General features: G+C 36.4%; 1 pseudogene; it reads right to left on the bottom strand.

Moving 5' to 3' along the window:
* Positions 1-18,001: 18,001 nt before the first annotated feature.
* LOC110308994 (large ribosomal subunit protein eL6-like) lies at positions 18,002-46,546 on the bottom strand (annotated as a pseudogene).
* Positions 46,547-72,089: the final 25,543 nt, after the last annotated feature.

Below are 72,089 nucleotides of genomic sequence, written 5' to 3' on the forward strand. Positions count from 1 at the left end.
TCTGTGCTCATTGGTGTGGAGGGCAGAGGGATAATCCAGGTATGATCTCCCTTGTTATCTGACACACAATCTCTAAATTACCTGAAGCTTGAACACTCAGCTGTTTAGGTTGCCAGTGAGTTCCCAGGCTCCATTGTCTCTTCCTGCCCAATCGTGTAATTACAAGTGCTTCAAATATTTTAGTTTTTTTAGATAAAAATTACTAATTTCATCTTACTTTCATCTGTGACATTATAATATAATTGCATCATTTCTTCCTTTTCTTTCCTCCCTCCAAACTCTCCTATAGATCCATCCTTTCTCTTTCAAATTCGTAGCCACCTTTTTCATTAATTGTGTTTCCATGTATTTGTGTTTGTGTACATTTCCTAAATAGTAGCAGCTCAAATGTATAATGTTACCAGTATGTTTTAGGGGTTGACCTTTTGGCAATTGATAACCAATTGTCATGCTTTCCCCTGGAGAAGAGTATTTCTCCTACTCTCAGTACTTCTCAACTGTCTGGGGTCCTTTGTGTAGTGCCGAGGACTTAAAGATTTGCCTATGCTTTGGTAAGGCTATCATTGCTGTGCTTATTAATCTCATGTCTAAGCAAGCAGTGTTGCAGAGACTGCATGGGTGTAGCTCCTGACAGAATTAAGAGACACAATCTCAGAGAAAACTCATTGATGTTCTGGCTTTTACAATCTGCCTGCTCCATCCTCTAAGATGTTCCCCAAAGACTTACATTGCTGGAATTTTCTAACAGATGTATCCACTGAGACTAAGCTCCCCATATTTACATTTTGATTGGCTGTGGTTTTCTTTTATGTTCTCCTTCTGTTGCAAAGAGGCCTTTCCTGGATGTACAATGGGGCCAATACTTGCCTGTGAGTCTGAGGACAAATATTTAGAGTGGAGATAGGGATTATGATGGTTTAGTAAAATGGCAGTTGTAGCTTCATCTTCAAGATTCAGAGTTCATTAGCCCTGAATAGTTGGGTTCGTTTCCAGTATCAGGAATGATTTCTCTCCTGTTGAGTGGGTCTTTGCTACATCTACTCCAGTAGTGATGCACATTACAGGTTTAGAAACCTGGAAGCAGTCCTGAGGTTTCAAGGAAAATTAGCCTCCTAGAACCTTGGCATTCCCATAGCTAGAATGCCCCAGATTCGTCCCTGCAATATTGTGGATGGTCTTGCATGCATTCTTACAGTATTTTTCTGGATAAGAGATAGAAATTTCAGGGCAAGCTTAGCAAAGTATATTTAGATCTTCATTACAGCCAGGTATAGCAAACTATTCTGACAAATAAAGATTCCCTACAGATACATAAAAAAAAACAGTCAAGTTACACTCATATGCAAGAATTTACCAAGGCCTAGGAAATAGGGGTGGGGGTTGTAGTATTGCATTATTCATGAGAAGGTCTTCTAAAGCAGAACCCCCTGGTGCTAGCTTTCATGAGGCTCAAAGGAGTTGCACAAATTGTGTCTAGGGTGTGAAATATTTACCAGGCATTAGCTGACCATAGGCAGGGCTTTTTTTTTTAATTACATATTTTCTTCATTTACATTTCAAATGCTATCCCAAAATTCCCCTATACCCTTCCCCCAATCCCCTACCCACCCACTCCCACTCCTTGGCCCTGGCATTCCCCTGTATTGAGGCATATAAAATTGGCAAGACCAAGGGGCCTCTCTTCCCAATGATGGCCAACTAGGCCATCTTCTGCTACATATGCAACCAGAGACACGAGCTCTGGGGGTACTGGTTAGGTCATATTATTGTTCCACCTATAAGGTTGCAGACCCCTTTAGCTCCTTGGGTACTATCTCTAGCTCCTCCATTGGGGCCCCTGTGTTCCATCCAATAGTTGACTGTGAGCATCCACTTCTGTGTTTGCTAGGCCCCAGCATAGTCTCACAAGAGACAGCTATATCAGGGTCCTTTCAGCAAAATCTTCCTTGTGTATGCAATGGGGTCAGCATTTGGAGGCTGATTATGGGATGGATCCTCGAGTGTGGCAGTCCCTAGATGGTACATCCTTTAGTCTCAGCTCCAGACTTTGTCTCTGTAACTACTTCCACAGGTGTTTTGTTCCCAATTCTAAGAAGGGACAAAGTGTCCACACTTTGGTCATCATTCTTCTTGAGTTATATATGTTTTGCAAATTGTATATTGTATCTTGGGTATTCTGAGTTTCTGGGCTAATATACACTTATCAGTGAGTACATATCATTTGAGTTCTTTTGTGATTGGGTTACCTCATTCAGATGATGCCCTCCAGGTCCATCCATTTGCCTAGGAATTTCATAAATTCATTCTTTTTAATAGCTGAGTAGTACTCCATTGTGTAAATGTACCACATTTTCTGTATCCATTCCTCTGTTGAGGGACATCTGGGTTCTTTCCAGCTTCTGGCTATCATAAATAAGGCTGCTATGAACATAGTGGAGCATGTGTCCTTCTTACCAGTTGGAACATCTACTGGATATATGCCCAGGTGAGGTATCCTCCGGTATTATAATATCCAATTTTCTGAGGAACCGCCAGACTGATTTCCAGAGTGGTTGTACAAGCTTGCAGTCCCACCAACAATGGAGGACTGTTCCTCTTTCTCCACATCTTCACCAGCATCTGCTGTTACCTGAATTTTTGATCTTAGCCATTGTGACTGGTGTGAGGTAGAATCTTAGGTTTGTTTTGATTTGCATTTCCCTGATGATTAAGGATGCTGACCATTTTGTCAAGTGCTTCTCAGCCATTCAGTATTCCTAAGTTGAGAATTCTTTGTTTAGTTCTAAGCCCCATTTTATAATGGGGTTATTTGATTTTCTGGAGTCCACCTTCTTGAGTTTTTTTAATATATTGGATATTAGTCGCCTATCTGGTAAAGATGCTTTCCCAATCTGTTGGATACCTTTCTGTCTTATTGACAGTGCCTTTTGCCTTACAGAAGCTTTGCAATTTTATGAGGTCCCATTTGTCAATTTTCAACGTTACAGCACAAGCCATTGCTGTTCTATTCAGGAATTTTTCCCCTATGCCCATATCTTCGAGGCTTTCCCCCACTTTTCTCCTCTATAAGTTTCACTGTCTCTGGTTTTATGTGTCGTTCCTTGATCCACTTAGATTTGACCTTAGTACAAGGAGATAAGAATGAATCAATTCACATTCTTCTACATGATAACCACCCATTGTGCCAGCACCATTTGTTGAAAATCCTGTCTTTTTTCCACTGGATGGTTTTAGCTCCCTTGTCAAATATCAAGTGACCATAGGTGTGTGGGTTCCTTTCTGGGTCTTCAATTCTATTCCATTGATCTACTTGCCTGTCACTATACCAATGTTGTATATTGTCACTATATACAATGCAATTTTTATCACAATTGCTCTGTAGTACAGCTTTAGGTAAGGCATGGTGATTCCACCAGAGGTTCTTTTATCCTTGAGAAGAGTTTTTGCTATCCTAGGTTTTTTGTTATTCCAGATGAATTTGCAGATTGCCCTTGCTAATTCATTGAAGAATTTAGTTGGAATTTTGATGGAGATTGCATTGAATCTGTAGATTGCTTTTGACAAGATAGCCATTTTTATTATATCAATCCTGCCAATCCATGAGCATGGGAGATCTTTCCATTTTATGAGATTTTTTTTTTTTGATTTCTTTCTTCAGAGACTTGAAGTTCTTATCATACAGATCTTTCACTTCCTTAGTTAGAGTTACACCAATAAATTTTATACTTCCTTCATAATAGTTATTATAAGGAAGGGTGTTGTTTCCCTTATTTCTTTCTCAGCCTGTTTATCCTTTGTGTAGAGAAAGGCCATTGACTTGTTTGAGTTAATTTTATATCCAGCTACTACACTGAAGCTGTTTATCAGGTTTAGGAGTTCTCTGGTAGAATTTTTAGGGTCACTTATGTATACTATCATATCATCTGCAAATAGTGATATTTTGACTTCTTCCTTTCCAATTTGCATCCCCCTGATCTCTTTTTGTTGTTGAATTGCTCTGGCTAGGACTTCAAGTACTATATTGAATAGGTAGGGAGAAAGTGGGCAGCCTTGTCTAGTCCCTGATTTTAGTGGGATTGCTTCCAGCTTCTCACCATTTACTTTGATGTTGGTTACTGGTTTGCTGTAGATTGCTTTTATCATGTTTAAGTACGGGCTTTTTCTAAGACATAGTTTCTGTCCTTGTATTGTTTTTCTTTTTTTTTTTTTTTTCTGTTATTATCCTTTGAAGGGCTGGATTCGTGGAAAGATATTGTGTGAATTTGGTTTTGTCATGGAATACCTTCTCTATCTTTATTTAGTGCATTTATTTTCTGATTATTATGTGTCTGGAGGAATTTCTTTTCTGGTCCAGTCTATTTTGTGTTCTGTAGGCTTCTTGTATGTTCATGGGCATCTCTTTCTTTAGGTTTGGGAAGTTTTCTTCTATAATTTTGTGGAAGATATTTGCCTGCCCTTTAAGTTAAAAATCTTCATTGTCATCTACTCCTATTATCTGTAGGTTTGGTCTTCTCATTGTATCCTGGAATTCCTGGATATTTTGAGTTAGGATCTTTTTCCATTTTGCATTTTCTTTGATTGTTGTGCTGATGTTCTCTATGGAATCTTCTGCACCTGAGATTCTCTCTTCCATCTCTTGTATTCTGTTGCTGATGCTTGCATCTATGGTTCCAGAATTCTTTCCTAGGTTTTCTATCTTCAGCATTGTCTCACTTTGGGTTTTCTTTATTGTTTCTACTTCCCTTTTTAGGTCTTGTATGGTTTTGTCCAATTTCATCACCTGTTTAGTTGTGCTTTCCTGTTTTTCTTTAAGGACTTTGACCTCTTTAGCAGTGTTCTCCTGTATTTCTTTAAGTGAGTTATTAAAGTCATTGTTGATATCCTCTACTATTATCATGAGATATGCTTTTAAATCCGAGTCTAGCTTTTAGAGTGTGTTGGGGTATCCAGGACTGGCTGAGGTGGGAGTGCTGGGTTCTGATAATGATGAGTGGTCTTGGTTTCTGTTAGTAAGATTCTTACGTTTGCCTTTCACCATCTGGTAATCTCTGGAGTTCGTTGTTATAGTTGTCTCTTTTTTGAGCTTATTCCTCCTGTGATTCTGTTAGCCTCTGTCAGCAGACCTGGAGACTAGTTCTCTCCTGAGTTTCATTGGTCAGAGTACTCTCTGCAGGCTAGCTCCCCTCTTGCAGGAAAGTTGCACAGATATCTGGTATTCGGCCCTTAATCCTGGCTGAAGATGAAGGCCCAAAGCAGGGCCTGTCCCAGAAGCTGTGTAGCTTCTGTAGTCCACACTCTCATCTGCACAGACTAGTCTCTGATGTATATGGGAACCAAGATGGCTCCCCCAGGTGCTCTGGCAAAGCCCTCCTGGGCGGGGAAGACACATCTTCTCTGGCAGGGAAGGTTATGCAGGGCTGTTTTATCTTTACTGTAAACACTGTCTGGTTCCTGTAAGTCCTTTTGAAGTCATTCCACTGTTTTGTGTCCGATAATGTCAATGTACTTTGCCTGATGTGACATCCTACCCGTTTGTTTTCTATATTATATAAGTCTGGTGTTCCTTTGTGACATCACATTCAGATCCAACACACTCTCGTGTCTGCGTCTGTCTGTCAATTCTTGCACACTCTATGCCCATTTGTCTGAGACCCTGATTCCCACGGATTGAGGGGGGCCAACTGGGCCCAGTCTGTGGCAGGTCTTGAGACCACATCTGTTGGTTTGGGCCAAGGCAAATGTGCTACTCTGTATACTTACACTGGTCATGACATACTGTTTGTTTTGGTTCCCAGACATCATAGCAGCACAGGACTAGAGATTGCTTCACTCCTTTGGGAGCTGTGATGCCTTTGGGTACCATGAAAGCTAGTTCTTGAAGAGAAGGCATTCAGGTCAGTTCCAACTCAAGGTTTGCTGAAGTATAGCTGAGCTGGATTGTGTGATATTCCAGTGCATCTCCTAGGGTTTGAAATATTACATTTTCAGTGTTTAATACAAAATCATCAGCATGAAAATTTGGCAATAGGAAGTTTAAGTATGAATTCCAGAATATATAAAAATTGAGAAGTCGCACCTTCTATTAATATTCATGGGAATATACATCCTCAGAAATTTCAGATAAGCAAATGACATTTGAGTAAATATTTTAAATGTTCTTTTGATGATTAAAATAGTGTTACATTTTTCAAAATAATTAAAAAAGTATGCAATAAAAAGAACAGACAGAAAGCAGACATGCATTTCCATATTTATGAAGTAACTATGGTTAAGTTGAAAACTACATATTTGCAAAACATTTCGTTTCACTTTTACAGAGAATCTGTCTCAGGAATAGCACTTACACTATTTGGAAAGGTTTCTGCTGCTTAGATGAAATAACTTGCACATTTTTTGTGTGGATACTGCTGTAGGGAATATGGTAATCTAGTCTATGAGTTCTAACATAGGCTCTTAAAAGTTATATTGTATTGAAGGTAAGTTATGTCCTGAATATTATAAATATGTTAGGAACAATGCAATGGTCTTGATTTACATTTGCATATAATATCACAGATGCATTTAAATTTGTTTTCCCTGGATTTAGTGTTGGTTGGGGAATGACTGGGAAGATGCGGATGCATATATATTGAACTACAAATCCGTATTGGAATTTTTATTGACTATAAACTGTTCTAGAAAGAGAACTTTAGGGGTACCTTAGGGGTAGCCAGTGATTTCTGTTTTACTTAGACTAGACTAGAATACATTGACAGAAATATAAGTATAAAATCATAGACATACTTAACTTTCTCTTTCGTTTTAGGCTACTCAATGTTAATAAAATAGTATTGAATAGAACATCTTGATCATTTAAATATAATGCCCACTTTGTCTGCTTATACCTAATCTATTCAATATTTCATGCTACAAAATATATGAGCATTCTTGTAATAATTATTGATATTTATTTATCGGTAGGTAAAAAATCACACACACACACACACATACACACACACACACACATGAATGCATCCATACATACATGCACACATAGATGCGTGCATGCACCGAACAATGGAGTGTGTTTTGTATTGACCAATGGCTTGGTGCATCTCCTGAGGTGTGTTGAGATACTAACTAACTCTCCACTGGATAAAACTGATTTTGTATTAATGTAAATAACCCATTGTTTATGATGAAGATGGCAGAAAGACTGACCCACATCCCATTCCCCCTCCTCATCCCTTGATGCCATGAGGATGTCCCCACCTTCAACCCCCACACCACCAGAGCTCTAAACTCCCTAGGGCCTCCAGTCTCTTCAGGGTTAGGTTCATCTTCTCTGACTAAACCCAGACCTGGCAGTCCTCTGTCGTATATGTATTGTGGGCCTCATATCAGCTGGTGTGTGCTGCCTCACTGGTTTTCCAGTGTCTGAGAGACCTCGGGGATCCAGGTTAATTGAGACTGCTCTTCCTCCAACAGGGTTGCCCTCCTCCACAGCTTCTTCCAGCTTTCCCCTAATGAACCACAGGGGTCAGCAGCTTCTGTCCATTAGTTGGGTACAAATATCTGAATCTGAATCTTTAAGCTGCTAGTTGGGTCTTTCAGAGGGCAGTTATGATAGGTTCCTTTTTGTGATTGCTCCATAGCCTCAGTAATAGTGTCAGGTTTTGGGGCCTCCCGTGAGCTGGATCCCACTTTGGGCCTGTCACTGGATCTACTTTTCCTCTGGCTCCTCTCCATTTCCATCCCTGCAGGTCTTTGAGACAGGAACAATTATGGGTCAGAGTTTTGACTGAGGAATGGCAACCCCAATCCTTATTTGATGCGCTGTATTTCTGCTGGACGTACATTCTACAAGTTCACTCTCCCAAATATAGGACACTTCATCTAAGTTCCCTCTCTATGTGTCCTGAGAGTCTCTTACATCCCAGGTCTCTGGTATATTCTGGAGGGTTCCTGCAACCTCCTACTTCCCGAGGTTGCCTGTTTCCATTCTTTCTGCTGGATCTCAGTCCTTTCCCCCCATCCAATGCCCGATCATTTTCCCCTCTGCATCCCCTCCCCATTCACTTTTCCTCCGAGATCCCACCCTCCCTGCCTTGTGGTTGTTTTCTCCTTCCCAAGTGGGACTGGGGTGTCCTCACTTGGGCCCTTCAGCTTGTTGACCTTTTTGAGTTCTGTGGGCAGTATCTTGGTATTCGGCACTTTTTTTTTCCTTTTTTCTTTTTGTATTTTTTGGCTAACATCCACTTATTAGTGAGTATATATCATGTGTGTCCTTTGAGTCTGAGTGACCTTCACTCAGGATCATATTTTCTAGTTCAATGCATGTAAGGAGCCGTCCTCACATTCGCCATTACAAGATGGCGCTGATGGCACTGACACCCGTGTTCTAAGTAGTAAACAAGCAAGCTGCGCATGTGCCTGGGTAGCTTTCCACACCATGTGCTCTGCCTTTCCCGTGACGACAACTCCGGCCGATGGGCTGCAGCCAATCAGGGAACGACACGTCCGAGGCGGAGGACAGTCCTCCATAAAAGGGACGGTTTCCGCCACTCTCTCTCTCTCTGGCTCTCTCTCTGGCTCTCTTCTCCACTGGCTCCTGATGGGGTAAGCAATAAAGCTTGTGCTGCAGAAGATTCCGGTTGCCCTGAGCGTGGTCTTACCAGGGGGAACAAAAGCGGCGGGCAATAAATGGCGCCGAAACCTGGGAGCTACTGCATCACGGGGAAGGAGCGGTTAATGAAGTGTTCCCGGAAAACAGACTGTTGAGAAGGATCTGGTGTGGATTCAGAACTCTTCAGCTGGGGAACTGTGGTAATAAAGTGTTCCCGCAAAACAGACTGTTGAGAAGGATCCGGCGTGGATTCAGAACTCTTCAGCTGGGGAACTGTGGTAATGAAGTGTTCCCGCAAAACAGACTGTTGAGAAGGATCCGGTGTGGATTCAGAACTCTTCAGCTGGGGGACAGAGTGGAACCAGAACTATGGTGAGACTCGTTAAGCTTTACAAGGTATGTCTGGTCTTGAACTTTCTCTAGTGTTAAAAGCCCTTTTATTTCTTTTCACATGTCAACAAGTGGTTAAGGCAGGGTGGAGAATTCTGGACAAAATTCAAGACAGTCTATCAGAAGTAAAGCGGGGAGAGAGAGCAGGAGCAAAGAGGAAACATGGTGCACCAAATAAGTCACAGGCCTTTCCACGGGTCTTGAACCCAAGGAAAAGTTAATGTCAGGGAAGAATACCTGGGGAGAGATTGGAAGGAAAGAGGAGAAAAAACAAAGGAAAAAAGAAAAGTTAATGTCAGGGAAAAATACCTGGGGAGAGATTAGAAGTAAAGAAGAGAAAAGAGATGAGTTTAAAGAGCCAGTTCTTAGTAGCTGTGAATCAGATGAAGAAATTAGCCCTTCTGAGGAAACAGACTTGGAGGAGTGAGCAGCTCGTTATGAGAGAGAAATGCGAGCTTATAGGTCAAGAAAAAAGCCAAAAGCGGCTGGCAAAGGCCAGCTTGCTGCTCGGCCTCTGGGCAGTCGGCTTCAAAGTCATAGTGCACCTCCGCCCTATGCGGAGCCCCCGCCCTGCGTAGTGCGTCAGCCCTGCGCAGAGAGGCAGTGCACAGACTCATTCATTTCAAGAGAGGCACAAAGGAAGATACAACAGGCATTTCCGGTCTTTGAAGGAGCCGAAGGTGGGCGTGTTCATGCTCCAGTAGAGTACAGGCTTGCCAGCATGACACTAACTCCTGCCAGCTGGCAAATGATTGTAAAAGCCGCTCTCCCCAATATGGGCAAATATATGGAATGGAGAGCTCTATGGCAAGAGGCTGCACAAACACAGGCCCAAGCAAACGCTGCTACTTTGACTCCAGAACAGAGAGATTGGACTTTTGACAGGTTCAAACCTTGGCAGCCACATCTAATGATTGGACAGTTTTAGTTACCTCCTTTTCAGGACAAATAGATAACCATTATCCAAAACATCCAATTTTACAGTTCGCCCAAAATCAATCTGTTGTGTTTCCACAAATAACAGTCAGAAACCCACTTAAAAATGGGGTTGTGGTATATACTGATGGATCAAAAACTGGCATAGGTGCCTATGTGGCTAATAGTAAAGTAGTATCCAAACAATATAATGAAAATTAACCTCAAGTGGTAGAGTGTTTAGTGGTTTTAGAAGTTTTAAAAACCTTTTTAGAACCCCTTAATATTGTGTCAGATTCCCGTTATATGGTTAATGCAGTAAATCTTTTAGAAGTGGCTGGAGTGATTAAGCCTTCCAGTAAAGTTGCCAATATTTTTCAGCAGATACAATTAATTTTGTTATCTAGAAGATTTCCTGTTTATATTACTCATGTTAGAGCCCATTCAGGCCTACCTGGCCCCATGGCTCTGGGGAATGATTTGGCAGATAAAGCCACTAAAGTGGTGGCTGCTGCCCTAACATCCCCGGTAGAGGCTGCAAGAAATTTTCATAACAATTTTCATGTGACGGCTGAAACATTACGCCGCCGTTTCTCCTTGACGAGAAAAGAAGCCCGTGACATTGTTACTCAATGTCAAAGCTGCTGTGAGTTCTTGCCAGTTCCTCATGTGGGAATTAACCCACGCGGTATTCGACCTCTACAGGTCTGGCAAATGGATGTTACACATGTTTCTTCCTTTGGAAAACTTCAATATCTCCATGTGTCCATTGACACATGCTCTGGCATCATGTTTGCCTCTCCTTTAACCGGAGAAAAGGCCTCACATGTGATTCAACATTGCCTTGAGGCATGGAGTGCTTGGGGGAAACCCAAACTCCTTAAGACTGATAATGGACCAGCTTATACATCTCAAAAATTCCAACAGTTCTGCCGTCAGATGGACGTAACCCACCTGACTGGACTTCCATACAACCCCCAAGGACAGGGTATTATTGAGCGGGCGCATCGCACCCTCAAATCCTATCTAATAAAACAGAAAGGGGGAGTCGAGGAGGCTCTACCCCGAGTACCAAGAGTGTCTGTGTCTACAGCACTTTTTACACTCAATTTTTTAAATCTTGATGCTCATGGCCATACAGTGGCTGAACGACATTGTTCAGAGCCAGATAGGCTCAAAGAAATGGTTAAATGGAAAGATGTTTTAAGTAACAAATGGAAAGGCCCGGATCCTATTTTGATAAGATCCAGGGGAGCTGTTTGTGTTTTTTCACAGAATGAAGACAACCCATTTTGGATACCAGAAAGACTCACCCGAAAAATCCAGACTGACCAAGGGAATACTGATGTCCCTCATCTTGGTGATGTCCAGGGCGACAACAACAAAGGGAGAGCAGCATTGGGAGATACAAAATTGGACGGCTAAATTTGAACAGACCCTTCAAAAATTGAGACTTGCTCCACGCACTTGGACCTGTCCCTGACCTAAGGACTATCTTCTCAACATTTTCCTTTAAAGAATGGGTAGGGGTGAGATTATTTGGAGCTGTTCTTTGCTGTGGATTAGTGTTGCTTCTCTGATTGGTCTGTAAGCTTAAGGCCCAAACTAGGAGAGACAAGGTGGTTATTTCCCAGGCGTTTGCAGCACTAGAACATGGTGCTTCCCCTGATATATGGTTATCTATGCTTAAGCAATAGGTCGCTGGCCACTCAGCTCTTGCACCCCACGAGGCTAGTCTCATTGCACGGGATAGAGTGAGTGTGCTTCAGCAGCCCGAGAGAGTTGCACGGCTAAGCACTGCAGTAGAAGGGCTCTGTGGCATATATGAGCCTATTCTAGGGAGACATGTCATCTTTCAAGAAGGTTGAGTGTCCAAGTGTCCTTCCCCCAGGAAAAACGACACGGGAGCGGACCAAGACCCCTTCAGGTGATGAGCCTGGGAGGAGGTTTTGTGTAAAGCCCCTATTTTACACACTGGGGATTTGACCTCTATCTCCATTCTCATTAAAATGGGTGGCCTATTGCTCTTAAATAAAAGAAAAGGGGGAGATGTAAGGAGCCGTCCTCACATTTGCCATTACAAGATGGCGCTGATGGCACTGACACCCGTGTTCTAAGTAGTAAACAAGCAAGCTGCGCATGTGCCGGGGTAGCTTTCCACGCCATGTGCTCTGCCTTTCCCGTGACGACAACTCCGGCCGATGGGCTGCAGCCAATCAGGGAACGACACGTCCGAGGCGGAGGACAGTCCTCCATAAAAGGGACGGTTTCCGCCACTCTCTCTCTCTCTGGCTCTCTCTCTGGCTCTCTTCTCCACTGGTTCCTGATGGGGTAAGCAATAAAGCTTGTGCTGCAGAAGATTCCGGTTGCCCTGAGCGTGTTCTTACCAAGGGAACAAAAGTGCGGGCAATATATGCATTTGCCTGCAAAGCTCAGGATGTCCTCATTCTTAATAGCTTAGTAGTCACTGTAATTTCTTTTGAATAGGCAAAATTTTATTATTAGATATTTTCTTGTTTTACATTTTACATGCTATCTGGAAAGTGCTCTGTACACTCCCCCCACCCTGTTCCCCTACTGACCCACTCCCACTCTTTGGCCCTGGCCTTCCCCTGTACTGGGACATAAGAAGTTTGCAAGACCAAGGGGCCTCTCTTCCCAATGATGGCCTACTAGGCCATCTTCTGCTACATATGCAGCTAGAGACATGAGCTCTGGGGGTACAGGTTAGTTCATATTGTTGTTCCACCTAGAGGGTTGCAGACCCATTTAGCTCCTTGGGTACTTTCTCTAGCTCCTCCATTGGGGGCCCTGAGTTCCATCCAATAGATGACTGTGAGCATCCACTTTTGTATTTGCCAGGCACTGGCATAGCCTCACATGAGAAAGCTATATTAGGGACCTTTCAGCAAAATCTTGCTGGCATATGCAATAGTGTCTAGGTTTGGTGACTGATAATGGGATGGATCCGCAGGTGGGTTCATCTCTGGATGGTCCTTCCTTTCATCTTAGCTCCAAACTTTGTCTCTGTAACTGCTTCCACAGGTATTTTCTTCCCTATTCTAAGGAGGAATGATGTATTCACATGTTCGTCTTCCTTCTTCTTGATTTTCTTGTGTTTTGCAAATTGTATCTTGGATAAAAGTTTCAATTATCATGTGAGTTCTTTTGTGATTGGGTTACCTCATTCAGGATGATATTTTCTAGTTTTATGCATTTGTCTAAGAATTTAAGAAATTCATTTTTTTTAATAGCTGAGTATTACTCCATTGTGTTACATTCACATTTTCTGTATCCATTCCTCTGTTGAGGGACATCTGGGTTCTTCCCAGCTTCTGGCTATTATAAATAAGGCTGCTATGAACATAGTGGAGCATGTGTCCTTATTACCAGTTGGATTATCTTCTGAATATATGCCCAGGAGAGGTATTGCTGGATCTTCTTGTAGTACTATGTCCAATTTTCTGAGCAACCGCCAGACTGACTTCCACAGTAGTTGTACAAGCTTGCAATCCTACCAGTAATAGAGGAGTGTTCCTCTTTCTCCACATCCTTGCCAGCATCTGCTGTCACCTGAGTTTTGAACTTAGCCATTCTGACTGGTGTGAATCTCAGGGTTTGTTTGTTTGTTTGTTTTGCATTTCCCTGATGATAAAAAGCATTTTTGTTGTGTTTTAGCTAATCCTAAGAGGCTTACAGAATAAGTAATTTTATTTTATTTACACCGTCTTTTTATTTTGCTCCGTGAAAGTTATAGACTATAATATTATTATGCCTTTTCTGCTTATATTCAGTAATAATTCTGTCTAATATCCACAGAATTTTCTGTATCTCTGAAGCCAGTCTTTGAGGAAATCATTTGGGAAATATCGTACAAACAGGAAATTCAGGAAGGAAACAGAAGAAAAAGTGATCATTCCTAACAGGTAGTATAAAGGTTAAAAATACTTTAGACCCACTTTGACATCTTCAAACATTGCCATAAAATTCCTGCTCTTATAGGTGTATTATAAAGAAGAGTTATAGGCCATTGAAACTATTGATTCCTTCTGCTGTAGGTACAACAAATCACAAGTGATCCCTAGGGAGTAGCTACTGAGGTGTTGTTGTTGTTGTTATTGTTGTTGTTGTTGTTCAATAATCTTTACATGCATGATAATGAGTCCTGAATTTTAGTTTTGAAACAACCATCATATAACATTAATATAGTTTTTAGCTTCAGTACATAACATAGATGCTGTGATACAGAGAATTATAAATCGTTTGACTTGCACTTTGGATAGTTTTTTATCAGATAGATACTTTATAGTACAATGATATTTTAGACAAACTTTAAGAACACATACTTTCTAAAATTAAAAAAAGAAAAAAATTAAAATAAAAATCGTCCCTTAGAAACTTCACTTGCGTAATTGTACCAACTCTCCACTTGGTTCTAAATATTAACTACAGAAAACTAAATTCTTGCTCTTCTTGTTTTCTATTTATCTGCATTTCCTTTGTCTTTAGACTATGAGTCAGAGTCCTGATTCATGTTGCATTCACACCAGACCACCAATCATTTACTTTTGATATGCAGCTGGTGTCATCCTAATCCAAGGCACAAAGATAAGAGTAATTGAGGCATATTATAATACCCCAGTTAAAAACCCTCCAAAATATGTGTCCAAGTTTCTAGTCATTGTTCCAAAACTGCATTCCCATTGAACTAAAGGAACATGGAAGCCTCAGGGAGACAAGTTCACGAAGAGAGCATATTGTTCCTCTATGAAGCAGAGGTATTTATTGACTCAGGGGAATGGCAATATTCTATCAGACAATAAGGACTTTGACTGGGTTCAGTGAGTAGAACTGGAATACTGAGGAGCTAGACCCTGTCAGGATTAAACCAGCCATCTTTAGTCATGGATAATTGCTTTTCTTGTCAATTCTTTCTCAATTTAAATGTAAAGCTCACGTCAGTACATCAAAACTGGGTTTAAATGCCTGGTTCTCTTGTTCTCAAAATGGCCTCTTGTTCACATAACTTTCTTTCTTTCTTGTCTGTCTTTCTTTCTTTTTTTTTTTTTCAAAATTACTTTCTTTTTATTTTTTTAGTGCAAGAAGCTCCAGACCTGGTGGAACTCCTGGAGAAAAATGTCTTGCTCATGAGTCTAGTTACAAAAATAGTGTTTAAGTAACTAACACATTGAAATGATTCATATCCCATATACATGAAAGAAAATATAAGCAAGAATGTTCAGATTCTAGTATAACCATTATTTTTATTTTTATATTTGTAATGATTCATGTGAAAAAGTTAGCTGCTAATCTTACTAAAATTCACATTTGACATGATTTTAAAGTAAGTTCGTTAAACCTAATAAATTCAGAAAAAAAATATCAAGTTTAATTGATTTTTACTGTACTATACCTTGAGCGCATGATGTTGTTTTGACCTTCAACTCCAGGATTCTGGCTGTTCCCTATTATCAGTTTGAGGAACTAGATTAAAACATGACCTTTAACAATTACCAAAAGAGATCATCTATGTTTTCTCTGTTTGAAGAGTTATGGGTTCTTTTAACCTTTCGAAGAAAACTTTTATTCTTCTAGAATTATTTAAAAACCCAAATGACTTTTTGAGATCCTTTTAATTCTAAAGACAGGTGATATTTAAAGAAGCATGAGGCAAGTATTAAAATTGTAACACTTGTAATCAATGCACAAACTTTGCCTGTGGTATATTCAAAAGCCCAAGAATAGTCCCTGTTATTTCAGTAGCTTTCTGTCCTCCTGAGATATTTCAAATCCCTGCAAATCTGACGATCTTCTGAGTCTTACTGAAGAAGCCTCTGGTGAAATGCTCCAATTTCATTTTGTCAGAAAATATACACTTGCACATTTTACCAAAGTTTATACTAAGTGTATATTCTGGTAATTAAATTTATTTGTTAATTCTATTAATCAAGCCGACTAATTAATTACAATTGCTTATTAAGTACTTAGATTTTACCACCTTAGTTACTGAATGCATAAAATTCTCACTGCAAGAATGGGGTCATTTATGCAACCAAGTAAATTTCATTGTGAGTATAATCAGTGAAAAATTTGATTAGAAAAAGGTGAGCACATTTCATCAAATTAAGAAAATGTAAGATGAAATTCTTCTTATGGACTATAATTGAGTGCTTTCTGCAACTTGGTCCAAACAGATAAATGGCTGTTTTATTTGGTTATAATTTTAAATAGTCATTACTATGTATCACCTAGCTAAATAATCATTACTGAATAATTAATTCATAATAAAATGGCCATGGAATATTTAGAATCATTTTTTGAACCATATGAAAATATTTTAAGATTTTTGAGAAATTACTGGATCAAAATTTGGTTATTTGGTTCCTGGATATAGCAGATATAGACAAATTAAATACTCAAATAACTTAGCAAAATTAGAGTGAAATAATATATAAAATCACATAAATGATGATTAAGGCATCTGGATGCTAATCTCCTTAAATCAGACTATTCATATTAAACATCACACTTTCTGATAAATTGGTTAAACTCAATAATTTCAGAAGAAAAATACCATGTTTAGCTGATTTCATTATACCATTCTTTGAGCTATGCAAGGTAGTATAATACCTGACTGAGAAAATAAAAATAAGTTTTTAAATGTAAAAGCAGATGGTAGTATATGATGGATAATTTAAAGTGAAAAGCATACACTGTCAAGAGACTAGCATTACATTGTGATAAGAGATATGAATTTTGAGGAAGTTAATATACACAAGTTGCAGTACAGACACACACAGACATAAAAACATGATACAATAGCAATATGAGATGTTACCTACTCTAATACTTTTAAATATTAAGCTTTCAAAAACTAAGTAAATACAAGATGAAATTCTTCTTATGGACTATAATTGAATGTTTTCCACAACTTGGTCCAAATAGATTAATGGCTGTTTTAATTGGTTATAATTTTAAAGAGTCATTACTGTGACTAAATAATCAAGACTTAATAATCATTACTCAAAAATTAACTCATTAAAATGACTATGGAAGATTTATAATTCTTTTCAGTGCAAAATTTTTAAAAAATCCTGGAAACTATGAAGAGAAAAGACACTGGAGAAAGAAAAACAGCACGTCATAGAGTTTGGCTAGGAATGATTTTCTGTGACCATTGAGAGTACAATTAAAAAATAACAAATATTTACATTTATACAAGATATTCACAAAATTTCACAAATATACTACAAACCTTTTTGTAAAGAAAAACCAGATCTCATATCTCTATATGTTAATAACTATGTGCTTCAACTGAGACTTCAGAACTTCCATCAAAATATTAATGTGCACAGTACAGTCCAAATGTTCAAACAAAATGTTTAAGACCACTTGATGAAAATAAAAGTCATAAAAATGTATTCTCAATATCGGGACTGTAGAGATTGCTTGTAGAGTAGCTAAGAGTACTCAGTGCTAATGACAGTTTGTATTCATGTATATCTCTAGCAGCATCAGAGGCTTTTTTTTTCCCCATAGGCTCTAGGAATACATGTGGTACAGGAGCATACACACAAAATAAAAGCAAATATAAAAGAAAAAAATTCTGTCTATGTGAAGTAAACACATATTATCTACACAAAATATGTTATATATGTATATATGTACATATATATACATATACACATATATGTATATATATGTATATACACATATACATATATGTATATATATGTATATACACATATACATATATACACACATATATATACATATATATACATATATACATATATATACATATATACACATATATATACATATATAAGGTGAGTTAATTTTTATTAAAATTAAAAATTAAATTATCATAGCATACATTCTTTTTTATTGGATATTTTATTTATTTACATTTTAAATGTATCCCCTTTCTGGTATCCTCTCCCTATCTCATTCCTCCTTCTATGAGGGTGCTCCCTACCCACCACCCAAATCCACCTCACTGCCTTGACATTCCCCTATACTGAGGCATTGAGCCTTCACAGGACCAAGGTCTTCTCCTCCCATTGATGTGAGACAAGGCCAGCCTGTGCTCTATTTAAATATATGAATGTTTAATAAGCAACTTGGAATACTACTTTTTGAGGATCCATCCTGTTTGGGGATTTTAACCTTGCTAAAACCAACTTTTGTAGAGTTGGCAATGACAAACTTCTGGTGTCTATCTGCACAAAGAAAGCCAGTTGAGTACAAGAGGTCCAGTTACAAGTAGAAATATTCTACCCAGCTGTTTCAAAAAAGCCATCCTCTTGCTCTCTTGCCTGATGAGGGTGATCAGTCCCAGAAGTGGTGCTCACACACAGCCTTCTCACATGTTCATGAAGTAGTTCATCAACCTCCGAGGCACATCTTCAGTAGGATAATATCTTGGCATTTTTCAAAGCTTCACTACATGGGTACCACCATTCTGTCACCACCATCAATTTTTATGACCGTAGCAAGGACCTGCTCCTTTTTCTTCTTTTCAACCTTGGTCTTGGCTGCTGAGTATTTCCTTTTGTCCAAGGCTTTTTGTAATTCATAACAGATCAAAATACCTGCCAATTCCTATAACTAGGACAGAGTTTCAGCTACAAGGGAGCTTCTACCCCTTGGCATTTGTAACCTCAGGATCACCTTTATTATGTGCACCAGTGGCTGGTGAACCACCAGAAGTGGCATCACTACCAGCCTTCTTGGCTGCAGGTTTCTTCTCCTTTGTGTCAGACTTCTCAGCTTTTTTACCGGCTATTTTAAGATGGGAAAGAAATCTAAGGTTCTACCTTCCTGTCTGAATAAATTCTTAAGGCATATAAACTAGACAACAAGTCAAGGATACAAAATTAAAAAAGAAAACAAAACAAAACAGAAATATAACCACTATTGAGATAGAAGCAGTAATCAAAATTCTACTAATCAATCCAGATGATTTTAGCACATAATTCTACGACATGTTCACAGAAGAAATAATGCCAATACTCCTCAGATTATTCCACAAAACAGAAATGGAAGGAGCACAGCCCAATTCTTTTTCCAAGGTGCCAGTTACATTGATACCAAAAATGAAGAAAGACCCAATAAAAAAAGATAATTACAGGTCAATTTCCTTATGAACATTGATACAGAAAGACAAAACTGAATCCAAGAACACACTAAAAAGATAATACAGCATGATCAAGCATACTTTATCAACAGAGATGCAGGGAGGGGTCTGTTGTGGATGGGCCTCGTGCTGTTTGTATGCTAATTCTGCTCTCCTGGGAGGGTTGTGGACAAGGAGTGAATTATACTTTTTATGAACCAATCCCCTAATGAATAAAGGAGGCAATCACAGGGTGAGTAGATAGGACTTCTGGGTTGGAGGAAGGAAGAGAAAAAGCAGGAGAGAATTAGGGCCTCTTAGAACTGGGACAGAGCATATAGATAAGATGCAACTGCTAGAGTTTCCTAGTATCATGGCAGATCCACAAGGATTCACCACCAGAGGAATCAGATTTTAATAAGGCTTACCAGATTAGGGTTTAGTTGCTGCACTCAGAGAGTGAGTTACCATTGTTTCTGAACTAAGTTTCTGTGATATTTTCCTTCACGTGGAGGCTTATCTGGGTGAGAAAGGTATGGTGGCAGAAAAGTGTGGGTTTGCCTGAGGTGCTCCACAAAGGCATTGGGGGTCTTGAAGCACTGGGCTGTCATGGTAGTGACTCACCAGTGGGAGCCTAGTGAGCTGGGTGGAGAGATCGTGGAGTTCTGAGTCAGAGTCTCCTTGAAATTAAAACAGGTCGGCCATTGGCCACCAGTGAATGGCTGGCCAGTGTGCCAGAGCAGAGGCACAAGTGCTGGAATGTGCCAGTTGTTTTTTTTTTTTTTTTTTTTTTTTTTTTTCCAAAACATGGGCCAACATATGTAAAGAAATAAATGAATAAATGCAATACGTGACACAGAGTGAAAAGCAAAAATCATATATATAATGTATCATTAGATGAGGAAAAAGTACTTTGAAACATCCAACACTACTTCATGATAAAAGTCCTGCAGAGATTAGGAATACAAGGGAGAAACTTAAATGTAATAAAGGCAATTTGCAGCAAGCCTATAGCCAATATAAAGCTTTGCAGAGAAAAACTCAAAGCAATTCCACTAAAATCAGGAATAAGATAAATTTTATTTGCTCTCCATCTCTGCCCAATATACTACTATTTCATACATGGTCATAGCGAGAATAACAAGAACTGAAGGAGAGCAAAGAATACACAGAGAAAGTGAAGAAGTCATACAATTTTGTTTGTTTGTTTGTTTGCTTGTTTGTTTTTTGAGACAGGGTTTCTTTGTGTAGCCCTGAATGTCCTGGAACTCACTTTGTAAACCAGGGTAGCCTGAAACTCAGAACTCCACCTGCAAAAAAAAAAAAAAAAAAAAGCCTGCATCGTGGCACACACTTTTAATCCCAGCACTTGGGAGGCAGGCAGATTTCTGAGTTCGAGGCCTGCCTGGTCTACAAAGTGAGTTCCAGGACAGCCAGGACTATACAGAGAAACCCTGTCTCAAAAAGCAAACAAAAAAAAAAAAAAAGAGGAAGAAAAAAAAGAAAAGAAATCCACATGCCTCTGCCTCCCAAGTGCTGGGATTAAAGGCGTGTGCCACCACCACCCAGCCCATACATTTTATTTGCTCATGAAAATATGTATTTATCATACACACACACACACACACACACATATACTCTAAAAATTCCACTGGGAAGCACAAGTTATAAACACTTTCAGCAAAGTAGTTGGGCAAAAATTAACATGAAAATGAGTAGCCTCATATATACAATTGGCAAAAAGACTGAGAAACTAATCAAAGTTATAATACTGTGTTAGTCAGGCTTCTCTAGAGTCACAGAACTTATGAGTAATCTCTAAATAGTATGGAAATTTGTTGATGACTTACAGTCTGTAGTCCAACTCCCCAACAGTGGTCAGCAGCAGCAGTGAATGGAAGTCCAAGGATCTAGCAGATACTCAGTACCACAATGCAAGCAGACAAAGAAAAGAGAATCTTCCTTCTTCCAATGTCCTTATGTAGGTCCCCAGCAGAACAGGTGGCCCAGATTAAAGGTGTGTGCAACCATGTGTGGATCTGGTTCATGCTTTGTCCCAGATGACCTTGAACACAGAGATCTCCTTGTCTTAATCTTCTGGAATTCAATAAAATTACTGTAGTATTCTCATGAAAATAGTAATATTGACCATTGGGATTAAACTGAAGCCCACACAGCAACTGATCTTGATTTTTGATAAAAGAACCCAGAGAAGCATACTGGAAAGAAAACAAGATCTTCAGCATATGTTGCTGATTAAATTGGATGGCTACATATAGTAGAATACAATTAGATCAACACTTATCCAAGCATAAATGTCAAGTCCAAATGGATCAAAGACCTAAACATGAGGACAGACACAAAAAACCTGACAAGGAAAAAAAAAAATGTGTGAAATACCTTGGAACTAATTGCCATAGCAAAGTCTCTACTAGCAGAGCACTGATAGAATAGGGGTTAAGAAGCTGGAAAGAACCCAGAAGTCCTTCAACAAAGGAATGGATACAGAAAATGTGGCACATTTACACAGTGGAATGCTACTCAGCTATTAAAAACAACGAATTCATGAAATTCTTAGGCAATTGGATGGAACTACAAAATATCATCCTGAGTGAGGTAACCCAATCACAAAAGAATACACATGATATGCACTCACTGATAAGTGGATATTAGCCCAAAAGCTCAGAATACCCAAGGTACAATTCACAGACCACATGAAACTCAAGAAAAAGGAAGACCTAAAGTGGATGCTTCAGTCATTCTTAGAAGCGGGGAGAGGGCGACAAAATACTCATGGGAGGAAATATGGAAGCAAAGCAAAGTGTGGAGCAGAGACTGAAGGAAATCCCATTCAGAGACTGCCCCCAACCCCGGGATCCAACCCATATACATTTACCAAACCCAGACACTATTGTGGATGCCAACATGTGCTTGCTTACAGGAGCTGATATAGCTGTCTCCTGAGAGTTTCTGACAGTGCCTGACAAATACAGAGGCAGATGCTTCCAGCCAACCATTGGACTAAGCATGGGATATACAATGTGGTCCCCAAGGGAGGAGTTATTTTTCTTCCTATACAACTCCATAGAAAGAGCAATAATATCAACCAAACAGACCCCTCAGTGGGTGGTGAATCCCACACTTGAGAGGCAGAAGCAGGCACATTTCTGTAATTTTGAAGGCATCCAGGCCTACACAGGTAAACTCTATCTTGAAAAAGTAAACAAACAAACAAACAAACAAAAACAAATAAAGAAAACCTCTCTTAACCATCAGGTAAAAACAAATCAAAATTCCTTTGAGATTTGATCTTATACTTGTCACAATGACTAATATCAAAACAACAAAAACCTAAAACTAAAGGACAGCTCAGTCTACCTAGGATGTGGAAAAATAAAAATAAAAAAGCAGTCATCCATAGCTGGTGGGAGTGCAAACTTTTACAGTCACTGTAGAAACCACTGTGGTGGTTTCATTGCAACCTGGGTATATGGCTACCGCCAAATCCAGATATATCATTATTAAGCATCTACCCAAAGGACTCTATAGCCTATTAAATCAGAAACATTTGATTAAAAATGTTCATGATGCTCTATTCCTAATATCCAGAAATTGGAAATAGGATAGTTGTCTGTCAAGAGATGGATGGATAAAGAAAAATGGTACATCTACATAATGGAATATGACTCAGCTGATAAAAAGATGAAATTCTCCAGTAAGTGAACCTAACTAGAGAAAATCATCTGAAGTGAACTAACTCAGAACTAAAAGAATAAATAGGGTATGTGCTTGTTTGCATGTGGGTGTTTGATATTAAGGTCTTGATAAACAGACTACAGTCGATATAGCTACAAAAGTTGTGAACAGAGTAAGGGTCAGCAATGGGGGACGAGCATCCCTAGCAAAGGGCAATATGATAGATATTTATGAATGGATGATGGTGGGGGACTAGACTAGGTAAATTAAATGGAGAGTGAATGGTAAGTAGGTGGTGAGGGTGGGAAACATGGGGAGGAAAGAGAACATAAAATGATGCACCTTTGGAAAGTTAATACGGTGGCACCTTCCTAACATCTATACATATATAAAGGTGATCTAAATAGAATCAGCAACTAACAAGGGAGATTGTGCGACAACTAGATGTTTTTTCATTACTGAAGGAAGCCTCCAGGTCTGAGACTTGTCAGTTGTTTGGCAAAGGGCCTCGGTGGGACCCACAACCTATTGCCAAAGCTCATACTCTCCACAAACTAATTTGAGGCTCTATTTTCTGATGACAACACATAGATAAGTGAATGAAAGTAGAAAGTTGTAGCAGGTTTCCACCTAGAGCCTTCATGTCTGTTGACTTGTGTTCATGATGCAGGAAGGTAATCTGCACACTACTAAAGAAAGGTTAAAAACCCACATATCCACAAACTCTGTGATCTACAGTGGCAGAGATCAGCCTTCAAGGTACACTTGTGCATTAGTTGCATGATCTTATAGAACTATACAAACAATATATGATTAGATTTAACCCACTCTATGAGATGGAACACATCTTGAAACTACTTGGATGGAATCTGAGAGTAGATGGGTGAGACGCTTATTGCTACTATTGTTTGGCTAAGTGTATGTAGTAATAAATTGGATTCTGACTATTTTGGAAATCCGTTATACTCACAGATCTGGGATTTCCTTACTCATCATAAGAAGAGCTTCTTCCAGGAGAATATGGGGTCAAGTACAGAGACCCACAGCCACATAATGCATATGCAGAGTAGAGAGCATGGGACACTAAACAGGTCAGCTTCTTCAAACTCCTCTCTCAGTGCTCCTGAAGCCCCAAAAGAAGAGAGAGCAGAGATTATAAGAGCCAGAGAGGGTGGAGGACATGAAAGGCCTTCTAAGCACAATGGGATCCATGAACACAAGAACTCACAGATACTGTGGCATCTGAGCACAAACTTGGGTAGTCTGGTCTGGGAGAGGTAAACTCAAGCCTTCATCCCTAACCTAGAATTTTACAGTATTTCGGTGTGCAAACTGCCCTAATTTACATGTAAATGTATATGTCACTTTTAGTTCCTCAACTAAGTGATGAGAGGAGAGCCAGCCATAATCCACATAATCCAGCTTTATTAAGACATGACTTGGCTTAAGAACAGAGCATTTCTACTCTCTCTCTCTCTCTCTCATTGTATGTGTGTGTGTCTCTATTACCATCTCTGTCTCTATCTGTCTGTCTCTGTGTGGTTCTCCCTTTTTCTCCTGTCTTTCTCTGCTTCTCTGTCTCTCTCTCTGTCTCTGCCCCTCACTATCTTTGCCCTCTCCCCCCCACACACACACTCATGAAGACCAAGCTGCACATCTGCTACATCAGTGTAGGGGGCCTAGCTCAAGCCCATGCTGGTGGTTCAGTCTTGGTGAGCCCACACAGGCCTAGGTTAGCTTACTCTGTAGGTCTTCTTGTGGTGTCCTTGATCCCTGTGGTCCCCTCAACAATTACAATTCAAAATGGACTCAATGCAAGTTTTGCAATTTTTTTCTCCATGAGAGAGCATATGTGTTTCTTTGTGGTTTTGTGCTTTTCTTGAGCTCTTTTCCTTCTATTTATTTTTCCCTGTTCTGGTTTGTTTGCTATATCTTCTCCAATTTTACTTGTTTATTATTATTTTAGATGAGTTTGTATTCTGATGAGAAAGAGAAGAAAAGGGAGTGGATCTAGGTGAGTGGTGAAGTCAAGAGGATCGGGGAACAGTCCAGAAGGGAAAAGTATATTAAAATACGTTGTGTGAAAAAATATATTTAAAGGAAAATAATTGTGTCAGTGAAAAGATGTGTGGAGCTTTTTAGATGCATTCCAGTGTCTGGAAAGTTACCTGAGTCATCAGGACCTTCAGCATCATCTGATGCTGCCTCAAAAAGGAAATTGCACTGACAAAATGTGGTGTGGAAAAACGTTTGATGCTCAGGTTCTTTCAGAGAGCAGCCCTGAATCTTTCTGCTGTGATCATTCAACCATCTTTTGAATATTGGTTCAATAAAAAAATGTCCATATTTTAGTTATACATTATGTATTACTGATGCCTGGATGGTTATTGATTTCTAAGTTCAAGTTATATTCCCAAGGTATATATGTGTTTTGGACTCTTGGAAAAATAGAAAATGTTTGCTTTCTATTGCTCCACAGAACAAGACATACATGTGATACGTTTCACACCAAAACAATAACTTTTATGACTAAATATTTGTAAATATTTTTGTTTAAAAAACTTAATCAGATACTACATGTAATGATTATAGAAATACTTGCCAATAATCAAACAAGTGAGGGGTTGCTAATTGCCTTGATAAGTAGAATGAAAATTCAAATAGAAATGACACACTATAATACATTTTTTTGCTGCCATAATTTAAAAATATTGATAGTTGTAGTTTCTTATATAGAGAGGGATTATCTAGAAATTTGCTTTTATACTGTTCAGTATAGCTACTAGTATATAGAAAACCAAAAACTTTTGTACATAAAAATTAATCTCTGCATTTAGGCTGAAAATGTTCATCAGACCTTGGAGATTTCTGGGGTAATCTTTTTGTATAATTCAAATATATACTCACATCTTCCCCAAACAGGAATACTTTAATGCTTTATTTTATTTGATTTGATATTTTAATAAATTTATTTATTTTCTAAATTTTACTTCAAACCTTTTTATTATTTATAATAATTACTTTGCTATTTCATTGTCAAAAGACTGATAATTGTTTTTTTTCGCATCACAAAAAGTCTTCTACTAGTTGGTCTGTTTTTTTTTTTTTACTCTACTGTTTTAGGAGAAAATTCATTGAATTCAAAGTAGGTTTTAGTTTTGTTTATTTTGTGTGTGTGTTTGTGTGTGCGTTTGTGTGTGTTGTGTATTTGTACAGGTGTACATGTGTATGTGAGTGTATGTATGTTGGCACATGTATGGAAGTCACCATTAACACATGAAAGAGTCAGTTTTCTCCATCTATCATGTAGGTCCAGCAGTTGTACTCATGTTGGCAGCATGGGCAAATGGATGTATGCAAAGGTGAATTGTATCTGAACACTAAAATAATGAAAGAGGACTTCATGGCTATAAAACTTTCAAAAGATAAAAGGAATTATTTCTAGTGGAAAGCCTATGTAATTTTTTTTTCTCATTTTTTACCAACCTCTCCCCACCCCGAAATTCAAAGAAAGTGACTGTATAACCTTCTTTACTAAGGTAATGCCAAGGGACATACCCACACAGTAATTTTATCAAGGTTACACATACAATTGTCTAAAAATTATATGGCCCTTTTGCAAGCAGTCTTGTAAATAGTTTGAGGACAGAAATGACATTCAGCAGTAAGGGAGAACATGGGGAACGAAAGTATGCAGGAGAACAGTTGTATTTCCTTTGCTGATATTTAACACTATCATTTTTCTTCATTATTCTTGACATTTCACAGATTTCACCAACTCCCCACTCTGTTCACCTAAGCATACTTAAAAAAGAAGAGGGCAAGATACATTTCAGAACAAATTATTCATCATTGTTCTTCAATAAATCCTAATCCTTATTTGATTGTACTCCCCATAAATAAACAGACAGCACCACCTGCCTCTCAAGCAGGTACACTTTTTGCAGATTGCTATAAACACACACTGAAGGCAGAACTTGTTTATTGGGTTACAAAAGGCAAATTCATTCACTTATATAGCATCTATGGAAAGAAATGTATTGAGTGAAAACTATCCTGTTTTAATTTTGACATGTAGTATTTCATGGTTAAATACCATTAAAAGCTCTTTAAAAACATAAAATAAAAATTAATATTGCTCACACCTCAACTTCATGTGTCTGTCTTTATTATGTTCCAATTTCTAAGCAAACCTGCTACATTTACTATTATTTCCTTGCATTTTTCCCACTTACCCCTATTTATCCATAATAATTTCTGAATAATGTTCTTAAATTTCATTACAATGGTCTACAGTTCTTAGTTGTGGTTGTTTATAAAACAAGCAAAGCGTTTACTCTAAACAGGTGTCTTACCTCATTCTTCTATCCGAGACTGATATTTCTTTGTGTGTGTGTGTGTGTGTGTGTTTTCGAGACAGGATTTCTCTGTAGCCTTGGCTGTCCTGGAACTCACTTTGTAGACCAGGCTAGCCTCGAACTCAGAAATCCGCCTGCCTCTGCCTCCTGAGTGCTGGGATTAAAGGCGTGTGCCACCACACCCAACATGACTGATATTTCAAATAATGTCCATATCTTACTTACAAGTCATCTCATCTTCCTATCGCACACAGAGCAAAAATAATCTCCAAGGTCTTTTCTGTTCAGCAGCCCCTCAGGGCTTGCAGTGTCTTTAAGTTCCCACTATAATGGGTGGGGCTTTTCATCCCATGCTGAATAGTGACTTCAGGACCTGAACAGGAATCTCAAGCATAGCGCCTTTGTGATTAGGAATGTAAAATGTTGGACACATTTCATTGGAAAGACAACTCACTTCATGTCTACCACGAATTCATCTTTTTAGCTCATTGGTCCTGCCAAGACCTCTGGTTTTACAGGTAAATCACAGCAGGGTTAACTTTCCACAGGACAGTCGCATCACAAAAAGTCTTCTACTAGTTGGTCTGTTTTTATTTTATATTTTCCATTTAGATATGTTCCATTTTTTATTAGATATTTTCTTTATTTACATGTCAAATGGTATCCCCTTTCTAGTTTTCCCTCCAAAAACCCCCTATCCCTTCCCCACTCCCCCTGCTCACCAACCCATCCACTCCCTCTTCTTGGCCCTGGCATTCCCCTACATTGGGGCATAGAGCCTTCAGAGGACCAAGGACCTCTCCTCCCATTGATAACTGACTAGGCCATCGTCTGCTACATATACAGCTAGAGCCATGAGTCCCACCACGTGTTTTCTTTGGTTGGTAGTTTAGTTCCTGGGAGCTCTGGGTGTACTGGTTAGTTCATATTGTTGTTCCTCCTATGGGGTTGCAAACCTCTTCAGCTCCCTGTGTACTTTAGCTCCTTCATTTGGCATCTAATGGATGCCTGTAAGCATCCATTTCTGTATTTGTCAGGCACTGGTAGAGCCTCTCAGGAGACAGCTGTAACAGGCTGCTGTCAGCAAGCTCTTGTTGGCAGCCACAATAGTGTCTGGTTTTGATGGTTGTCTATGGGATGGATCCCCAGCCCAGGTTTCCCTAGGAATCATTTTGTAGCCATGGTGGCCTCAATTTTATCACCTTCTTTTATGTCTCACAAGTTCTGAGATAAAAGCACATAATGTGTTGTTCTCCTTTCATATGACTCTCAGTATGTAGCGAACAAGACTATCACTATCTGATAGTCTGATGAACAACTGAGGAATGTGATATTCACTGAACCAAATACAGATAGCAAGGGAGCAAGTTCAGTCATGGTATCGATATGTTTATGGTATTGTATATTATATAGAAACAGCAAGGCTTTTTTTTTTATTCTCTCAGCTGAAAAGGAAAGAAAAAAACAACAAAACATATTTCAGAAGTGAATGGCCACATAGTACCTACTACCTCAGGTTGTGTTAATATCCTATATAAACTGCCCTGTGCCTGGCTGTTAGATATAGCTGATGACATTACTATTCGTACTAATCCAATATCACTCTCTGTAGTCTATGTAGAGAACAAAACATGAATGTGACCAAAACTATAATACATCTTGCATATTTCTAGCAAGTGGTAATAAGCAATTTCCAATTGTTTTATTTCTTAAATAATGGTAGGTGGGGACTGCCGTCAGAAATTTTAGAGACTGCTTTTTTTATATAAACCAGAGATTTTGTGCCAATTGCCAATTATGTTTGTTATTATAGTAAATTCATGAATTGGAAATACAGTTGGCTGCTGAGTACATTAGGTATAATCTCTATGGAGTATGATCCATAGAGATAGGCTAATTTGGAAAATGACCCATTTATTTGTGTCTTACTTCACCTTAACAAAAGGTCTCTTATCATTCTTCATATTCTCAAATATTAATGCACAGTGGGAGCTATTAACATACTTAAATATCCCTCCTTCCTCATACATAGATAAATGTGTCTTATGTACAACCACATTGGCAGCATAGGATTACATTCAAGGGTCTGGGTTTAAATATGCTTTGAGTCTTAGGATCAGGGAGAGAAACACTGATATCCATACTGAGGAGCCACAATCTTTTAATTACAGTGGGTACAAAAATGAGCCCTGTAATTAAATGAGGAACCTCATGTGTTCCTCATTTTCTTTCCTTCTTTCCTTCTTTGCTTCTTTCTTCCCTTCTTTGCTTCTTTCTTTCTTTCTTTCTTTCTTTCTTTCTTTCTTTCTTTCTTTCTTTCTTTCTTTCTTTCTTTCTTTCTTTCTTCCTGTCTTTCTCCTTCTTTCCTTCCATCCTTCTTCTCTTCCTTCGTTTAAAGTTATGATAGTCTATAACAGTGGGAACAAGTTTAAACCTGTAAAATGAAAATCCATAGTTACTCATTGTCTATGTCACATTTTACAAAAATTGCATGTATCTCATGTGCCAATATAGCAGTGCTATTGTTTCTGAGTCCTGTCAGCCTAATTGACCTGAGAAAACTCAGTTGCAGTGGCTCTGACATTGCCAGGTGTAGCCTTCATGACAAAAATCCCATGGACCACTGATACTGGGCTTTCTCTCACTATCATTTTCCCCAGAGTACGTGACAATTGGTGGGATCTCAGGATTTTACATTGCAGAGTAATCATCTAATCACACTCAACAGTCCCTCTAGCTAGAGCAGTTTCTTGACTTTTTTTAATCACCTCTTTAACTTTGTGGAAAGGCAATTTTGACATACTATCATTTGATTAGGCCTGATTTTTTTTTTCTGTGTTTTAACTCAGCAGGTTTACCCTGGGTAATGATGTGTTTCCAAGTTGTTAAACACTACTCCAGGTCAATGCTCCTGAGTCAATAATTGTTTCTTAATCAAACTATTCAGAACTCAGTGCCTCACACATTCCTCTCCTTTCTGGTGCTGTGGACAAAATTTGATTTATGAATTTTAATTATTAACTTTTATTTTTACTAAATAATAACCAAGGATTATGTATGCTAACTAGGTATTATATAAATAAAACCATACCTGGATGTGTATTTTATATAATCTGACTTTATTTACCTATTCAGAATAATGATACGATGCTTTTAGATGTTCCCAAACATTCTTCATATATTTCCTTATTAATGATGGTATTATAACAATCAGAATACTAAGTATTGCTTACAAGTTTTGTAAATATTCAATTATTCTTTTTGACACTTGTAGAGGACATTTATAGGTGCTTCCAAAAAATTTAGTTTCTTCTCTCACTATTCTTACTACTGTTATTATGGTCCTAGTTTTGGCTTAAAAAATGAAAATGAGACGCAGAAAAGATTTACAAATAAAAAGAAGAATAGATTATTTCCCAGTGTTCTTAATTACAAGAGATCTTTTAAGATTTCCCTTGAGGGTTTGGAGAAATGACTTGGTAGTTCGTAACACATACTGCTCTTGCTGAGGGCCTGAGTTAGGTTTCCAGTCTCATGGCTCATGACTCTGTACCTCTAGGTCTGGATCCAACACCTTCTTCTTTTCTTCGTGAGCAGCTATACTCACATTCATGCACATATAGCTATGTAACTTAAATTCAGTCAATTGCTTTAAAAGTTAAGTATTGTGATACTGATATCATTTTAAGATAAAATAAAGAGAAATGTGTGGTATATATATATATATATATATATATATATATATCCAAAATGAAATACGAATTCACTGTTATTTTTAATTATTAAATGAAGTCAATAGGCATGCCGTATTGAATTGTAAGTTTCTGAATACTATGAATCTATTTACTAACTATATTTATTTTAGAGCAACTATTTTATATTACTATTGCCTACATCCACCTATTTAACATAACATTCTACATCTGTGTTTATACACAAATATACATTAAAATGCATCAGAACACGGACACTCACACAAAAATATTTTTTAAAATAAGGCGTTCATTTTAGCATATTATGTATTATGTTTTACATGTTACTTATTTTATTGCATACCTAAATGTCATTTTATCAAATCACCAACATCTTGAAAACAATTAATGTGTATTTTTAAATTATATTAAAATTTGAGCAAAATATACATTATTAATTCCATAAATGAATGTCTTTTTAAAATCTCTCTCATTGATTTTATGGCAAATAATGTCGTTCAGAAAATAAAGGTATTATAGTAACCTTTTAAATACGTTCAATGAATAACATGTGTAAAAGTTCATACAACAAAAACAAAGAACACCCCAAACCTCCCAAACAAACAAACAAACATAAAACAGCCAACAAGGTAAGCTTTTTAGGCTGGTGGATCAGGTTCAAAAATTCAAGTCTGAAACCAAAAATAGATGGCAGATATGTTAAAATGTGAAGGACATTTTGCTACATCACCTAGTGTCCAATTTTCTTAGTGCCCAGCAATGACCCGGCAGTTCGGAGGTGAGTTAGATAGAATTGCCTGATGTCAGTCACAGGGAACAGCTTGATTGCTCCGCCATCCTTTACAATCACCCACTGAACCAGGTAGAGGTGAAATAGTGTATCCAGCAAAGTCATGAAGATTGATGGCACCCAGCTGCTTCCAGAGGTACCAGATTCTGCATTCCAACCACTTGACATGTGAACTGATGGAAAACAAAGACTGTTTGCCCAGGGAAAGTGCTTCAGCAAGCTTAATTTCCATAGCCATTTACACAGCAAAAGCAAGATCTAATAGGTCCCTGAGAAATCAGCAAAGCCATGATAAGAATTCAAAGCCACAAACTAAATAAAAAGAGATTATTAGCTACATTGCAGCAGGCAAACAGTAAAGACTCAAGTGATCAATACTTGACAAGAGACATGCCACAAACTTCATGTATAGGTCAGACTCACAGGCTGTCTTTTAAATAAATCGACTGACTCTTGGACAAGGCACATAAAATGTCACTTTTTATCTCTCAGTTGATATTTTCTTCCAAAAGGAGGGGGGCTATCTATTCACCTCTCTGAGAGATTTGATCGAGAAGATAGTCACTCCTGATATAAGGTTTAAAGGAGAAAACTGCAATCAAGTGGAAATTTTTGTCAGTACCTTAATCTCTGATTTGTAGAAGGTTTTGCTTTGGGATATTTGGTGTGTCTGAGGATTGCCACCAAAGAGCCCTTCTGTTCTTTAATGGCATCCCTAAATCTTAACAAACGTGAGCATGAAAACTATTGTGCAGCACTTGTGAGGCATATATCAAAGTTATATTTTTTAAAGCTTGGAAAGGCAGTTGAATCATGCATGGTCTTTATGGAGCTCTGATCAGCCTGATAAAGGCAGTTCAGCTTCAATAAGCGCTTTTTAAGTGAATGTTTTGGAAAGTGAATAGGAAATTCAAAGCTCAGACTGTTGCCAAACTGCTCCCTCAGTGCTTTGATCACTTGCTTTCTGACATTTTGTTGAAAATGTCTTGTTTTCATTAAAATGTTGGCATCGAGAGACCCAGAAAGTTAACTGTAGTCACTGAAAATATACTATACAGTAAATCATTGAATGACATGACTTATTAAGTACTTTGTACACATTCCTTAAAGAGAAAATCATTTCCCTGTGGGGTCAAACACAGCCTTGCTCTTGTCTGTGAAAAAGTTGATATTATTAAAAGAGAGACAAGTACAGAAGATAAATCAAATAGTAGCGCGTTGCCTGAGGCAAAAGAAAACTAAGTTAAAGCATTTTCTTTTCTAAAAAGATAAGTATCCTATAATATAGTGTGGATTTTATGAATCCTCATAAAAGTCATGCATAGAATACTGCTTTGAAATTAAGATCACAGACCACATCTCTAACTTGAAGGACAGAAAAAGTAAGTGTTATGACTCTCTCTTACTTTACATACCATGATGATTCTTCAATTAGTGAACCCTAGGTCTCTGACCACAAATGTCACTGCTACAAGTATGTACCTTCTGTAATTTAGGGAGTTAATTTATCAGAAAGCAGAAAAATAAAACTTCAGTAATGGCTCAGAGACATGACTATGAAATTGAATCCTTTACATATAAATTGCCCCTTTATACATTCATAAATACCTAAAAGCAAAAAGTAATGGTTACTGATTGGCATCCTGTACTATACTCTTCTATATTCCAGTTACAATATAATAGAATACTCCTTGATATATTTAATATATTTTTCCAAATTTTCCCTTTAATTTATTTGGGTACTCAAGATAGACCCTAAATTACCACATGAATTTCTGGTCATTTTCATTTGTTTCAAAATGTTATAAAACAAAAGTCAAGACCGAGCTTGTAAAATATTGTTATCAAGACAAATTTGATTCAAAGTTGAAGAACTGAACTAGCAAGACTGTACTGATAATAAGTCGGATAGACAAAAGCTTGTGTACACAAAAACACATACATAAATACACAGGGTTACACACTTACATGCAGGAATGCATATGTACATAGTTAAACACACATACACATACATACAGCCTCGCATCAAAAGAAATCTATTATTTTTATTTAATATTTACTCCACTGTTAAAAAATACATTAGTATATACCACTATTTCCAATTGTTTAAGTTAATGTTCTGATGGAATATGAGGAAAATTAAAGATTTGACAGAAGATAGACAAGGTCATCTCTCCTAGATTGGGGTAACTGGATTACTGGGACAAACCCACTATAGTGAGACAAGCTAGATAACAAAAAGCAAGAATAGTCTTCGATAAATAAAGGCACAGGAAAGTTAAAAATATAACTAATTATCAATATAAATATTATTAATAAATATTTAAGGAAACATAGAACCAAAAGGAAACGCTACCACTCTTTTCTTCCACAGGCACTTATTTTAAAATGTGTCAGCAGACAGACAACCAGGAGGACTGGTGGAGCCTTTACCAGATATCAAAAAAAAAAAAAAAAAAAAAAAAAAAAAAAAAGAAAGAAAGAAAGAAAGAAAGAAAGAAAGAAAGAAAGAAAGAAAGAAAAAGAAATATGAGATGGACTTGTTTTTTTTCAGATGTGACATGGTTATAAACCTGGCTTCATGACACAGTTTGGATGTGGGAGCATCATCAACCTGAATAATAATGAATCTCTGGCTTTCTAGTACACAGTTGATATTGCTCTTCTCCTTCTCCTCCTCCTTCTTCTTGTTCTTCTTGTTCTTTTTCTTGTTCTTGTTCTTGTTCTTGTTCTTGTTCTTGTTCTTGTTCTTGTTCTTGTTCTTGTTCTTGTTCTTGTTCTTCTTCTTCTTCTTCTTCTTCTTCTTGTTCTTCTTCTTCTTCTTGTTCTTGTTCTTCTTCTTGTTCTTCTTCTTGTTCTTGTTCTTGTTCTTCTTCTTCTTCTTCTTCTTCTTCTTCGTCTTCTTCTTCTTCTTGTTCTTCTTCTTCTTGTTCTTCTTCTTCTTCTTGTTGTTGTTGTTCTTCTTCTTCTTGTTCTTCTTGTTCTTCTTCTTGTTCTTCTTCTTGTTCTTCTTCTTGTTCTTCTTCTTCTTGTTCTTGTTCTTGTTCTTCTTCTTGTTCTTCTTGTTCTTCTTCTTGTTCTTCTTCTTGTTCTTCTTCTTGTTCTTGTTCTTCTTCTTCTTCTTCTTCTTCTTGTTCTTGTTCTTCTTCTTCTTCTTCTTCTTCTTCTTCTTCTTTTTCTGACATTGCTCTCTCTTGCATGCTTGTCTGTTTTGCTGTTTTGTATACCATATTTGTCCTCAAATATAACTTTGGTAAATATTTCTGGGAAATGGATTGATGACATTACCAGAGAAGGAAATTGCTTTAATGTCTAATAGGAACAAACTACTCTGGCCCTGGCTATTCAAGCAATTACCCCAGGGGATCTGTATGTGCAGGCTGATTACCTTAACAGTTTGCTGAGAAATCTTAGGCAACTCATGATGATTAAGTTGTACCAGGAACTATTTGGAATATGAAATGCTTTTGAAAAACCTGAAGTTTTAGTAGTTAAGAGAATCAAGGACCTCAAGGCAAAGGATCACTGAGCTTGGCTTACTAAGGATAGAAATTTTCATAGAAAATATAAGAGTTAAGATAGAGGAAGAAATAAGTGGGTCTATGGATGAGTGAGTTGACCTTTCTGGAAAGATTGCAACATGATGATTTCATCCCCCGACCTTGCCTGCCTAAGGAAATTAGGGTACAAGGTCTAATAGATGGAATTAGGGCTTGGGAAGGAACCCTGGGGGAAGCTGCAAGAAGAATTAGTATTGTATATGGGAAAGAGTTTGAAAAGCATTGTAGAAATAGATATTTGGGTGAGTTTAATTTTTGCAAATATAAGACAAGTTAAAAATATTAGCATTATCCTGACTAGTTTAGCATCTTTCTGTTCCCATGCTAATGCTGTAACAATAAGTTTATGCCCGAATGACCTGTGATTTGGAGGTTTTTCTGAGAATTAGAAGTTAATGAATAAATTGCTTTAGCAGACACTGAACTGCGACTTTGTGTGTGCATTGTGTTTTCTGGAGGCATAGTTACATGGGGATATTTGGGAAAATTAATGGGCTTGAGGAATAAAGAAAACACCTTTTAGTTATGTATTATTGAATAGCAAGGAAGTATGTAACTGATAAAAGACTGTGGTGAACTCAGAGAGAAAATGGAAAACAATCTGAAAGCTGTCTCTGAGCTCAGTTTCAGAACAGCAAGTCACCTGCCAGCTTGCACTTGCACCATTGCCTGAGACTCTGATTTTGATCCTCTCCAGTCTTCCCATTCTCGAGATCTGTGAAGTAACTGAGGCTGATCCTTGGCAGTTTCTATATGCTGTCCAAGCAGCAGAGCACTGTTATCTCTGTCATAATAACAGAGTTCATGAAGGTCTAAATTTGACAAAGAGTAATTTCATAATGGTAGAAAGAACACAGTCCAATAAAATGATGTTCATTCCTGATTTTGATTTAGAGAACTCCAGGTTTTTAGTCTACATGACTGATTGTTATGGTCCTCTTAGGGGGTGCCATGGTTTTGTGTTCCAGACCAGGTAATTTGGCAAGGACTGGCCCCACAACTGCTGTTCTCAATTCTGAGATTCCACAGGGATTGGGCCTGCTCAAACTTACCAGTTCTTTTGTCTAGTATCAGGGTTCACTTGCCTCACACCCAGGTGTGATTGAAAAAGGTCCAGTGACTGCCTGAGCAGGCAGGGGCTTTTTGTATTGCTCATATGATGCTTTTTATAATCTTACAATGTGCAAAAATATGACATGGTAGCTTTCATAATGATGTCAAATAAAATTTGATAGATTCACATTTAGTTGCAGGATTAGGATCTCTGCAGACAGCTGCATGGAGAATGATGTGAGCATGTTTCAGAATTAAGATAAAAATATAATGTCAACCCCTGGAATTTGAAGGGGTCAGTGAAATAGAAAGTTTGCCAAGGAAAGCAACAAATGTTACGTGCATCCACATCAAGACTGTGGCTACATCATCTAAAAATGGTGACCAGATAAAAAGGGCCAGATCTAAGGAGGACAGAATGGAAAGGGTGACCAAATAGAATAGATGACCAGGTAGAAAATGTGACTAGATAGCAAGGCTGATTTACTAGGTATGATGCTACACATACCCATTAGAATTTATATCACACCAGATGTCCCAGATGAAGAACAACAAGTTATCCAACAGATTCAGGAAAAAAATATTGCTACCAAAGAGAAAGAAATGGGTTCATAAAAATGGTCAATTTTTTTCTGAATGTTATGTATGATACAATTTGTCATGCTCAAAGGGTCAAGAGACTTCTCACAGTGTAAATCCCGGTGGATAAAATCATGAAAGATGTAGTCAGATTATCAAAATTCAAAATTAAAATAGAAAATTAAATGAAGTATAAAGAGGGAAACCATTGCAGGGCCAAAAGAATTTTCAACAAAATTAAAACCTTATCTCTCAACAAAAACTACTGGAACTAGAAGAACACTATGATATATTTACTTCCAAGGATAAAACAATACATGACAAATACCACCTAACAACAAGTATTCCATATATAATAAAAATATTCTCTGAGTGTGAAGGAGAAATCATGAAATTTTATTGTAAATGGAATGTAAGGGGAATTAAAAGTAAATTAAATGCTTTAAAGCAAATACCAGAAGGAGTACTTCAATCTGGAGTGACAGGTAACTAGGTAGTAAATGTAAAACATTAAATAAAGCATATTGGAAGAGATGAAACATAGGTAAATATGAGAAGCATTATCATTACACTTGCTGTTTTCACTTCTCTTTCCTATTTTATGTGGTTTAAATGGATAATGTGTAAGTTGTGAATTTCAAATTTATATTAAAAAGAATAAAATGAAAGCATTGAGGCATGAGTGGAGAGAAGTAGTAGAGTACTTGATACATTGTAACTCTTTTAGTTTGTTAGCATTACTTCAGGTGTTTGTTTTCTAATGAGAGCAAGACAGGCTGTGCAATGTAGGTGACAGGAGAAGTCTAGAGGATCTAGGAGCATTTTGAGGGAGGGGAAACTTCAATAAGATCATAATGTGTGAAAATGATTATTTCCAATAAAATAATACCATCATTATTCCTAGCAATTTACTATTGATAGTCATGGTATTAAATTAACAGTAAAAGAATCATATAAGGTAAATACAGAAAAGGAAATAATTAATCAAAGTACATTTTTCCCCACAAGAAACTACTGAGAAAAGGGGTTGAGAGAAGAAATGACCATTGTATAAAAGATGTAGGAACAAATGGTTAAATAAGAGAAGGGCACTGTTCTTTACAAGCCCTTATTTAAATATAAACATATTAAACTTTCTTTAAAGTGATATGGAATAGTAGATTGGAATAATAAATGGTGAACAGACCTTTTAATTGATTTTTTTTCACCCAATGTGTTCTCATCTTGGTTTCTACTTACCAACTAACCCCACACCTTCTTTATTTCCTACCCACCCAAATATGCAACTTTTATTTATTTCTCTTATTAGAAAACAAGCAGGAATATAAAAGGTTTAGTAATTAATAATAATAATAATAATAATGAAAATAAGATAAAATAGAATAAAAACAAATTGACCAGATTAGGTCACAACCGAGTAATTTTCAAGGGAAAATAGTACAAGAAACACTGAGGCAGACACATTCTCACACACAGAAAAGCCATAAAAAAAAATCGAAACCCTAATACATAAGCAAAGACAAAGCAGTATGAGATAAAACTCTGTCCAAAACACCATTGAATTCATTTTTATTGTGCATAGGTCATGCCATTAAGTGTAGTTTCAAACCAATGAGATTACATTGGTGATTTTTTTTCCAGAAGTGGAAGTTTCTGTTTGTGTCGTGTGATATAGAATTATGTGGTCTCTTGCTGAAGCAAGACCCTTGGGAGGATATGTGATGTTTGGAGAGAGTATAAAGAAGAATCGACAGACAGTGATATGGCACTTACATATCTACCCTTGCAAAGCTTCTTTGGCTTTGCGTCTTCACTGAACTTCATTTCATCAAGACAGGCATGACAGAGAACTTCTCTTGTTTTCCTGGCTAGTTCAGGTCGCTCATGCTGACTTCTGCCGATTTGCTGGAACACTGGCTGCTTCTGGTGGATTGTGCCTCAGCTGCTGATTTGTGTTTGGTATCCTGACACTGCTGAACTGGACTGCAGGTATCCTGATAAATGGAGATTGGAATTGCCCCAAAGAACTACTTCTAAACAAGTCCACATCCCCTTGTCCTATTTACCATCTTTTCTCCCAGACCTTTGGACAGTGGGCTAGAAGTTTCGGTTGGAGTATTTGAGAACTCTTATTAAAGGTACTTAAAAAAAAAAAAAAACTAAGCCTACATTTTCCTTCAGAAGCCGTTATCAAGTGGAGATAGTGCTGCGAAATGGACTCAGTCAGCCATGAACCCGGGGAGAACCAAGGTCCCCAGTATTCAGTGAAAAGGAGTCGGTGAAAAGTGACAGACACTGACACAGAGAAAGTGCTGTATCTGAATGTAATTTTTCAAAGCAAGCATCAGATTTATATTACAGAAGAAAACAGAGACGTTAGGTGACACATCAGCCAAGGTACATTGAATTTATCTGACTCAAAAGAGAGAAATGCTTACATAAAGACTGACAGGAACCAGGCAGTATTTACAACTGAGATAAACGGTGGCTCTTTCTAAAGTCAGCCATTATAGGAGCCAGGTTAAAGGGCTGATATGGCTAGGTGCAATACTAGTCTATTGCATAACCCACCACCAGGGGTCCCTTAGTAAATACCTAATTATGCTATTCCCCTGGGCCTAGTGAAAAACATGCACCAGGGAAGTTCTGTTCTGCTAACCTTTTCATGAACAATACAATACTCCTCCTTAAACCACAACCTGCCCTTCTTCCTAAACCATTGTAAATTCTTGTATATGGGAGTGACTCGGCTGTTATTCTAAGGGACTTTGTGGAGGACCTTCTTCTATTAAGTAATATAGTCTGCCATACATAACTATAATAACAATTCTAAACTTACTTTGCTAAGCTTGCCCTGAAATTTCTAACTCTATGTAGTAGATAGTAATGCCTGATTTCTTTCACTATCTCTCTTTCAATATTGGAGGCAATTTGTCTGAATAGGTAACATTCTTACTAAATTCTAAGCCCAGGGTCTGCTCAAGGACTGCCTAGGACATTGGTGAAGGCCAGGAAGCAAAGTTCAAACTAATTTAAGTATTTGACAAATCATTCCTTAGAAGCACCTATAATAAAACAATACTGAAAGAAAGCACACCGATCCATTCACTGACTAACTCAAGAACAAGTATGGAGCATTCGTGCTACGGTATGCCAAGGCTCCAGGAGACTAAGTTTCTGTGAAACGTTTTGCCTCAGGACTGTGTCCAAACTTTTGGGCTTGCCATGCAGACTTCACTGGAGTGGGTGTTGCAAGATAGCTTCTGCATTAAGATGGGCTTGTGTCTGATTCTCCTTTCAAAACTGGAACTCCAAATGGCTTAGACCCATAGAGGTTTTGTGAATGCTGAAAGAATCTGGGTTCATGAGTGTCAGTCCTGTTTTCTAGAAGGCCTTCTATTTGTAGTGTTTTCTGCACCCATTGGCTCTTACAATTACTCTGACTCTTATTCCTCCGAGTTTCCTAAGCCCTGCGAGGAGGCATTTGATGGAGGCATACCATTTAGGACCAAGTTTTCCAAGTTCCATCATGCTTTGCACATTGTCCAGGTATAGGGTTCTGTATTTGCTCCTATCTACTGCAGGAAGATCTCTGCTAACAATGGCCATAAGGGCACTGCTTTATGAGTAGAGCAGAGTGTCATTAGGAATCATTTTATAGTTATTTTCACTTTAGCAGATCAGTTGTACTTGATTTGCCCCTTTGCCCCATTTTATTTAGTTTATAGTTTTTGGGCATCCCTGCAGTGTTATGCATGACTTTCATTTTACAAATTAGACCTGAATTCCAATCAAATAGTTGTTGTCTACTTCCAAGTCTTTTGTGCTACTATTGTATGCTTGACTGGGGAAAAAAAAAATATCTGAACACCAGCATTCTTCTTGCTTCTTAGGTAAGATTGTAACACAAACAACTGTGTTATACTTCTATCAAACTTTCTTCATGTTGTTGGACTGAACTTTTTAATTGTGAATCCAAATAAACTCTTTTGCATTATGAAGTTCCTTTGCTAGGCAGTATATCTCTGAAACACTAACACCAGCTAATTCATTTCTTTAAAGAAGATATAAATAATCAAAATGCACATGAAAAGTTGTTTAAAATAAGCAAATCATTCATTTGGGAAATAACAAAACAATAGGAATATATTTTTTAATTTATTCATATGAACATAAATGAAAATAAACACAATTATCTACAAAATAATATATATTAGAAAGGTACTATGAAATAGTTGGCTCTTTGTTATCCAAAATTTTGCTTAGGTTGAGACAGAATATTATGTAAGCACAGATTGGCCTTGAACACCTGATAGTCTTGACAAGGCATAAGAGATGGGTTTGTATACATAGTTCATGGTGGTACATGTGGATAAGCATTATGTGGAAAGAACCCTGGGTTTTTCTGTGTGCCTTGCATTCGCACTACAGAGTGTGAAATAAGTTCTATGCCCATATCAAAACTTTATTATTGAATGTAACAATCTATCCATATCTACCTCTCCAAATTAAAATGTTTTAAACAAAATTATGGCTTGACTTATGCTTCCACATATTACAAATATTATGCAAAGTGAAAAAAAATGGAAAATGTTGAATATTTCCAGTTTCATGAAGCATGTGACATGTACAAATTCACAAGGAAATAATTTATTATAGAAGATACAGGGTATAAGTCGTGGTGGTTGACAGTCAGTGTACAATGGCTATAGACTTTTTTTCAGGTGATGAAACGTTTTTGGAAAGAGTGGTTAAAGAAATACTACAGTCTGAATTTATTTTATGTGGCTGACCTATACACTTTCAATTTATAAATATAATAAACCACATTTTATATACTTTGATACTACAAAAAAAATCCACTTCTCTAAGTATCCCTTCTTTTTGGATGATGTGCTCCCTCTAATAACAGCCTCATGAATTCTTTGTCTTTCCATCGCTGTCAAATTTATTTCCCTCTGAAGCCACATCGAGTTATTCTATGTGTAAATAATACTTCCGTGCTTTCATTATTTACTGTAAACACTGGTCAAATTCCTGAAAAGATACAGGAGTGAAGAAGAGTTTCATTGAGCTTACAGGTCTTGACGATGCAGTCCATTGCAGAGAGATTGTAGCAGGAACTAGTGGCTGGTTACATTGCATCTGTAGTGAGAAAGCAGGAAGGCAGGAGAGGCGATATTCTGCTATCTTTTCATTTATCTTCAGTCAGCAACAACAGGCGTCAATGGGATGGTGCCCCTTTTACATTAAATCCTCCATCAATTATTTCTGTAAATAATCTCATATGCAAATAAAAAGGTGTATTTCCACAGTGATTGTAAATCCAGTCAAGTTGATAATAAATATGAGCTATCACAGTCAAGTTCACCAAATATTGTTTGAATGACTGAAAATACCAAGTCCTAGACTAATTTTTTTCACCTGATGAATGTTGGGTTTTATTTGGAATTGGAATATGGTTATACGTTGGTGATTGTTGTGTTCACTTTTAATGAATAAAGACTTTTTCATACTTATGTATTATTAGGCATTCATTTTCCAATTAAGTGACTAATAATACCATCCACTTTATACTATCATTTTTTCAACGTAATGCTATTGTAAAACCATATAGCCTATAAAGACTTTTAACTATAGTCATTTCATTCTTCACTGGTTTATTGTTCTAATGTATGGCAGTCTTAGTGCCTAAGTTGAAAAAAATCAATTAATTAATGCTTTAGTTATCTTTATGAATCAGATATTTTTCACTTGTTCACTGATTTTAAAAAGTATGTTCTAAACAATATTGTACCACGGCAAATCTTAAGGAAAGCGACTCACTTATTTACTGAGTCAAAATTAGCCTCTGTGGGTGTTGAATTGAAATCAAATTTCTGTTAAATAGGGCCCCAAGAAATCAATTGTAACCAGCAGCTAATGACCAGTTTGCTAACAGCTTGAGGCAAAGCCAAGGGCAGTTAACACTTGAACAAATTAGTTGTTAACTGTGCTAATGACTGATTTTGCAGGGATTATTGCTATTATAAACAGTCATCAATCTAGCTCTAGCATTGAGCCTAAAAAAGTTTGCAGCCTAAAAAAGATGTTTATGCTCTCAGTTTGATATTCTTGTGCACGCATCAATAATATAGTCAAAAACTACATAAAGCTGTATTTCCAGCTTTCTTGAAGGTAAAATTATTGGAAGGTACATTTTTTCTATATATTTGTGATCTGTGCATGAATGAATGCACTCTGGATTTTACTGGGAAACAATAAAATATATGGCATGCAAATGGGTACATTGTGTCTCTAATAAGGAGCAAGATGAGAGGACTGTTGGGTATATATCCAAGAATAATATGTTCAAACATCTATTATAGGATCATTGGACATAATAAAAAATTTCAGATGATGGTCATTGTCTGTTGTAAAATATCAAGAATTAAAACATTAAAATTGCATAATATATTTTATGATTTATTTTTCTAAAATAATATTTTGGAAACTAAGACCCATAGTCTTTAAACACACAAAAATATTTATTGGCATAATTTTTTTCTCTCTCCCCATGACTATGTGTGTTTTGCATGTGCCATAGTACAGATGCATTGCTGTATGCTTTTACAATATACTAGAAAAAAATTATGATTTTATACTGTGTTTTACAAATGGAAATACAGTTTTCCTTTTCGCTAATGTATTCATATACTTAATTCATTGATATATAGATATTTTAAAGTATAATCTGTATTTTTAAAAAATAATAAAATTATAATATGTAGTAGTCACTTAAAGACAATGACAATTTACATTTATAATCCTTTCACAAACCTTATTTTAATGTGAATATGAGATAATTTTATATTCCATTTATCTATTTTTATTTCCTTTGTTTCACTTCATACCGATATAAACATGGAAAAAAATTTAAAACAGTTGAAATCTCATTTGATTACTTTTATAAAATTATTATTTATTTCAGCACTGGTCATGGATCAATTATGGTTATCTTATCCTTAATTATTTCCTAAAGAGAGTTTGTGGTCATTATATGCCCCGACATATTATGGTTACATAAATTATGCTAAAAACTAATTCAGAGTTTTTATCATATGTCTATTTACTTTGAACACCAACACATAACTATATGGATTTCACATTTCTGAAAAAATATCATTTTCATTTATTGAATTTATTCATGCTTAGTAGCTAATTCTAATCATCCCTTTCCTGTATGGTGGTAAATTATAGCTCAGTTTAAATTTTCATTCTCTAATCCTAAAAAGAAATAAAAAATTAATATAGACCTTGCATTCAACTTTTTCTTAATCTCAGTATTATGTACTAAGTCATTGAACCCTGCACTTTTTGCCCATCACTAAACAGAAAATAGATGAGGTCAGACTCAACTTTTCATGTTGTAGTTTGAAATGCTCTGGTTTAACTAAACATTTTTCTCTCTTTTAATTTTTTCTACAGAAATTCAACTTTTTTCATGATCTTGAATTATAAACTAACAATTACTAGTTTCTTTGATCCTTAGGAACTCATTCTCCTTAAATATTTCACATCTCTGAACTTAATAGCTAGAATATTGTTTTGGAGAAGAAATAATTTATAGTATTGATGTTAAGACCTCCCAGATTCTTTTTAACTATATGTGAGTGGAAATCAATAGTTTAAACCCAAGAAATACATAACATTTCAAATGTCATGTTATAAATTTAAAAGTTCACATTATTTTTTTATTAATGATGACCTAAAACAAATAAGAAACCTAAATCGGCTGATTGTGGCACATTGGGTTAATTTTCTTTTTTTTTTTTTTTTTTTTTTTTTTTTGGTTTTTCGAGACAGGGTTTCTCTGTGTAGCCCTGGCTGTCCTGGAACTCACTTTGTAGACCAGGCTGGCCTCGAACTCAGAAATCCGCCTGCCTCTGCCTCCCGAGTGCTGGGATTAAAGGCGTGCGCCACCACGCCCGGCTGGGTTAATTTTCTTTCTTTTTTTTTTTTTTAATTTCATGATAGCTCTTTTACTCACCATTAATTTTTTCAATTGACAAATGATAACATTTAAATATTCATAGCTTTATTAATTATTTGATGAGAATGATACATCGTGTAATTTGCTTCTATGATCATTTAGCATCCACTTAAATGTGTTATGTTAAAAAAACAATTATCCTCAGAAAAAGGATTTTTCTACTTGATGTTGATTATTGACAATGATTACACATAATAGTAGTAAAAAAGTCAGCATCTATAAAGAAACACAGTAGTGATGTGTTTTCCCAATTGAGAACATGATTATCAAAATGATTAAAAATGGTAAATAGGTAGAATAGTAGAGAATATGATTTGTAATAATTTTTCTTTTATTGGATATTTTATTGATTTACATTTCAAATGTTATCCTCTTTCCCAGTTTCCCCTCCAGAAACCCTTTATTCCATCCTCACTCCCCCTGCTTCTATGAGGGTGCACCCCCATCCACCCACGCACTTCTGCCTCCCTGCCCTAGCATTCCCCTACACTGGAGCATCAAGCCTTCCCAGGACCAAGGACTTCACCTCCTAATGATGCCCTACAAGGCCATCCCCAGCTACATTTGCAGCTGGAGCCATGGATCCCTCCATGTGTACTTCTTGGTTGGTGGTTTAGTCCCTGGGAACTCTGGGGGATCTGGTTGGTTGATATTGTTGTTCTTTCTATGGGGTTGTAAACCCCTTCAGCTCCTTCAGTTAGAGACTTTATGTAGTTTGCTTGAGGCAACAGTGAGTTACACCAACAATAGCCTATGTCAAAAAGGCAGGCATGCTATTAGAGGTGATGAACATGGAAAAAGTCTAAAGTAGCACTTTCCTGCTGATCTTAATAGGTGTGACTAAAAAAAAAATCCAAAATAACCTCAAGTATAAGAAGCAAGTTAATTTTCATGTTATAGTTAGCAAACTTGATAAAATCCCAAATGGCTTAGACCTAATTCCCTATAACTTTGATATAACAAGTAGTGTGTTTTCATCTATCCATCAGTAGACTAATCTGCTCTATTAAAATTAACTAAGATTCTACTGTGATGGCTATAACATTTTGACGTGTGAACACAGTATTTAAGCAGAAGGAAGTATTGGGTTACCAACTGAAAGTATGTAATATAACCCCCCATTCCCTTTGTTTGTCAGATATTTGACACCATGAATGAATATAATGTAATGCTAACCTCACTTTCCTGAAAAAAAAGAGGGTGGCCTTGTCAGGTATTAATGGGAAGGGGTCCTGTGAAGGATCAGTGCCCCAGTGTAGCAGAATGCTAAGGTGATGAGGCAGGAATGGGGTGGTTGGGTGGGGGAGGGAGCATCATCATAGAAGCAAGGGAGAGGGGGGATGGAATAGGGGGGTTGTGGAGGGGAAACCAGGAAAGAGGATAATATTTGAAATATAAATAAATAAATTAACCAAGAAAAAAATGAGAAAGGCATTATAATCAAGATATTTCCATCAAAGCATTTCTTGATTTGGTTACAGGAAAAGCAAAGAAAACACTATTTCATAAATTTATTATCGTTCATTTTAGTTGTCCAAAAAAGGATAATTGCCTTTATATATTGAATTTATTCTACATTAAATTCAAGTGTGTAATTATTTTTCTTTAATTGCCATTCCAGTGCCTGAAGATGAACTTGGGCATCTTCTCTCACCTTTTGTAAGCAGCAGAACTGAAGCTGTAAGGGAGATTATCAGAACAGAAAACTGGATTGTCTGTCACTTCAGTGTCATTCATCTCGATTTGAAGTCTTTTCAGTGCTCATAAAATAGAACTATTTTTCTCCATGAGACACCAAATACTAGATTGAAATGAGAAATAAAAGAGCCATTGACTTGTGCATTTAAAGGAACATATTTTATAATCAGTGTTTCACCTTGACTCATGATACACATGATTTTAAATGTAAATGTATATTTGGCATGAACAGGTTTCTATCATATATATATATATATATATATATAATCGCTTTCAAAAATTGAAATATATAATAAGCTGAAATGATAGAAATTTGTTGATATTAAGTAAGATGTTTGTCATCTTTTCTTAAGAATTCTTTGAAAGAAATCAATGTACAATTTTGCTAGACTCAAACTAGCCTCAGACATTATAAAAGGGTACAAATACTTGGATAAACATAGTACACTTAATTTAATTGTGGTTGGTTTTCTTTTTTCCCTACAAGAGAAATCCATTAAGATTTCTATGGTCTTAAGATAATCCAGTAAGCCCTCAATTTGATTGGTGTCTTATAGGAAAAATATACACTCTAAAAATGATAACAAACTTGTAATCTTATTGTCTTAATGTCTCAAATGTTGAGGTTATAGGTTTACATAACTGTGCATTGGTGACATATTTTGTAGGGATCTGTGGTTTATGAAAATGACTGCTGCTCTATTTAATCTTCATACATGTGATGCTCCTACACTTGAATTGTTGTCTAAGTTCCAGAATCAATATGGCTGCTCCTGGCCTTCTGTAACTTGAGTACAGAAAATGACACTCTTCTGACCTTTCTGGCCATTACTTATATCTCATGCAGAAACACACATGTAGATAATCCATAAAAGCATATTTTAAACAATTTTCCTACAAAAAGCAACTTTCTTTTCAGAATTATTATTCTCAGCTTCATGTTCTTTCTCTTGAATATAGGAACTTCATGGATAAATGCCTCTATCCAATGGTTTAAATGCCTGATTATTTCAAATCTTTTATTTATTGTACAGAATGAATAATTTTAAAGACATAATTATGTAACATTCACATACAAATTATTTGCTATTGAGAAAACTAAATTCCGCAGGGCAGTGGTAGTGCACAACTTTAATCCCAGCACTTCTGAGGCAGAGGCAGGCAGATTTCTGAGTTTGAGGCCAACCTAGAGTGAGTTCCAGGTCAGCCAGGGCTATACAGAGAAAACCTGTCTCGAAACACACACACACACACACACACACACACACACACACACACACACACACACAAACTAAATTCCTCAAATATAGTTCAAAATTCCTTAGGACATTTTTGATTTCAAACTATAGACTGATTTGTTCAATTAATGATTCTTTTTAATCACTCCCGTTTGCTCAATTGACTTCTGATTGTGAATGTTTACAATCCAACTGCCTATCATGTTTTTTCAAAGAAAAGATACTTTTGTATAGATGGCTCACCATGCTCTGTTTCCATGGGGTACTTTAGAGAAATATTTGTTCTATATTGCACCACAGGTCAGAATGTAAATATCAATCAATTAATAAGTAAGAAAATAAATAAACAAACAAATAAAACAGAAGTAGGAGGAGCAGGGGAGAGGGAAGAGTAGGAGACTGTAAAATGGCAAATGTTTCTGGGTATTCTTAATTGCAAATGATCTTAGGGTTTCTCTGTATAGCCCTGGTTGCCCTGCAACATTTACTTGTATGATGTGGAAATAAAGTATACCTAATCCCTCTTCAGATATTGATTTCATTAATGCCCATCATAATTGTTATATTCTGTTTCGTCAAATTAATCTAACTAGTATGTATTATCAAATGTTATACTCTGGGATAACCCTTCAAATGTATTTCTTCTACTTTTGGTCCTGTTTCTTGGTGTGAGATGTAAAGTTTCTCCAACAATGTGTCAGCTAACTTTAGCTCATTTTTCTATCTGTATGTGTCTCACAAAGTCAGCTTTTTAGTATTTTATGTCATTTGCTCATTTGTACATTCAACATCCTTTACCTGTGAAAAATTTAGCACTCAGTGAATTAAATTTTCAGGTAATAAGGAGAGATAAAAATGCAAACTGGGTTTTGTAAAAGTAGATTTTTCAGGAACACCACACAATTTATTCCATGATCTTTAATTAAATCAGTGCTAGAAATGTTCGAGATGTTAATGAGCCCCGGTTTCTCTTATCTTTTATTTTGACCTTCAAATGAGACATTTATTCCTTAGAAATGCCATTAACAATGCAGATATGTGGAGGCACTCAATTTTGAATAAAACGTGTCAAAATGTAGTCTATTAATTGTCTTTTTTTCATTTAAAACTGATCCATTATGCTCAGTCTGAAGGAATAATAGATCATTATTCTTCAACATATCATTCTTTGTGGTTTTCTATTAGGATAATTTTAGAATAAAAATGTAGAACATCAACTTAAAAACCGAGTGACAATAGGAGTGTAACTGATAGTCCACATCCTCCTGGAGCGTTTCATCTGGTATGATGTTCTTAAAGGAGGGGCACTTCCAAGAAACTGTGACCTTGTCAATCAGTGTTCCTGCTCCACCCCATGCCACTTTAAAAACAAAAAAACAGAATATCACCTTGATAATACAAAAATCATCTCCCAAGGAAGTGGAATACATGCTTACTTATTTTGATTATATCAAACACTATGAAGACTACTCAATAGACATATTTATCTTACCCAATATTCTTAATTTCATTCCTGCCCTGCTCATGCTTGAAGATTTGTGCAGATTTTGTGATAAAAATATCATTTTTTCAAATGATTATTTTTCTTTTAACAAATCTGTTTAACTAGGGTACTATATAAGATACTCAGTTCTGAAATTGATCAGCAGCTGGATGATTTAAAAGGCTAAATTTTTTAGTATTTCAATAAATTGATAGATAGTGTCTGAATCAATCTTAATGTATGTAACTGGAAGCTGAGACAATGGTGTGGCATTTAGAATCACTTCCCCTTGATAAAATTGTTGCTTTAAAGATTTTAACCTGGTTTTATGTCGACGTCCTTGATCCACTTGGACTCGAGCTTTGTGCAAGGTGACAAATATGGCTCTATTTTCATTCTTCTACATACAGACAGCCAGTTAGACCAGCACCATTTATTGAAGATGCTTTCTTTTTTCATTGTATATTTTTGGCTTCTTTGTCAAAGATCAAGTATCTGTGAGTGTATGGTTTTATTTCTGGGTCTTCAATTCTATTCCATTTATCAACATGTCTGTCTTTGTATAATTACCATGCAGTTTTTATCACTATTGCTCTTTAGTAAAGTGTGAGGTCAGGTATGGTGATTCCCCCAGCAGTTCTTTTATTGCTAAGAACTGTTTCACCACTCTGGGTTTTTTTGCTTTTCCAGGTGAATTTGAGAATTGCTCTTTCGATGTCTTTGAAGAATTGTGTTGGGATTTTGATGGGGATTGCATTGAATCTGTAGATTGACTTCAGTAGAATGGTCACTTTTACTTTGTTAATTCTGCCAATCCATGAGCATGGGAAATCTTTCCATTTCTGAGATCTTCTTTGATTTCTTTCTTGAGAGACTTGAAGTTATTGTCATACAGGTCTTTCACTTGTTTGGTTAGAGCTACCCCAAAATATTTTATATTATTTGTGACTAATGTGAAGGCTGTTGTTTCCTTAATTTCTTTCTCAGCCTGTTTATCTTTTGTGTAGAGGAAGGCTCCTGATTTATTTGAGTTAATTTCATATCCAGCCACTTTGCTGAAGTTGTTTATCAACTGGAGAAGTTCTCTGGTAAAAATTTTGGGGTCAATTATATATACTATTATATCTCTGCAAACAGTGATACCTTTATTTCTTCTTTGCCATTTTGTATCCCCTTGACGTCTTTTTGTTTTGTTTTGTTTTTTTATTGTTTGTGCTAGCACTTCAAGTGCTATGTTTAGTAGATATGGGGAAAGTGGGCATCCTTGTCTCATCCCCGGTTTTAGTGGGCTTGCTTCAAGTATGTCTCCATTTAATTTGATATTGGCTGAAAGGTTGGAGATTTAAGCTTGAGCATGTCTGTCTTAGTTAGGGTTTTACTGCTGTGAACAGACACCATGACCAAGGCAAGACTTATAAAAAACTACATTTAATTGGGGCTGGCTTACAGGTTCAGAGGTTCAGACCATTATCATCAAGGTGGGAGCATGGCAGTATCCAGGCAGGCATGGCGCAGGAGGAGCTGAGAGTTCTATGTCTTCATCCAAAGGCTGCTAGTGGAAGACTGACTTCCAGGCAACTAGGGTGAGGATCTTATACCCACACCCACAGTGACACACCCATTCCAACCAGGTCACACCTATTCCAACAAGGCCACACCTTCAGATGGTGCCACTCCCTGGTCCAAGGATATACAAATCATCACATTCCACTCCCTGGTCCCCATAGACTTGTTCAAAAACATGAGTCTATGGGGGCCATACTTAAACATAGCATAATGCAAAATGCATTTAGTCCAACTTTCAAAGTCCTCATTGTCTATAGTAGTCGCAACAATGTTAAAAGTCCAAACTTCAAGGTCTCTTTCCATTCCAACCAGGTCACTCCTATCCCAACAAGGCCACGTCTTCAGATGGTGCCACTCCCTGGTCCAAGGATATACAAACCATCACATTCCACTCCCTGGTCCCCATAGACTTGTTCAAAAACATGAGTACAAAGGGAGCTGAAGAGGTTCACAGCCCCATAGGAGGAACACCAATATGAACTAGCCAGTACCCCCAGAAGTCCCAGTCAAAGAGCACACATGGTAGGACTCATGGCTCCAGTTGCATATGTAGCAGAGGATGGCCTATTTGGACATCAATGGGAGGAGAGGTATTTTGTCCTATGAAGGCTCTATGCTCCAGTGTGGGAAAATGCCAGGGCCAGAAGTGGGAGTGGGTGGGTTAATGAGCAGGGGTAGAGGTAGGGGGGATGGGGAGGGGACATTTTTAATGTAAATAAAGAAAATATCCAATAATATTTTAAAAAGTATAACATGTAATTTAAAAACATGAATTATATACTGTTATACTGGATTTGTCTTTTTTTCTTTTCATTCATTTTTATTAGATATTTTCTTTATTTACATTTCAAATGTTTATAATGAAAGTTCCCTATACCCCCCCCCCCCGCTCCCCTACCCACCCACTCCCACTTCTTGGCCCTGGCATTCCCCTGTACTGGGGCATATAAAGTTTGCAAGACCAAGGGGCCTCTCTTCCCATTGATGGCTGACTAGGCCATCTTCTGATACATATGCAGCTAGAGACAGGAGCTCTTGGGGTACTGGTAGGTTCATATTGTTGTTCCACTTATAGGGTTGCAGACCCCTTCAGGTCCTTGGGTACTTTCTCTAGCTCCTCCATTGGGGGCCCTGAGTTCCATCCAATAGATGACTGTAAGCATCTTTTTCAATTCATCTGTTCCCAAGAGCCATGAGAGCAGAGACTCTGTTTCTTCCTAAGTTCTAGCTAACTTTATGATCTATTTCATATTGTTCCAGATAGAAGTGACCCTGACTAAAACATCTGGACCCCAACAGTGTTCCCAAACAAATCTTGTTTCCATTATAGTAATTTTATGAATTTTTTTTTCACAGAAAATGTGGGGCAAGTGGATCATGCCACTAGACAGAAGAACTGATCAGACTGAGTGAGCTCGGATGCCTGTGAATCTCAGAATTGAGCCACTCCTTTGATACCTGCTCTTCAAGGGGTAAACATGACACCCTCCTGAGAGGACCTTGACAATCAATCAGGTACCAAAAACATCTGGCATCCTTTTCCATGCAAATAGAGCACTACAAACATCTCAAATTGTGCCAATAAGAAACATCTATCCCTGCACCACCACCATCACCATCACCACCCACTCCTCAATGTTTTTAAAATTCTTGTCCACATGGAATAAAGTATACAGTATACAGTAGACAAGATATTTCACAGAAAATCCTCTGAGAGCAACTCTTTTACTGAGCTGTAACACATGAGTAGAGTTCTCTTTTGTCCAATGCATTTATCACTGGATCTTGGACCTGCCTGACAGGCTATGCTCACTGTTTAGCTGCCCCTGTCGCTGCCGTTTTAAGACCAGAAGAGCCTTACATCAGGAATGTCCCACTCTCAGAAACACAGAGAAGGAGATCCATGCAACAAGCAAGAGGTTTATTGATCCAGTGTGCTCTGGGGCTGCCCTACAATTGGGGAAGAGGTGACCCCGAACATAATAAGCACATACTTTTTATACAGTTTGAGGGTAGACTTTGGTAACAGTATGAGTTAGTTTAAGCCCAGTGGTGGCCCGAGCTGACCTTTCTCAGTATTTGTGGCTCCAAGTGAGGTGAGGTCTTAGTCACCATAAGAGGGAACTGAAACATTTTTGGTCCTTATCTGCACCTGCATTGTGGTCAGGGCTTCCTTATAAAGCTTGTTTTGCTGGGTCATTTGGGGAAGGAAGTGTTCATCACAACCTTCTAGTGGAAGGTCCCCAGGGTGCTATCCTGGAAAGGATTTTCAGCGGTCATCTTATGTTCTCTAAGGTTGCACACCATTGTTGCGGCCCATGTTGCCCCTGCCGTTGGAACTGGCATTGCAGAGGGAGTGAGATCTTGGCTACCTGCCCCACAAAGGCTTCGAGAACTTCTTTCCTTCTTTGTAAGAGCTGTAACAAGTTCAGCTTTTCCAGGGGACCAAGAGAGCCATACAACTTATTTGTTCTGGTTCCTAGAAGGAAAAAAGTAACAGAAAGTTGATTAGTACATAATCTGAGAAAGAGTTAAGGACATGTAATGCCTTTAAAAATATATTGATTTATTATTTTTTGGACCTGAGAGGAACACCTTATTATGAACTCTTGTTAAGCTTTGATGGAATGTGTACTTGTATTGGGATCAAAACTTATACTACCCATGTAAATAATTCTGCACCCACATCATGTTTAATATGAGACTGAATGCTGGTCATTCAAATATGGTCATGAGTGACTGTCCTCTGAGCCATACAACTTCTATCTTGAAGAAATTAGCTCTACTATATCACATCTGCCTGCAGAAGATAATCCCAGATGGCATGTTTACATTGGGCCTTCCCATATGGATGGTCAGAATATGGCCACTTTACCTTTTCATGTGGGAACTCTGCCCATGGCCTAGGGGAGGGATTAGAGTAGACAGAGAGCAGGGGTTCTATTATGTGGGTATGGAGAAGCTCTAGTTGATAACACTTTCTAGGTGTAGCAGGTTCGGGGAAAGAATGCCCAAATCTGTCTAACTCCTTATCTAGGCTCTGTAAGGAAGTGAAGTAAATTCCTTGGTTCCCCAGCGTGAACTTTGGTGGAATTATACCTTAATCTGTCATTGTAAGATTGAGACCAGGAGTAGACATTGCTTAGTTTCTCCAAGGGAAGGAAAGAATATTCACACCAGAGACATCTTTTTGCTGCATCCAAGGAATAAAACTCACTGACAAGGAAACATGTTGCCTTAAGTCAAAAGAAAGGAGATAATGAGAAAAGAAAGAAAAAAAAGAAAGGAAGAAAGAAAGAAAACAAAAGAAGAAAAAGAAATCAAGAAGAAACTTGTAGATATTGTAGTATTTAACAAATCAGGTTTCAAAAAGGAAAAAACAAACAAACAAACAAACAAACAAAAAAAGTAATCCACAGAGGAGAAGGCTATTACATACTTATTACAAAAGATAATCTACTAAAAATATATTACAACTTTAAACATTTGTGCATCATAAGCAAGGGCAACTAAGTGTATAGAAGAATTACTACTATAGTTGAAATAACATTGATCTTAAAACACTGATGGTAATGGGCTTCAGTATCTCAATCTTACCTATAGATAGGACATCCAGACAAAGTATAAACAGAAATACTGAAGTTAAATAATGTCATAAATGAAATGAACCTAAGACATATCTATAGAGAATTCCACACAAATGCTAGAGAATAAGCTTCCTTATCAGAAGCCCATAAAACTTTCTACAAAACTGATCCAGTTACTGGACACAAAGCAAGATTTAAGAATCAAAATAAGATTGAAACGACACCTTGTATATTATCTGAACACCATGGATTAAAGCATATTATAAAAAAAAGAAATGGCAAAAAATTATACAAACTCATGTATAGTGAACAGCTTAGCACTAGATGAAAAGTTTATCAAGACAAACATCAAGAAGGATGTTGAAGTATTTTAGATGGTGAATGAAAATTAAGAATCAATATTTCCACACAATGGAAACAATCCAGAGTGGCAAATTGATAGCACCATTTACATATATTAAAAAAGAAATAAAATGGAGAATCCACACGTTGATACAATAATGACATGTTTGACAGCTCTAGAAAATAAAAAGAAGTTATAAAATAATGAGACTACATAGGAAGAAATAGCAAAATAAAGTCCTGAAATGCATTAAATAGTAGCTATATGAATAAAAATACAAAATTAATGAAAACATATTTGATGATTGACAACAAGATTGACAAAATATTAGCTTAGTTGATCAAAAGACAAAGAAATATCAAATCAATAACATTAGAGAAGAAAATGGAAACATTACAAGACTAGGAAATTCAAAGACTCCTTATGAGATACTCTAAAATACTATATTCTTCCAGACTAAGCAATCTAAGAGAAATGGAAAGATTTCTTGATAGATACACTATAACAAAATTTAAACATCATGAAATAAAAAAATTAAAATTTACACAACATCAGGTAAAATAGAAGCAGAAATTAAAAGATTACCAAATAATAAATAAAATAAAATGTCCAGAGTCAATTGGATTAGGTATCACATTATAGCAAACTTTATCAGAAGAGAAATAATATCAACACTTTTACATTACTCCACTAAATAGAAATGGAAAATTTTAAGATTATTTTTACAAGTCTAGTTTAGTCCTGTTACCAAAACAATATAAAGTCTAAACCAAAGAGAAAGTTACAGATCAATGTCATTTATGAACATAGATGCAAAAATCCCAATGAAATACTTATGAATGAATGAATGAATGAATGAATGACACTATTTGCTATACTGTGCTTAAGCATATACATAAAGCATACCCAGAGGACACTATATCTTAATGAAGAGTTACATACTTATCGATGTTCCTTGCTGCTCTGTTCATAACAGTCAGAAATTGGAAATGATCTAGAGATCCATCAACTGATAAGCGGATAATGAAAATGTGGCACATTTAACAATGAAATTTCATTAAGCTGTTAAGAAAAGTAAAATTTGCAGGTAAAATAATGGAGCTAGAATGAATCATGGAGGATGAGGTAACCCAAACTCCCCAATGCAAATATTACATGTTTTCTGTTTCTTATAGAAGTGGATATTAGTCTTTAAACTTTACATTTGTTTCATACTGAATGCCCAGAGATTTTAGGTATGTAGCAGGCAAGCAGAGTTAGGAGGAGGGAGTCTCCAAGTAAGTGGTAATCAAATATGATGTTTTAAAGGGCTAAAGGGAGGTTTTAATAGGAGGTATAAATGCAGAAGGGGATAGGAGAATATAGTACAGGAAGCAACATGAAGAATGAAAATACTAATGACTGCTTAAAAGACATATAGAAACATCCAACTATACAAGCTCCCTGTAAATATGTAAATATGAGAGTTTACATGTAATCACTATGCAATGGGGGATTATGCTACAAACAGATAACTTGTACCATGAAGGAACAAATCCAGTGACAGGAATAGTTTTCATCTTACTGAACTGTTGGCTAAAGTGATCTGATAGACTCCCTCGAATACCACAGGCTATTTTCTTTTCTAATTTTTTTTTTTAAAGACAGGGTATCTCAGTATAGCCCCTGTTGTCCTGAAACTCACCGTGTAGACCTGGTGGCCTCGAACTCAGAAATCAGCCTGTCTCTGCTTTCCAAGTGCTGGGATTAAAGGTGTGTGTCACCACTGCCCAGCTAGCTACAGGGTATTTCCAAGGCTATCAACCTGATGTTAAGGCCCTCATGCTGAAGACACTATCTACCTCTGTCATTGACTATGGATATATCAAATTGGTTCTCAACAAGAAGCTTTAGCCCCCAGACTAGCATTTTTGGTGGTTGGAATGTATTTTGTATAATCTAGAGGAGAAAAGAAATCATAAATTTTATATTTCTATAAAGCTTGTGACTTAAAACAGAAATCTGCCTGCAAGACATACTGGTAAAGTCATAGAACAAATGTTACTGATGTAAGCAACCACTTTATGATCAGAAATAAGAGCAATGGGCATGAGATAGAACCCATGCTGACACTTTACTGTTAATGTGCCCAAGAATCTGAATCAAGAATGATCATGAAGCTAGGAGAAAATGCACTGCTCTTACTCGGCCAAAGAAACATAGAAATAAAATGACTCCTAATGAAATATTGATATACCTGTATACTACACGATCACTCAAACCTCTCCAGAAAAAGATTGTCTTTCTAGAGATGGGAATGAACACAGAGAACCACAACCGATTAATGTCCAGAGTTTGAGGGACTTTGTAGAACTCAACCATCAAACTTTTTCTGCCAAGGCTCAGAGCCTTCCGAGTTAGATGTGGTAGAAAGTATATAAAAACCCGTTTGTAGACAATACCATGGAAAAGACATCACTGAGACACAACAATGTTGGTCCACATATAAACTCAGAGGCCAGGATATTACACAAAAGACATGTATACGCTCAAACAGGATAAAGTCCCAACACTGAGAACGGGAACAAAATCCCACAAATAATCAAGAAGTTTCTTTGTACATGACACCTGCTAGGAAAAGGAATATCAGTTTTCTCCAAAGAGGGTGTCGCTGGGTATATGAAGCACACTCCAGGCCAGGCATCATGACCAAGAGTAGTTGGACAACACAAAATTACTCCATGTTATTTCTGTGTGCATTTTGTTTTGTTAATATTGAATTATTGGTTTTCTTTTTTTTCTCATTTTGTTTGTTTGTTTGTGTCATTTGTGGGCCTATTTGTTGTTAATTTTATTTTTATTTTGTTTTTGCTTTGTGGGAGAGAGAGAGAGAGAGAGAGAGAGAGAGAGAGAGAGAGAGGAGAGCGAGTGAGGGAGAGAATGAAGGAGGGAGAGAGGGGAATGAAGGGAAGAAGGGAAGAAGGGAGAGAGACATACACACACATGCACACACACATATGTACATATGTGTGTATGTCTGCTTGTGTATGATTATATGTGTATGAGACAGAGCTGAGGATTTGTTCATTGAAATAAATATTAGTAGTTAAAACTGTTGCTCCTGACATTTATTCTTTCCTTGTTGTCAACATGTTATTTTATCAGATAAAGTAAACCAACAGTTAGACTTACAAGGACATTTTAATTGTGGTAGTTAAGGTCATTTTGGAAGATCTAGTTTTCACTTTTTGTATGGTGACATGGAACATGTTAAATATTTTTCTATCATCAGCTATCTATATTTATCAGTTATGTGCAAGATATAAATTGCAATCTTAAAGTTCAGCAATGTACAATTTTGGTAATTTTGTCATACCTTTAGGGCACTGACAGTTAACATCAGAAAAAAAGTGGTTATCATAGCTTAAAAAACAAACAAACAAACTTTAGGAACTTAAACTTTTAATCTAATTTTTATTCTATTCTTATTTCTTTATATTATAATTTCAATAATGTGTAATAATAAGCCATTCTTATATTTAAAAATAATTGGAGCCAAGGTTGAAATCTTTTTAGTACAATATATGTGAACTTCTTCCTTCTCCTTCTGTGGTTCAGCAGCTCTGAGATGCTGACTATATCCTGTTGAAAACAGGCTTTCAGAGAAGTGAAACTTGGTCTCTTGGGTCCCAAGCATCATCACCATCTCTCTTCACATCCTGTCACTTGCCTTGCTATTTCAGTAAGATGTCTGCCATCATTAATAAATCCTAACTGTTTGTACCTAAATATATTTCCATTAAAATAATAATAAAATTTTACTTGAGCTTTGTTTTCTAAACTTTACTAGCTTAGAAGAAAAAGCACAGATATTTGTGTGCATACCATACCCATATTTGTATGCATATTTGTTAATGCATGCTGTATCTATGCTATATTTCAAAGCTAGTCACTATTTGACTAGGTGTTATAGATGAATATTCATTTTTTAATGCTAACATACACAGTAATGAATATCACTATTGTATTTGAATATATACTTTGATCTTATACTCACCAATATAGATCTCCCTGTAAACAATACACATGTACATGCATAAATAAGAAGAAATGGAGATAACATGTAGGCCACAAATATTACTTGACAATGTGCTGAAATGTTAATTAAAATATTAAATAGCTAATTCATTTCTTTTCAGAAATAACAATTTCTGGAGAGAGCTCTTTTTTTTTTTTAAAGATTTATTTTATTTATTATATGTAAGTACATTGTAGCTGTCTTCAGACACTCCAGAAGAGGGCGCCAGATCTCGTTGCGGATGGTTGTGAGCCACCATGTGGTTGCTGGGATTTGAACTCTGGACCTTCGGAAGAGCAGTCGGGTGCTCTTACCCACTGAGTCATCTCACCAGCCCTGGAGAGAGCTCTTTATGGCTGAATATACTGATATTTCTTTGTGTGCTCTCTTAGCTAGTTAATATTCCCTGAATTTCTCATGTTATGAGAGACTGTCTCAAGTCTGTTGAATTTCAGTAGGGTGTATACATACAGCTTTGCTCTTTGATTGTTATGTTTTTCTTCATAATAAATTTTATGCTTGCATATATGTGTACATTCATATATGGTACAGATGTTTACATTTAACAGTGAATATAAATAAGACATAAAACTACAATTACATGTCATGTAGTGACTGTTTATTCATTACCAATTTGCAAATGCTTCATGTCTTCAAGTAATCCTACTGAAAATCATTTCAGATGAGAACATTTACTCTCATGGACCTGTGTACTCAGACATCACTATTATATCCTCAGTATTTTTCAGGATTGGTGGCTAAAAAAAAGAAGTCTGGAATACAAGGTAAAATTTGAATATCCAGTTTCATGGAAATATACAATATTCTTGGATAAAGGGAGTAGTTAGAAATAATATGTTACTTAATTTAAAATATTGGTATTCTCTGCATGAATGTGTTTATTGTAGTTTTTAAAGTGTTGTATTAAATGTTGATCTTTCCCTCTGCCCATTCCACCCTCCCCCTTTCCTTTGAGAAGAGAAGCATCCTTCTAGGTGTCTCTTCATCCTTTTCCCACTAGCCCTCCCAACCCTACTACATCAAGTTACTAGATACAATCCCCTCCCACTAAGGCCAGATAAGGCTGTCTATTTAAGGAAGCAGGATCCACAGGCAGGCAGGCAGGCAGCAGATTCTGGAACAGTCTAAACTCCAGCTGTGGGTGGACCCGCATGAAGACCAAGTATTTACCTGTTACATATGTGCAGGGGTCCTAGGTCCAATCCATGCTAGATCTTCGGTGGGTAGTTCAGGCTTTGTGAGCTCCCAAGGTTCCAGGTTAGTTGAGTCTTTCTTCTTGTGGGGTCCCCTGTCTTCTTTGGATCCCTCAATCCTTTTCAGAATTCTTCAGTAGGACTCCCTGAGCTTCATCGGATGTTTGGCCATGAATCTGTGCATCTCTTTCCATTGGATGCTCGGATGGAGCCTCTCAGAGGACAATTATGCCAGGTTCCTGTATGTAAGCAAAACAAAGTATAAGTAATAGTGTCAGGAATTGATCCTTCCACATGTGATGGGTCTCCATTTGAAAGTAATTGATTAGTCATTCCCTCAGTCTATCCCCTATCTGTGTCCCTGCACATTGTAGGCAAAACACATTTTGGGTTCAAGGCTTTGTGGAATGGGGAGGACATAAGTGACAGGGTACTAGAAGGAAAGAGGATGCTAAAATTGGGCATAAATAAATGAGTAAATTCATAAATAAATAAATAATTTGTCTTGAATATTGAGATTGACCTACCATTAAAATTTGTTGCCAAGGCAAAAACATCTTTCTTAATTCATCCGTCTCCCTCAATACTAGTTTGGGTAGGACATTCACTTTATTGACACTACAGGAGTAGTAGAAAATTTAAATTTCCAGTTCTTCATCCAATGTCTTAATGAGTCCAAGAAATTCATATAATTATAAGGGACTTACTTAATTCACCTATAAATAAAGAACAATTTATAGTGCAAAATGGAATGATGAATTTTCTATCAGTAATAAATGAACTGTTTTATAGATGTAATTCAAATATAATTATCCTAAATAGGCATTCAAATAAACAAAAAGGAAAATGAAGAAAAGCTGAAATGTATAGAAGGTTAACTCTTCAAACAACATCTAGGAATATATAAAAGTGATATCTGTGCCATTAAAGTAACATTCATCCTTCAAATAACCCAATTTAATGCCTTTTGAAAGAATGCTACAGGAGTGAGACAGTAGTGAGTAGGTGGGTGGAGAAGCACCCTCTCAGAGACAGAGGGAAGAGATGGTGGCTTCTGGAGGTGAGACCCAAAAGGGAGATAACATTTGAAATGTAAATAAATAAAATAACCAATAATATGTGTATATATATACATATATATGAATCAAATTTTACTTTATTTATGATGAATAAAATAGATTATCTGAGAGTAATTGACTTAAAAATTATTTCATTCTCTTTTATTGCTTGTCCTTGACTAAGTCTATCCAGTTACTGTTGGACTACCATTAATCAATGAAAATACTGATCGGTCTTTAAGAGTTGGTGTTGTTTGTTTTTCATTGTATTGTAAGAACAAGGTTAAGCTTTACCCAGAACAAATATACCTGCAAAAAGATGCAGCAAGCACATAATGCTTTCTGTAATTAAAAACTCTTCAAACTGAGAGTTTCAAGATCAAGCCTGAGTCAAATTTATTCGTGGTCAGATTGAGTGGTCTAATAATTATATAAACTGTTTTCATTGTAGGACACTGGATTTATGGAAATTGCAGTCTCTGTATAATCTTTAAAACAAACTATACACACACACACACCCATATATACATATTTCAATGTCAGAGAAAGTCATATGTTATTGATACTGATTAAAAGATTTCCCAATGAAATGGAAAAAAACCTGTGCATTTAGTGGTTAATTTTCAATTTTAATCATAGAATTTGGATGTTACTAGGTCAGCAATCTTAAGAAAGACTTTAGAAGTTTCATAATCCATGATTTAAAAATGAAATGTCAAATTCATCTTTTTGTAGATTAAATACAAATAACTTTTCAATGTGAAGCAATCATAGACTCTAGCAGCAATGTTCTTTAGTATAATATCCATTTCTGTGCCTGCAAATTTCCAAACGTATATAACATATCACCTAAAGCAGTTCTGACCTGATATTCAAACTGAGTATGTCATGAACTAAAAATATTTTCAAACTCATATGTATTAGTGACTATGTAATTTGAATAAGGATAGGGTGTAGACTATTGTTACAATTCAAAAGAATATTATTATTTATATATCAATTTGTTCTTTCAGTGTTATAACTAGACCCAGCTCAATCTTAGAATACATTCATCACAACAAAACCCATCCAGAACATAGATTTCAATTTTAGTATTAAGAACATTATGAAAATGACCCACAGTAAAATAATCAAGAGATTGTTGTAAACTTCAAGCAAATTAGTGATTCACACCTTAAAAAACTATCAAGATAAAAGCAATGTCAGCAAGCATTTACAAAAGGAAATACAGAGAAAGTAGTGAAGAAGAGCAGAAATCTCTGAGGTAATTGTGCCACAATCTCTTGCAACATTTTTATTTATACAGGTTATTTATGTAGAGTTTATTTCTTTATTTTTTGAATTATTTTATTTATTTACATTCCAACTATTGAGCTATGTCCTGGTACCCCTCGGCCATAGTTCTCATCCCATTCCTCCTCATGCTTGCCTCCCTCCAGGAAGATGCTATCCCCTCCACCAGGGCTCTTTCTTCCCTGGGGCCTCATGTCTCTAGATGATTAGCCACATCTTCTCCTACTGAGTCCAGACTAGAAAGTGCTCTGCTATATATGGGCAGGGGACCTGGGACCAGCTCCTGTATGTTACCTGGTTGGTGTCTCAGTCTCAGGAGCTACCTGGGGTCAGGATTAATTGAGGCTGTTGGTCTTCCTATGGGGTTGCTCTCCACTTCCGCTTCTTTATACTTTTCCCTAATTCAACCATATGCATCCTCGAATTCAGTCTGAAGGTTGGGTGTAACTATTCTGCATTTCTCTCCGTCAGTTGCTTGAAGAGTCTTTCAGAGGACTGCCATGCTAGTAAACACATCATAGCATCAGAAATAATGTCAGACCTTGGTGTCTCCCCTTGAGATGGATACCAAGTTGAGCTGGTCATTGAACTACTTTTCCTTTTTTTTCTCTTCTCTATTTTTGTTCCTGAAGTTCTTTTAGATAGAAATATTTCTGAACAGAAATTTTGACTGTGCGTTAGTAAGCTGGTCCCTCCACTTGAGGTCCTGTCTTTGTACTGGTGGTGGACACGTCAAGTAACCCTGCCCCTTGCTACTTTTTATGTGTGTTGGTAGCAAAGGTCAGTTTGAAGTGGATTTGGTCACTAGGATGAGAATGCTTTCACTTCACTCTAAAATCATGAGAAATACCACTTTATTTTGAATTTTTGGCATCATATGTTTCAGTTCTCTCTTGTAATGGTTATGTTCTAGAACACTGTAGATGAAAAGTATAGCAATAACCTTCTCTATAACAACTCCAGCAGGACAGGAGTTCTGTGATAGGCATGGTAATTGGTAAGTATTTTAGCCCCACTTTTCTTCATAAGAATTATATGGGACAATGTAGACTGATAAGTCTATTAATGCCCTGCTCTTCACTAAAGTCATAAAATAACAACGATATTCTAAGAAAGTGAACATCTTTCCTCTCCTCAGTTTAGGAACTTTATCTAAAACATTTTTATGAATGAAAAGTTACAAAATAGAAAGCTTAGAAAATGCCATGAAACATCCTGGTTTTACTTAAAGTAGGATATTAGGAAGTTGAAAGTGTATGATGCAATCAAAAGAATGGCAAATTTTGTGCAGAAAAAAAAAACCCTAGTTATTTCATAGCTCCATGAACATTATAAGCTAAATGCAAAGACAGAGAAAAGAGAAAAAACAAGAGAGCAAAGAGGTGTTTTCTTCAGTAGAGTGAAAATATTCAAAGGTCAATTTCAAAATATCTTTGCAGAAGAATACAATTTTAATTGGGTCACATTGTAGAGTAAATTATGTCCCTATGCATTGTGTTAAACTAAACAAATCAGTTAGCAGTTAGTTGATTATTCTAGCTATGAGTGTATCTAACAAAATAATATGTTTCAACAGAGAAATCAGAGAAAATTAAGGTCAATGTGTATTATATAAAAGACAGTAATTGTTCAATGGAACATGAACAAGTCTGTTCTCTGATAAGCACCAAATGTTTTACAGTGCAAAGTTTTAGATTCTAAAGTAACTCATCCCATTTACTGAATAGAGAGTTAGACATCTACCAAAAAAGTTCTTAAGGTAGTGTAATCAGTTAGTAACAGAAATGCTGCAATATGTAGCCAGCTACATGCATATTCAAGAAATAGAGTGAATCTCACATCAAGGACTAAAAATGTAGGACATAAAAATCAGATACAGTATCAATCAACAAAAACTGAGAGATCACCTGGGATTTAGCATGCATCTAGACTCAACATGAAGAGATATTTTACAGTGGCACTGTAAAAGAAGAAAAGAAAAAATATAAATGGCAGAATATTATCTCAAAGAAAATGCAAAAAATATTATGTTTATTGGGAGGCCAATCAGGCATCAGGAACATCAGGTGATGAAGAAAAGAGAGGGGAAGTGTTTACACTTTATATACAGTGCAAAGAACATTTCTGTGAAAAAGAAGCTGGAGTGTCGGAGTGGAGGCTGTACGTGGGAATAAACTTGACTTCTCCGTGTTCAAGTTGGGCATCTTGAGTATGAGTGTCTTGTGTGACCATGTTGAGTTGTGTGGGTTTTGTCTTCTGGGATATAGCAAGTTATATGGTCTTGACAATAGCCTGAGGTTTTTTAGGAGGATCCCAGTATAGAACCTTTGGCCAACAACTCAATTAGATGTAACCCAATCCTGGTACTTGGAGCTTCATTCATTGATGTGAAAAGGTTAGTTGGGACTACTTCTTGACCATTATTTGGTTTACATTTTTATCTATTTCACACACACACACACACACACACACACACACACACACACACACACAAGGTTTCTATTTTATTAGGTTTTCATACTATCCTTTATTTCTAGGTGTCACTTGCTATATTCCCTCCCACAACTTCCTCCCCTCTCCTACTTCATCATCCTATTCCAGTATTTCCCCATTCATCCATACCTATCTATTGCTTTTCCCTTTCCTAATGAGAACTGTCTGTTTCTTCTAGTTGGAATTCATACCTGACCTTGCTTGGGTGACCAAAAAGCTGAAACTAGATAGCCCTGGGCACTAAGAGAAAGCCAAATAATACTAGTCTTTACAAAATGAAGTGATTAATATACTCTATGCCTTGTTCCGCTATCAGCAGAGAAACTCTTTTCTGAAGCTGATGGGAACAAATACAGAGATTTATAGCCAGAAATTATGCAGAGAATGAGAGTGAGAGACCTTGAAACACTCAGTCCTAAATGGGGTAATGTGTTGTCTCTAACAAATTCCTCTCTTTAGAGCTCAGGAGACCCAAAGATAAGAATAAGGTTGAGTGTAGGAGCCAAAAAGGGTAGCAGACACCAACAAAACAAAATAAAACAAAATAAAAACAGACCAAAAGAACTCAGAGACATAAACAATATGCACAGGGCCTGTGCAGGTCTTTACCAGGTCCTTGGCATTTGTTTGCTGGTTTTGGATTAGTGTTTTTATGGGATACTTGATTTCCTGGTTGTATGACTCTGTCTCTGGTTCTTGTGCTTTCTCTTAGAATCTTTTTCTTCTGTTGGTTTATCTTGTGTAATTTCAAAATAGGAGTTTTGTTTTATTTTTGTGATAAAAAATATCCCCAATTTAATGATTAAAGCTCTAGGCACAAAGGTTAAAGCATAACAACTCTCATTTATGCCTGCTTGGAGAGAAAATCAGTTTCCTCCAATGCAGTGTGACAGTGAACATCTTCACCACTCCAGGACTGGTCTTAGGATCATTGTAGTTGATCAACAAAGAATGAACTCCATAGTAGTTTGTGAGTGAATGTGTGTGTGTGTGTGTGTGTGTGTGTGTGTGTGTGTGTGTGTGTGTGTGTGTATTATTTGGTTATGTTTTGATAAGTTTTTATTTTTGTTTGTTTGTTTGTTTGATAGGGCTGGAAGGCTCATAAAAAGGTTAACATATGAGAGTGTGAAAGCAAATAGAATAAATTATAAATATGTACGTAAATGGCAAACTAAACATTATGAATTATAATAAAGGATCCAGAGACTAAGCATATTTGTTAATCTTCCTGAGTTACTCTAACTGAGAGGACCCGAGTTTAATTTCTAGACTATATCAGGCAACCTACATTCTTCTACAACTTCAGCTTCAAAGCACCTGACTTCTTTTCCTAGTCTTCATCGGCACTACTTTACAAACTGGAGCAAATTCGTCATCTCACACACAAATGTAAAAATAAATACAAATGAATTTTTAAAATAATTATTCTAAATTTACATCACTAGATACACTTATCAATTTGGTTTCTTCAAATTAAGAATTGTTCATTTGAATTGAGTTTAATAACTACTATCTAATTTCATTAATGGAAAATAAATTAATGAACTAAAGATTGATCAAGGATTGAAGGAAAACTAGAGCATTGATTAAAATGGTACATACCTGGTTGAATTGGTTCATTTTAATAGGCATGTATGAACCCAAGATAGACGATGAAGAAGAATAAAAGAGCACTGACAAAACTGGTAGATGATAAAGTCACTCTTCTCACTCTAGTTCAGTCCACTCGTACCCATATCATAGGGGTCATATATATGTAATTGAAGGTAGTCTTCCCTATATCAATTCCAGCACATAATCATAGACTTGCATGAAAACATGAAAATATATTATCTATTCTAACCTATTCTTCAAACATAGAAGTTATGTGTTTTTGAGCAAGATAATTTGTTGTGGTACTAAATACAGTTTTTTGTAAGATATCAATGTGATTAGGTGATTAGATTTTTTTCCTGCTCCATAAAACTAGCCCAGCCACACCCACTCTTTTTAATTTTAATCATTTTTTTTAATTTGAGCTCTCTCTGACTCTCCCCCACACCTTGCTCTTTCTCCTTCTCTCTCTGTGTCTCTGCCTCTGCCTCTGTCTCCTCTCTCTCTCTCTCTCTCTCTCTCTCTCTCTCTCTCTCTCTCTCTCTCTCTTTCTCTCTCTCTGTATGTGAGAGAGAGACAGACAGACAGACACAGAGAGAGAGTGCATATGTTATGGGTGGAATTTGTTCTATTAACTCTCTTGTTTGTTTGCTTATTTGTTAGCTTTGATTTTTGTTTATTTGGTTTTTTTTTTCAGGTGAAAGAATATAATACTAGATGGTCAGGGAAGTAGGATGATCTTGGAAGAGTTAGGTTAGAACTCAAAAAGATAAGATCAAAATATATTGTACAAAAATAATTAAAAACAGTGATTCAAAAATTAAAAAGAGACTAAATTATATCTATCAAGTGATTAAGTCATTCTAGTGGAGGCAAATATACTAAGAAGAGATATCACCATCTGTAACGCAATGGAGCATTTATTTTTATTGTAGGGTAATCTATAACAGTTATGAAATAGAGTCAAGTTAGATGTTTATCACTGGTAAAAGAATTTCACAAAAGGTGTAAAACATATAAGAAGGTACCCAGTCATAGAACAATGATTTGTTATCATTGGCAAGAAAATGATAGAATTGCAGGCCAGACAGCTAAGTTGATCACATCAACTATATAAAAAATATCCACTGTTCTCATTGGTGGGCATCAAGTCTATCAAATAAGAAAAAACAAAAGACAAACAAATGAAAAGGGAAATCAGAAAACATGATAGATTTGGTATTCAATCTCCAATGTCCTTAAAAGACTCAGGTTAGGTAATTGGATCTGAGCTTTTGAAACTGTTAAGGAGGTCATTGTCGATGAAGATAAGTGATTTCACTGCTAAACATGTTTTGCTGAAGGGAAAGGTGGGACTTTGAAGGACAGAACAGCCTCCAGTTCTCATCTAGTTCTCTACTTCCTGGACAGATTTGAACATACCATGACAGTGTTCACCCTCTGTAATGGCTGGATCTGCCCCTGCAAACAAGCTGGTATCCTGCAAAAAAGAGTGAATCAAAATAGTCTCTTCATTCCCTAAGATGAGTTTCATCAGACACTTTTGTTGCAACAATGAGATATGTGCATAATAGTAAAGAAAAGTATTTCCAGAGGATAAAGGTGAGAGGTTACAAAGCCCAGAACGATAGAAATGAGGTCTAGATTTTCTAAGGTCATCATTTTCTAAAGTCATAATTCTCCACATATTATATACTTTATTTAAGTAGAGTGTAGAAGTAATTTGCAAACTTCAAACAAAACTGACAGAATCAACACATATTATAAATATGTATTAAAATATACTACTAAATTTCGTAATATGCACAAGAAATGTTTGAATCAAAAAATTTAAAAGTGTTGAAGTGAAAATTTTTGCCAACCTGATTCAATTACTACATAACTTATATCAGTACTAAATTGTCAAATGTCACAGCATGAATTTGTAGTTTAACATTTACAAAGTGACCCTAAGAATTACATAGAATTCTTATTAAATAAGAATAAGTTGTCATTCATAGTTTATTCATCAAAGAAGATTAAATGGGTTCTAAAGTACAATATTTAAAATATTTAAATACCATTTAAAGATTAATATTTCATATTTTTTCAAAATATTACTGTTGATATATTTTTAGAAAGACTACGTAGATTGTTTTGAAGAGTAAGTGAAAAACAATACTCAAAATCAAAATTTTGGAACTAGAAATTGAAATTATTAAATTTGAAAATTAAAACATTTAAAAATTCCAGAGCATAAGACCTTCTAGTGTTTTTATGAATTGTTGGAGAATTTTATAAGCTGTGTCTTGATCATTGCCTACGTTTACATTTCCACATCACTTTCATACACATAAAGTAAACACACTTATCCTTTAACAGGAGATCTGTATTTTCAAAAAAGTATATAGAAATCATAGTTATATGAATGTTTAATATTGAAAGGCAGCGAAGTCATTGCTGAGGTTAATTTATGGCATAAGGTAGGAGGTGTTAAAGCTCTAAAGCATTTGGAGGTTTATGGTGCCATGGCAACTAATTTTTTTAAAAAAATATCACAATAGACCTTGTAAAATGCTAACTCCACAAGGCACTGAGAAATCTTGAAATTGCAGACATTTAATTCTAATGCTTATTTAATTTCCTAGAGGGCTCTGCTAATTTTTGTTAATTCTCTATGATTAAATTCTTAAACCTACAAAATGAAAAATTGTAATAATTAGAATAAAATATTGTAGATGTTTCCCCATAAATACCAAATAATATGATTATAATATTTTAGAAACCACATGAACTTCTATACCAGAAATGTTTTTATGTTACATAGGATTGACTAGAGATTATAACATTTTTGAAATAATAAATAAAAATGTACATTAATGAATATGTACCCCTCATTGAATATCTATTCATTGCAGGCCCTGTGCTTCAATAATAATATCTAACATTTGTTCCATAATTTTGTATGGCACCTATTGAGTGCTTTATATAATTACCATAGCCTGCAGAACAACACTTAGGGTGCATTTAATTGACTTCATTTTTGTCTCGTTAAAAAGGAGCCACATATAAAAATCAGCCCACTCCTACTGTTGGATATATTTTTAAAAAGTAAATGTGAGCTGCCTGCTTTTTCTGCATGACTATTGTACTGCAGGTATTTTTTAAATACAGCACACCTCCTCTGGTTAATGAATAAAACATAGTAAATTATTAAATATCAGCATTGGCAAGCGATATATCTCTAAGTACCTTCTTTTTGTAGAAATAAACTTTTTCCTCATGTTTTGGTTAATATGGAAGGTAAAATACAATGACTTTTCCCTTCAAAGTTGTCTCCCTCCAAATGCTCACAATCTGTTGCAATTACTCAGAAAGCTGTTCATTAATGTAAGTGCAATACTCCATTTTCATGAAGATCTGCTCTTACTGTTTCAATAACCCTTGTGACAACCCCATTTTGACTTTATAAACTATTTAGCTGACTTTTCACTATATCAGAAGAGAAAGGCAAAGGGATATTGACAGGCTTTTCATTTCAGTTTTAATCTTTTATAATTTATGCATGTGCCTAAAGTCACAGCTGTTTCTCTTCTCATTGACAGTTCTGTCCTGTTGAAAACCTTCTTCCCACCAAACCTCCCATGTACTTTGACTATCTATCTATCTATCTATCTATCTATCTATCTATCTATCTATCTATCTATCTATCTATCTATCTACATACCTATCTATCTATCTATCTATCTATCTATCTATCTATCTATCTATCTATCTATCTATCTATCTTTTTGTGAGTCACTGAGTTTTATTGTGAATTTGTGCTTGGGGATATAAGAATATGCCTGACAAACCACTGAGAAAACCTGGAGACACCTTTTTCTGACCCTGGCACTGTGGTATCAAAAAGTGTACTTGTACTCTCTTGCCCACTGTAAATTTATTTCTTTGATTCATTACTCAGTTTCTATCCTTATGGGTGATTAATTCATGAGGAATTATGATGGATAGGTTCATAAACTTTTGTAGTAGTGATAGCTTTCTGAACCCATGCTGAATCAAATTATTCAAAATCAAGAATGTGTAAATACAATGTATATCAACAGTGCTTACCAATGCTGCACTATGAAGCTTCATCATATTCTTAGTTCTAGACACTTGGTTCTAGACATGGAGGTTTTGAATTCTACATGTGATCTGACCTGTATTGCCAATAAACAAAGCCTGCAATATATCATTTCATATTCTAGACTTTTATATGTTGTGAATTGTTAACGTTTAAGTGTTTTTATTTTTTCTCTGTGGAAAAATCACAATTTAATGAGGAAGCAACGATTTAAGAGTTTCCTATCACCAATCAACAGGATGTAAGTGTTAATTTACTATAAGTACCAAACTAATTTACATTTGGGCTATTTTATTTTTAAGTGTTTATCTTTTTAAAATAATGTTTGAGTGTTCTAAAATTATTAACTTCATATTAGATTGAGACTAAAGAAAACGTTACACAAATTTCTGAAACAATTCTAAAAACACTTCGTTCACTTTGTTTTATGATATGTTGTTGTGAAATAACATTCTCAATACAGATGATTTTTTATAATTAAATAACACATACAAAAACCATTAAACATGTTGTGTACCTGGCAATATCAAATATTCAGTCAACATCCAATTCATTCAATAAATAAACAGCACTGTGCCTTTAGTATTCAAATTTTCTTTCATCTTTAGTAAATGGTAAATTAATGTACACCAAAGGATGTTTTAAAATTTCCTGGTGAATTTATGAATGAATACTTGATTTATATACTAATTTTGTTCATTAATAGATCATATAAAATGTCTGTGGGGAAAAGGGTGCATAAGTGGAAAAAACTCAAGGAATCTTGGTACTGCTGGTGCACTGATAAGAAGAAAGCACAGTGGAAGACAAGAACTTAGGTAGACATAGCTAAAGCAAGGACAGCAGATTATGTTATAAGAGAATGGAGCAGTACTTATTTAAGAGTTCTTGAGAGTCATTAGACACTAGTGGCAGTGGGATGTCAGGAGCCTAGAAAGGTGAAAAATTATGGGTTGTTGGTATGAAGAAGAAGAGGTGGTAAAAAGAAGTCAGAAATAGGGACCAATCACTGAACAGGGTATGTGAACCTTAAGGTCTTAAGGTCTTAGATATACTTGGCTCAAGAACTATAAAATTTATAATTGTATTTTCTGGACCCCAAGAGGCCTGTGTGAGAACTGGGATCCCAGTATGTAGTGTTGAGTTGAGGTACTTCACCCTGTTGCTGGATAACTCTACTAAAACTCTTTGTATATGTGCATCTATCTTGTTTATCTATGTATATATTTTAGAAATTTCTGGAATTGTTTGCCCTGTGACTTTTTGAAAGGCCTTTAGTGTTATTTACTATAGAGTTCGTTATTTACCATGGATACAAGGCTTCATATCATAAGTTCTGTGAGCCAGTGACAATTTAGAAAATGATTTATTTTATGTTCATTAGTCAGTAGGAACTTTGAATGAGACTAGAGACTGCAATGGTCCTGTTCCATAATGCAGAGCTTAGGTAAGTATAATCAGTGTAATTATTTTGAACCCTATCCATTTTGTTAACAAATATAAATCATATTAATTATGAAAACACATCAGATTGGTCATAAAAATTATACTA

The sequence above is a fragment of the Mus caroli genome, unplaced genomic scaffold, assembly GCF_978045245.1.
Source record: "Mus caroli unplaced genomic scaffold, Mus_caroli_1 scaffold_12, whole genome shotgun sequence".
Classification (NCBI taxonomy): domain Eukaryota; kingdom Metazoa; phylum Chordata; class Mammalia; order Rodentia; family Muridae; genus Mus; species Mus caroli.